Raw genomic sequence first — 71,167 nt, 5'->3', positions numbered from 1 at the left:
AGTCATAACAATAACCTAGCAGCTGATTTTTCTCTGCGCCGTACTGATCGCTTCGAACGGTAATCATAAATTAACAATTGGTTTCACATCGTCTGGTAAACCATCCAGCTTACTGGGCCGTTCGGTAGCTTGCCCAGCTGGCTGAGTGTAGGTTGGAAGCATTTAACGCACGCACCCAATAGCTGGAATGTTGTTGGAAGCATTATTTCGTGATGGCCTACTGACAGACTATCGGGGCACTTTGACTGGAACTAGCCAGCCGAGGTAATGAGTTAACCTCTTCAAAATGCGCGCTGAAATCCTTGGTTCGCTGGTATATCTCGAAGGGGCTATTGTAATGATAATTATTAGTATAAAAGTGTTGCAATAAGTTTAACGGAGGTATAGTTCTAAAGTGCATCTGCAACAGAGAAGCATCAGTGCAATATTTGGTGGGTAACGAGTTCGTCGCTGACTAGACTAAGCATTTAGGTCTTTTGATGGTAGCAAAACAAATGGAACATAATCGAACTGATTTTTTTTTTATTTCGGTTAGAACTCAATCCCAGAATGAAGTTCATAATCGTGGCTGCATTCACGCTGTTTGCCTTGGTTTCGGCTCAGGAGGAACAGTACACTACCAAATACGACAACATCGATGTGGATGAAATTCTGAAATCGGACCGCCTGTTCAACAACTACTTCAAGTGTCTGATGGACGAGGGTCCGTGCACTCCGGATGGTAACGAGCTGAAGCGTATTCTGCCGGAAGCTCTGAAAACCAACTGTGCCAAGTGCACCGAAAGCCAACGTGCCGGCGCCATCAAGGTCATCAACCACGTGATCGAAAACCGTGCGGAACAGTGGAAGGCTCTGCAGGCCAAGTACGATCCGGAGGGTATCTACATCGATCAGTACCGTGCCGAAGCGGAGAAGAGCGGGATTTCCCTGTAAACATGTACACATATCGCATTACCCAAAACCCCGAAAATATTGTGATGTATGTATTTGTCATCAAGAACGTAGAGTGATAAAATAAACAATCTTATTTTCGGTCGTGAAATGACGTCGTTTTCCGTTCGTTTGCTTAATATTGACTCAAAGTTTGTTGCATTCGTTTCCATCGTTCTAGACAATATCTGTCGATCTTCACGTCAAAAAATAAATAATAAAAGAGATGCTAATGTAGCCATTAGCGAATGACGCCAGTCAGTGAATTCTCGCTCCAGAATTGCTCTTGAAATGTGTTATTTAAAAAATTTCAAGCTCAATGGCAAACTGACCTACCGACCAAGCTAAAGTCAATGGGGCGGAACCGTCGGGCAGACGAGATATGTTTCTTTGAACAATCAGTGCAGCGCACAGTGGCGAGTTCTGAAGCAAAAGCCTGAGGAAAACCTAAAGTGTTCAAATGTGCAATTAGTGAACTCGTCGTAGGATTATGGGATGGACAGCTAGACGCAAAGTAAACAGCACTAATTCACACTGGTTCTAATCAGTTTTTCGTTGAAATAAATCGGGACACGGGGCTAAAACTAACGAAAGCAACGTCTATTTGCTAGAACTCCACTATAGCAGAACGTTTCTTCTGATTTGGTAAGGATAAGTTTGGTAAAAGAGTGTCTATATGACGAAAATGGCTGCCTTAACCTTACAGTTTGGTTTTGATTGATTATGCATCCTTTTATACATGATTTATCGATGCACTATTGTAATGGATATATTTCACTCCATTTGATTTTGTGTAAGGGCTCATGCTATATTATGTTACAGGAAAAAGTGTAAATCAAGTTATTTTCTGAGTAATTTTACTGTTTACGACTCAAAGTCGATAAAAATTTGGTATTACCAATCCGGAGCAAGTGGGAGTGGTTTGCATCATCCTAGTAAATTATCAGTTTCAGATTCGTTGTGATCTTGCAGACCCTTAGGTTACAAATAAAAATATGGAGTGTAATGCCAAACAAAATACGAATTGTCATGAAATTGCTAATTGAATTTTTATTCTTAACTTGAAATTACAAACATGCCTGCGAAAAAGTTGCGATACAGCCATCAGCAGCCATTCTACCTGCTTGCAATAGTAAGGACCGTCAGTTTAAATTTTTATCTCTCTAAGCCATAAATTTAACACACTGTGTTGTGCGGTGACACAGCACATGTGTCACGGTCAGTGTTTTTTTTTTTTTTTTTTTTACAAGGGAGAATGCATTTACACACTAACCCAGTACACGTGCATTGTAGTTGCCAAACTACCACACGGAAGTGTACTGGAGTGTCGGACTCGACCATACCGGTAATACCGACTAAACTCCCTTGGGCTCCACCATCGTTTCCCCCAGGAACTACCTCGCAGTACTACTTCTGGGGGGACGGCAGTACTAAGCGTACTCACTCATTATCGCTCACACAGGCACTCGTCCCACGCGAGACTGACTTGGGTGCTCGCACCCCATTCACTCCATTTGAGTCTTACTTGGATGCTCTCCCGGGCGCTCCGCTGCCATGCCTCGAGGTGTCAATAGCGGTAACTGCCTGGGCCTACAGATATTACGCTACGACACTCCTGCCTCAGCACGAGCAGATCAATCACACCACTGCCGAAGCAGACCACACGCTACCCTGCCGAAGCAGGGACACTCCCCATGCACCACATGTGCACAACTGTAGGTGTGTGGGTACAACCCACTGCTACCCTGCCGCCGAAGCAGCTTCTCCAAAGACCATTCGCTCCATGTGACCCTTTTTCGGGTGCTCACTCTAACACTCCGCTGCCATGCCTCGAGGTGTCGATAGGTCCCTCGACTCCTGCCTCAGCATGTGCAGTCCATACTCAGACTTCTGCTGCGCTTCGAGGTGACAATAGCGGCGGAGACACGCTATGACACTCCTGCCTCAGCACAACCAGATCACTCACTCCCTGCCGAAGCAGCTCACGCGCTACCCTACCGAAGTAGGGACACTCCACATGCCAGTTGGCACTCCCTCCCTGGGCTTGTGCTTTGAAGCGGCACACAGTCGCTTTGATAGAGTCCGCTTACGGGCACTTGTGGTTTTTTGGGAGGGATTTTAGCAGAGCCCACTGCTAAATCCCACCACGCCCTAGGCAGTTCTCCCTGACTCGCAGACAGCTGGGGAGGGGTCGTCAAGCCCTTGGACATGGTCCCTGCTGCCCCCTCACGGTCAGTGTTGTAAAATGTCATTTGCATTTGTTTTTGTTTTTGCATTTGTTTGTATAATTTCCCTAGAATTTTTTCCAGACAGTAGCTATCAATTCATGATGTATGACGAACTTATAGCGCTTAAATGTGTCTACAACTTTGCCTTACAAGGCATTGCTCTAAATATGTAATCTGGGGCGTGGGAGGCAAAATGTCATTCAAATGACATTATGTCAAATGACACGTGACATTTTGGAGAGTTTTCACTCTCCAGCCTCAGATGTTATATTTAGAGCAATGTACCCTTGGACAAAAATGTAGCCCTACTCAAGAGTTATGAGTACATCTAAAATTATAGAATAAATTTGGCTTCTAAAGAAAGTTATGAACAAATTAGTCAAATGACATTCAGATGACATTTTACAAGCCTGGTCACGGTCCAGTTTGTTTCTCACAGACTGTGGGATCGTATTCGTATAGATACTCATTTAGGGTTACCGTTTTTGGGTATCCATTTCAATTCCACCATTAAAACGCAATATGTACCTACTATTTCCTATTTTTGTGAGCACGCCTGACAACAAATTGAAACGTTTGTTTATAACATTGCGTTGTTCGATGAAACAGATACCCTATCACTGTAAAGACACCTCTTGCTGCAAAAACTGAGAAATTACAAGCTTCATTGTTGAATTCGAACCGCCAATCGAAGACGGTAGTGATTAACCTGTGCTAGAACTTTTCCGCTATACACACGCTCTTTAGTGTCTGGGGTGACGACGATAAGCATCATCGCGATTGAATTGATTAGTGTCGCCCTTTTTCTTAGCCTTCTTTAACGATGAATGGAAGGTTTGCTTGCGAGGAAAAGGTGAACGTTGAAGGGTTTATATCGTAAGACGTAATAATTAATGATACGAAGCGGAAACGTTCCACTGTAAACCGTAATGTTATATGGATCTATCTCTATGTGTAGACGGTCTATAATTGGAATTGTTTATTAACAAAATAACGAGCTTGGTGATATATTAATCACAGCTTCAGCAAGATATGTAGTCGCGTATCTTATCATTTACCAAAGTAATGCTATTTATTGAGATTCATTCTTCATTTCAATTATGGAACGCAATAGCTTTTGAAAGTCCTTTAATTTGAAAGTAGTTTTTCTTTAATCGTGTAACTGTTCTTTTTATGAACCTTTCAGTTATTTGGTGGTTACCAGGCCGGCACCATAAGAAATACTTAACAATACTGCTATATGAAAATAAAATTGTCCTTGTCAAATATTTGTGATTTGACGAATAGATGTATTCTATACAAAAAAAACCTGTACCCAATGATTGTATAACATTTCGCCGAAAACTATTTCGCGGAATTCACTTTCCTAACGCTCTAGAGGAGAGAGGGGGTCAGGCCGAGCGTTACAAAAAAAATTAACTTTCCATAAAAAAAATCTTATGAGGGGAGGGTGGGGGTCCAAAATTATCAAATTTAACGTTACGTAATCTCTGAAATAACCCTTAGGAAACCCGAGCAAAGTTTGAGAGCAAATCGATAACTTGTTTTGATGTTGGGAAATCGCCGATTATGATGACTTATTTGATCTTTTAGGTCGTTTTAACGGTTAAAATAACAAAATGTATAGACTTTGCTCGGGAAGCCTCCTAAAATATATAGAAATAGTTTTCGAAATTTCAATTGCCCCTTACAATCCCTTTATTATGTCTGACAGACGGGCCAAATAAAATGAAGGGATTATCTCCTCTCTTCATTTTGTTACGGATAGACGTTTTTATGAATAATCCTTTATTTTTTTCTTTCGTCTTATACCGAGCAAACGTCTTCATTTGAATATGATTTTATATCCTCCCTTCGCTTTGTACCGGACAGACGCATCCTTTTATAGAAGCATTACCTTTTCCTTCGCCTTATACCTGGCAGTTGCGTTATTTTAAAGAAGGTTTTATCAACTCCTTTTGTCTTATACCGGGCAGACACATCCATTTAAAGGAGGCATTAGGGAGCGTCCATTAATTACGTCACGCAAAAAAACGGCATTTTTTGAAGGCCCGGAGACCCATAGTGTTATATACCGATCGACTCAGCTCGACGAATTGAGGTGATGTCTGTGTGTGTATGTTTGTGTGTATGTCTGTGTACAAATAAATCTCACTCATTTTTAAGGTACTTATCCTTAACCGGTTTGCTCGCAACAAGTTGCATTCGACGCAGAATCCTGTCCCATTGTTTCCTATTGAATATTGGGCGGACTATGGGCTCAATTTTTTTTTCTCATACAAAAAGTCACTCGAAAAAAACGAGAAAGGCACCATCACCGCTAGGTGGATTAATCTATGTTTTTTTAAATAAAATCAGATCACAAATTGCATAATTACCTGTCGGAACATTTCACGATCTGAAGAAGGTATTGACTGGTTCTGACGTGAGCTGCAAATCAGCTTTGATACTCGTGAAATAAGTCTGGATCAGCCTCCAACAAATCAGGCTCAACATACTCAGCCACCGTTGGATAGCCATCGATCGTCAATTCATTCCACGTATCTGCGAGCAACTCACCTGCGAATTTGAAATTTCGCTTCTCCAAATCAGAATCGGTGGTTCTTAATTGGCTATCCAAATGTGATCCGAAATGGTCGTGTGGAATCACCAAACCAGCGAGCTCCTTACTCAACGGTGCCATGCGTCGTTCAACTCTGTTGAACGCGCTGCGGCCTGGCGCATTCGTCGCAATGAATAGCGCATCGAGATTATGTTCCTTGAAGTAATGATTGGCAACCTGGATCACTTTCCGATACCGATGGGTTTTCATCGGGACCGCCATCTACGATGAAAATCAAGACTGGCTTGATCAACCCATCGAACTCCATTAAATTTTCAAATGGTTCGAGGCAGAGCAGGCGCCCAAAATCCAAAGCATGAGAGTAAGCCGTTGAAGATGGGTGCTTACCGGATCGTATGGCAATATACGTCGGGCCAGAGTAGCCTACAACCTCAGGCCGCCCAAGCCCGTTCGGCTTAATTTCGATGGAATGGAGTTTATGCTTATTCGCAACCACCCAGTAGTCGTGGTCGGGCAGCGTGACCTTATACTCCACGGGCATAAGAATGGGGGCCTGCTTATTGGCAGCTGCCAAAACAATAGCAACCCTCGCTTTGTCATCCTGGCTTCGTTAGGACTTTGACTCCAGCTTCGTTAGGACCGAGAAGCGACGCCAGTTCTTCGAGTGATCGAATCGAAGCTTTACAGAATCGGCCATCGAGATGATCCTGATGTTTTGTATTGCTCGCACGAAGCACCGGTACCGTGGAAATGTGGCGTTTTCCTTCGCTGCTGTCAGCTCGCCTCGGGATCAAAGCTTTTTTGTGACTTTATTTTATTATTCGAGGGAGAATTCAAAATTTGATTGGAAAGTAAATAAAATATTGAGCTTTTCCAGAAGTTCATTGCATGCTGTTTGTGGCACCGCGGCGCTACTGAGTTGTCTCTTTAAATCGGCCAGAGTGAGCTATATTGGTTATGAGTATATTTGGATTATCTGCTACTTACGAAAAAGTGTTTTTTACTGCCAGGCTGTTATGTCACAGTTGACAGAACCCCCTCTCCTCCCTCTGGCACGTTTAGTCACGATTTTTTAGACCCCCTCCCCCCCAAAAAGCGTGACGTAATTTGTGGACGTTCCCTTACCCCTCCATTCGCCTTATACAAAAAAGACGCGTTATTTCAAAGAAGGCATTATCAACTCCTTTCACCTTATACTGGGCAGACACATTTATTTAAAGAAGGCTTTATTTTTTCCTCTTGCTTTATACAGGGAAGATGCGTTCTTTTAAAGAAGGCATGATCAACTCCTTTCGCCTTATATCGGGCAAAGTAGGCATTATTTTTTTCCCTTGCCTTATACCGGGCAGATGCGTTAATTCATAGAAGAAACTACCTCCTTTCTTTTCTTTATACCGAGCAAAAGGGACCGTATGCGGTCATTCAAAGAAAACATTACCATCTTTCATTGCTTTAAATCACAATCCAAAAGAACTTAGACCGGATTGCATGTGCAGAAATCGGTAAATATTTCAGTGATAATTGTTTTAATTGAATTCCGTCAAATGCCATTCCTTGGATTTATTTTCGGTGAAAAGTTAGGTACATTCCTCGAAACGTTTTTCGGAATAAAGGTGCATTCTGTGAAATGTGTTTCGGAGAGTTGATACATTTCGTGGAATGTTGTACAGCGAAAAAAAAAATCCGCGGAATGTTTTTCGGCGAGTATACAACCGTACCCAATTGTTATGAGAGCGATTTATTGTACCGTCAACTGGGGGGAAGATGATCATTTTTAAGACAAAACATTCAATAACAATGTGTGTTTACATTTTAAATCGGAACAAATATTTTCAAAACATGTACTGCTATACGTTGCAATAATCAACAACTTTAGTTTTCTGAAATGCATTCGCATTTATTAAAATAAATTAAATTATCACACATTTTTTGAGTAATCTGGATTGGGGTGAAGTTGATCAAGACAGCTCTAATAAAACCATTATGACCTAGTAGTCAAAATACACTAGGTTATTTGTATGAATATTGAATTTACTACGTAAAGAAGTCTACGAAGTCAATATTTGAAACGAAAATAGCGTCATTTATGACTATCTCTCTCTTTCTTCCACAAATTACATTTTCATGATTATAATCGAAAAACTCGGATTTCTATCTAGCGGTAACATTACGGGACGGAGAATATTGTTGACTACCGTTTCATAAAAAAATGGCACTTATGACTGACACATCAAATGATCATCTTCACCTCAATGATCATCTTCCCCCCAGTTGACGGTATGTGTCATAAATAGCATGTACAATGCATGATACTTGAAGGCCTTACCACAGGGATTTCCAAGATCCTTTGCCGAAAACACGTTCTAGAATATGTATCACAAAGGGAATGTACCATATTAAAACAAATCCGATTTATCTTTTTTTAGGCGTGTAGACCTATGGGTTTTATTTCAGTGTTTTCTTGGATGCCCAAAACCATAGGCTGTGGACACATTTTATTCTTTGTGATTGAAACATTCCGATTGATCGTTTGATACGCGTGTAGACTTTAATACCTTACTACAATGGTTGTAGGACAAAAGGTCGAAGGTCAAAAGGTCGAAGGACAAAAAGTCGAAAGTCAAAAGGTCGAAGGGACAAAAGGTCGAAACAAAAAAAAAACTGTGTCAAAAGGTCGAAATGACGAAAAGTCTTTCTTTTTTCTTCTTTCTTATTTTTTCTTCCTTTTTCCTTCTTCCTTTTTCCTTCTTACTTCATATGTTTCCTTCCTTCAATTCTTTTTCCTCCTTTCTTCTTTCTTACTTCTTTCTTCCTTCTTCCTTCCATATTTCATCTTCTTTATTTCTAACTTCTTTCTTTTTTCTGCCTTCTTTCCTTCATCTTTCTTCCTTCTTTCCACCTTTTTTCTTCCTAATTTCTGCCTTCTTTTTCCTTCTTTCTTCCTACTTGCTTTCTTCTTTTTCCTCCTTCCTTCCTTCTTTCTTCTTTCTCTATCCCTCTTTTTTTCTTCCCTTTCGTTTCCTGTTTTTCTTCCTTCTTTCTTTTTACTTTCTTCGTTTTTTCCTGTTTTACTCTTTTATTTTGATTCACTCTTCCTTTTTGCCTTTCTCGTATACAAAGTATACGTAAAGGCTATAGGATCACTCCAAAACCGAACTTTTGATAGAAGGCTCGGAGACCCATAGTGTTATATACCAATCGACTCAGTTCGACGAATTGAGGTGATGTCTGTATGTGTGTATGTATGTGTGTGTGTGTGTGTGTGTGTGTACAAAAATGTGAGACACACTTTTTGGTACTTAGCATTATTCGATTTGCTCGCAACAAGTTGCAGTCGACGCGGATTGCGGTCTAGTTGTTTCCTATTGAAAATTGGCCCAATCGGTCATTGCGTTCCAAAGTTATTGAAAAAATATTGTTTTTATGCCGAGGGCCCCCCCTTGGGAATTTTCTTTTCAAAAACGAAAATTTTTTTTTTTTTCAAATTTTGCAGCAATGCATTCAAATGACCGCAAATGCATATGAATTGATGGAAAAAGTAAAATCTATCCCCCTAAAGTGCTATTTTGACCTCTATATGTGTTTTTCTTATTATTGTAATGCGCGAGAAAGGCACCACCAACGCTAGGTGGATTGATCTGGGTTTTTTCTTTTTTCCTTCTCTCATCCTTCTTTATTCCTTTCTTCCGTTTTCCTTCTCCCTTTTGCTACTTTCTTTTTTCCTTCTTTCTTTTTTCTTCCTTCCTTTCTTCGTTCTTCCTTTCCTTTTTTCTTTCTTCCTTCTTTTTTCATTATTTTTTCTACTTTCTTTCTTCTTTTTCCTCCTTTCTTACTTCTTTCTTCTCTCTTCTCATCCTTCTTTCTCCTTTCTTTCTTTCTTCTTCCTTCTTGTTTCCAGTTCTTCTTCCTACTTTCTTTTTTTCTTTCTTCCTTCTTTCATCCTTCTTTCTTCCCTCTTCCTTTCTTATTTCTCTCTTCTTTGTTCCTTATTTCTTTTTTCTCTTTCTTTCTTCCTTATTTCTCTCTTCTTTGTTCATTATTTCTTCTATCTTTCTTCTCTTTTCCTGTAACTTGCTTCCTTCATCTTTCCTTTTTTCTCCCTACTTCCTTCTTTTTTCCTTCTTCCATCTTTCTTTGTTTTTTCTCTCTTCTGTTCTTTTTCTTTCTTTCTTTATCTTTCTTACTATATATGTTTCCTCCTTTCTTCTTTCTTCCTTTTCACTTACTTCCTTCCTTACCTCTTACATCTTCTTTCTAACTTTCTAACTTCTAACTTTTTCGTTCTTCACTTCTCACATCACATTTCTCACTTGTCACTTTTTACTTCTTATTTATTTCTTTCCACTTCTCACTTCTCACTTCTCATTTATCTATGCTCACTACTTCCATCTTGCATCTCACTTGACACTACTCACAACTCCCATCTAATTTCATCTCATTTCATGTCTTTTTGTTCTTTCGACCATTTGTCCTTCGACCCTTTGACCTTCGACGGTATGACACATATTCGACCTTTTGACCCTTCGACCTTTTCTCCATTCGACCTTTTGTCCTTTCGAATTTTTGACTCTTCGACCTTTTGTCCTTTCGACCTTTTGACCTTCGACCTTTTGTCACAGATTCACTACAATGATATCTTGCATATCGAAAAACTAATACTGCGAACACATTCTATTATATGTGTTTTAAAGGGCATGTACCAAATTTGAAATAGCCCGATTGATATTTGGTTACGTGTGTAGATGTAGACCCTAGGCCTTAATTTCTCGGATGACCAAGAGCCTTTGAAGACAACACATTATATTCAATGGATGACAAAGTGCCTGTACCGAATCAAATGCTTTAATTTGATTGATTGATTTATCATCCACACACATAGACCTTATTGCCCTACATTAGAAAATTTCACCTTCATTGTGCTCCTGTCGGGACATGCCCTGATTCGATGATTCTGATCCTAGAATTTCGATAGATGGGTATCAAAATTCTTTAAATTGCTTCAGCAGACGATTTCGAATGTTTTAGGGCTACCAGACGTGTTTAGTTCAGATTATATATTCCTCGTCTTGAGTCACTTTTCAATAGAATAGAAGGATATCACAATCTTCATGAAATAATCTCAGAGGCTTGTTTTTTATTTTATTTATTACCATCTTACCACTCATTTTTCGCTGAAGAATATTAGTGTTTCTCCGGAAGCTCCGCAACATCCGAGTGACTGTCCAATTCTTGTAATTTTCCTTCGTGAGTTGTTCACGCTTAATCGTGTTTTATATTGAACGCAGAACAATCGCGCGATCGAAACCGAGGCCTCATTGCACATCTCCTCTCAGCGGCTCTTTCGTATAACAGTTTGCATGGTTTGCTCGTTTCTTGGAACTCGTCGTAGGAAGCTCCGACTTTTCATAAATCGATTGGCGTAGTTATTTGGAAGCAAAATAAATACAGCGACCACGACCAGCGAAGTTCAACATCCGTAGAAATAAACAATTGTAATATTTTATCTTGAAAAGCTGCGACTCTTTATAAATTCATTGTTTATTGTCATCTTCCTTCATTCCTCTTCATTCATGCTTTTCCATTCTTTTTTCTTCATTATTCCATATTTTTCCTTTCTTATTCCTTCTTTCTTCTTTTTTCTAACTTTTTCCTTCTTTTTTTTTTCTTCCTTGTTTTGCTTCCTTTCCTTCTTCTTTCCAGCTTATTCTTCTTCCCTCTTTATTCTTTCTTTTATTCCTCATGAGGTTTTTAGCCCTGGGCTGATTCACACCAAAAGCTCTTTCTTCTTTCTTGTTTCTTATTCCTTCTACTTTCTCCTTTTTTTCTTTCTTCCTTCTTCCTTTTTCTTTCTTAGTTTCTCTTAGTAGTCCTTTCTCAATCCTTGCTTCTTTGTTTCTTCTATTTTTTCTACCTTCTTTCTTCCTCTTTCCTCCTTCTTCATTCTCGCTTTGTCTATCTCATTTTTCAATTTCTCCTCATTTTCCCCTTTTCTCACTTTTCCCTTCTCACTTCTCTCTTCTAACTTCTCACCCAAGTAATATTTTAAGTTTTATAATTTACTACAAGAGTAATTGAATCCTACAAACAATAAATCCTTAGTCAAGGAATTTGCTTCTTCATCTTTACGCCAAAACCTCTTGCAGAATAGTATCTGCCTAGTTGGCCCACTCTTGCAATAGTTATAGAGGGTAAATGTAAGACGGACTTCAAGATCAAAATATTACAGAATATAAACACGAGCTCGGCACCAAAACCATTCGAAATCCATTTGCATACTACTATTAAAGAGAGTTGGCATCATTTAAAATCATTACTAAGCCAATTAATCTCGATGCCTGCGGAATTCGCTAGATCTGGTTTTTATTTAAGCAACCATGTGAATAATAATACGTTCAGTTGCAACAAAATAAATTAAAGTTTATTGTATATGAAACCATAGTTACGTATTCTACTCTAGCAGCATAGTAGATAATCCGTTTATCTGTTTCACTTGCATGTAAAACCACTGAAGGTATGCAATCTCTGTACAAATTAAGTACTGTTTCTGATTGAGTTGAATGCAAGTTTTTACTGTTCTTACAATCGAAGTCACTACATAGAAAAGCTTTACATTCTCTTTAAACATGTATACCAAAGATCCAAACTCAACTAAGCAAGGTAATGTTCTTATAAGCTAATGTGGAAATTTGATCACTTAAAATGATAACAAGTCTGGAAAATAAGATGATACTTTTTAATTCAAATCCGCCACTTCAGATGTGTTTTTTCTAGACGATTCCCTTTAATGTTCCAACACATGCATCAAGTATGAGGAAGAAATTTTATTTGGACGCAATATTTTTTTTTCATGATTATTATTCTTAAGACTTCTATCTCTATTCTTCCTAAATCACAAAAACAAGGTTAAGATGCGATTACATGTATTTTTATTGAAATTGCAACTGGTTTTTTGTACTGCTATTACATCGCTAAACTTTATTTTTACTTTATTATTACTTCCCTCAACTGGAAATTATCGCTTCACTGCTTAGGCCGTTTTTACTGGTCGTTATTTATTCCAAATTTTGACAGTAGATCAATAATTTTGGGCCTATCTACTGTCAAAATAGGGAATATACGACGACCAGTGAAAGCGGTCTAAGGATTTGCATTTGCACAGTTTTATTAATTAATTCAGTGTTATGCCATGTCAACGGATAATATCGTGAGTATACAGACTAGGCGAGTTGAGGTTTTAGAAGATCTTTTATAATAGTGGAGAAATTTCAATAAATCCGTTTTTAGTTTTGATCTTATCATCTTTTGTCCGTTTGTATTCACAATCAGATTTTTTTTTACAAATTTCCGTTTATTTTTATGCACATCAGAACGTCGGCACTTTGGGGCAGATTTCATGAAAAAAATTTCTAAATAAATGTAAATGTACATGACATTTGTGATCTCATCAAATGTGGACTATTTATATATTATTTAATATTTCGCATGTCATTTAATTTTAATTACTTTTTTCCTGTGTAGAGCAGTGAAATTTAATAACGATAAAAACTATCATCTCGGACATTTGAAATCTTTTCTGTAAATCGATTATGAAAAAGATATTTTATTAATATTTACAAATTACAAATGCGAACAAGTTATCATTGCTGCAAAGGTGAATTAGTTTTGTGCGTTTCTTCTATGTCGGTTTCTTATCCAGTTGTAAATCATTTCTCAGTGTCCGATTTGTGTACTGACGAGTGGAACAAAGTCATGCTTCAGTACTTCTGGTGAATGATTGATTATAAAATAATTTTTGCTCCCATTATTATTTTTAATGTTTTTATTACGGATTTTGGTTGGGATGTACTGAATAAATCACAGATCGTATATTATTATTTGTGTGTTTGTGTTTAAGACCGAAGAACACATATGTGGATTGAAATAGATGGTTAACTAATCAGTTCTTCAGAATTTGATTCCGTTCTGCTCGGCTTCGGCACGGTACTGCTCGATGTATTTACCCTCGGGATCGTACCGATCCCGCAGGGTCTTCCATTCGGTTGGGCGGTTTTCGCTCAGATAACCGAAAGCCCTGATGGCTCCATCTCGTTGCTTTTCGCTGCACTTGGCGCAGTTCGTCTCGAGAGCTTCCGGCAAGATTTTCTTCAGTTCGTTTCCTTCCGGTGTGCAGCGGCCCTCATCCATCAGGCACTGGTAGTAGTTCTTGAATAGCCGGTCCGATTTGAGGATTTCGTCCACATCGATGTTGTCGAACTTGCTGGTATACAGCTCCTGGGCGGCCACTACGGCGATCAAGGCGAATACGGCAACGAAGAATTTCATTTTGATAGCTGCAAGAATAGTTCGAAATACTGTTTTACACGATCTGAATTATTGAATTCGTACTAATTCTTAGAGATACTTACTGATGTGATTTGCTTGAGAAGATGTTGTGAAATATGCCTAATCTGGAATCAGCAATTGGTTTATATACTTGAAAACACTCAAATGGAAATTCAGCGTGAATCGCCCAAAATTGCCTATGACCCATCTACTGACGTCGGTTCGATCAAGGATTTTCTTCGCCCCATCTCTAGGAGGTGGAGGAGGTTGACTGCACGTGTAACCACTTAGATTTTCTTTCAATGGATTGGTGCTCTTAGCTACTGGCACTTAGGTTGCCGAGTCACGAGACGTCTCGAAATTTCGTTTCCCCATTCGCAAGCAGAAAAATATAATTGGTTCATTGGATTCTCTAATTTGAATGTATGATTCTATGAGCATAAAACCAAGTGGCGGCTGCATCGGTCATGGCGAAAAAAATGCGCCAAAAGAAACCGGCAAGGGAAAGGAAAAGAAAAAATCAAGCTGGGTTGGGGCTCCGCGAGCCAATGCGATCAGCTGCTACCAAAGTATATATCAACGTTGGTGTTGTTAGGTAATTAGAAATTGAGGGGCATGCATGCATTTTGTGCATAAAATTATATGATTAAATAGATATTTATAAGATAACGATAAGTATTTTCCGTTATTTATTTCCACATAAAGCTTGTTTAGTGGAATGTCCTTACAAGTTTGAATAACCTTCCAAGGCGATAGATTTCAATACAAGTCTGCTTATACAGGAAATACACAAGACGTGACTTTTGCTGACGTTGCTTTTTATTGATTACTAGTCGACCCGGCAGACGTTGTCCAGAATAGTAGGCGAAAATGCGCGTTGTGGACTTCCCATGCGAAATTTCCATATGGTTCTTAGTTTTAGTTTTTATTGATTTACTCAATCTTATTCGTGATTTTCGCATAAGGAAACGATTACAAACATATTTGCTCAAGGAACGAAGAAAATCCATCCAGCCGTTTTCGAGTTATGCGGATACGAACACAGACCATTTCATTTTTATTATATAGATTTTGTGGAATATTTTTGATTCTTCATTGAAAAAAATATTTGTTGTGTGGAAATGTTTGTAAATGTCCATTGCTAATGATTGAATTATTTATGGAAAATTTGTTTTTTTCCGTGGAACACTTTTATTTCTTTATGGAAAATTCCTTTTTTACATTTGCAATTTTTGCTTTTAAAATTGCTGAATTATTTTTGTTTTGAGGAAAATACTCAATTGTTTATGGATATTTTGCAATATTTGTGGAAATTTTATTATTTATTTATTGCTCATACCCAGATTTCTTTACAGGCAATTTCATATTTCTTATGGAAAATTTCTAATTCTTGGTTTGGATTTTGATTGTATTTGAATTTTTTTTTTGAACTTAATAAAGTGTTTTAATATTTGGATTTGGATCGAATTTGAATTGGTTTTGGATTGAATTTGGATCGGATTTGTATTGGATTTGGATTGCATTTGGATTGGATTTAGATTTGAATTGGTTTTGGATTGGACTTGGATTGGATTTGGATCAGATTTGTATTGGATTTGGATTGGATTTGGTTTGGATTTGGATTTTATTTGGATTGGATTTGGATTGGATTTGGATTGGATTTGGATTGGATTTGGATTGGATTTGGATTGGATTTGGATTGGATTTGGATTGGATTTGGATTGGATTTGGATTGGATTTGGATTGGATTTGGTTTGATTGGATTTGAATTGGTTTGGATTGGTTTGGATTGGTTTAGAATGGATTTGGATTAAATTTGGATTGGTTGGATTAAATTTGGATTGGATTTGATTGGTTTGGATTGGTTTGAATTGGTTTGTGTTGGTTTGGATTGGTTTGGATTGGTTTGGATTGGTTTGGATTGGTTTGAATTGGTTTGGATTGGTTTGGTTTGGATTGGTTTGGTTTGATTGGTTTGAATTGGTTTGGATTGGTTTGGATTGGTTTGGATTGGTTTAGATTGGTTTGGATTAAATTTGGATTAGATTTGGATTGGTTTGGATTGGTTTGGATTGGTTTGAATTGGTTGTATTGGTTTGGATTGGTTTGGTTTGGATTTGATTGATTTGGATTGGTTTGGATTGGTTTGGATTGGTTTGGATTGGTTTGGATTGGTTTGGATTGGTTTGTATTGGTTTGGATTGGTTTTTGATTGGTTTGGATTGGTTGGTTTGGATTGGTTTGGATTGGTTTGGATTGGTTTGGTTGGTTTGGATTGGTTTGATTGGTTTGGTTTGGTTTGGTTGGTTTGGATTGGTTTGGATTGGTTTGGATTGGTTTGGTTGGTTTGGATTGGTTTGTATTGGTTTGGATTGGTTTGGATTGGTTTGGATTGGTTTGGTTTGATTTGGATTGGTTTGGATTGGTTTGGATTGGATTGGTTTGGATTGGTTTGGATTGGTTTGGTTTGGTTTGGTTTTGTTTGGATTGGTTTGGATTGAATTGGTTGAATTGGATTGGTTGGATTGGTTGGATTGCGTTTGGATTGGTTTGGATTGGTTTGGTTTGGTTTGGATTGGTTTGGATTTGGATTGGTTTGAATTGGTTTGGATTGGTTTGGATTGGTTTGGATTGGTTTGGATTGATTTGGATTGGTTTGGATTGGTTTGAATTGGTTTGTATTGGTTTGGATTGATTTGGTTTGGATTGATTTGGATCGGTTTGGATTGGTTTGATTTGGATTGGTTTGGATTGGTTGGATTGGATTGGTTTGGATTGGTTTGGGTTGGTTTGGTTTGGTTTGATTTTGTTTGGATTGGTTTGGATTGAATTGGATTGGAATTGGATTGGAATTGGATTGGAATTGGATTGGAATTGGATTGCATTTGGATTGGATTTGGATTGGATTTGGATTGGATTTGGATTTGGATTGGATTTGGATTTGGATTGGATTTGAATTGGATTTGGATTGGATTTGGATTGGATTTGGATTGGATTTAGATTGGATTTGGATTAAATTTGGATTAGATTTGGATTGGATTTGGATTGGATTTGGATTGGATTTGAATTGGATTTGTATTGGATTTGGATTGGATTTGGATTTGGATTGGATTTGGATTGGATTTAGAATGGTTTTGGATTGGATTTGGATTTAATTGTATTGGATTGGATTTGGATTGGATTTGGATGTGATGTAGATTGGATTTGGATTGGATTGAGAGTGGATTTGAATTGGATTTCGATTTGGATTGGATTTGAATTGGATTTGGATTGGATTTGGATTGGATTTGGATTGGATTTGGATTTGAATTGGATTTGGATTGGATTTGGATTGGATTTGGATTGGATTTGGATTGGATTTGGATTGGATTTGGATTGGATTTGGATTGGATTTGGATTGGATTTGGATTGGATTGGATTGGATTGGATTGGTTTGGATTGGTTTGGATTGGTTTGGATTGTGTTTGGATTGGTTTGGATTGGTTGGGATTGGTTCGGATTGGTTTGAATTGGTTTGGATTGGTTTGGATTGGTTTGGATTGGTTTGGATTGGTTTGGATTGGTTTGGATTGGTTGGACTATGTTTGGATTTGATTTGGATTGGTTTGGATTGGTTTGGATTGGTTTGGATTGGTTTGGATTATGTTTGGATTGGATTTGGATTGGTTTGGATTGGTTTGATTGGTTTGGTTGATTTGGATTGGTTTGGATTGATTGGGATTGGTTGGATTGGTTTGGATTGGATTGGTTTGGATTGGATTGGATTGGTTTGGATTGGGTTGGTTTGGATTGGTTTGGTTTGGATTGGTTTGGATTGGATATGTATTGGATATGGATAGGATTTGGATTGGTTTGGATTGGTTTGGATTGGTTTGCATTGGTTTGGATTAGATTTGGATTGGTTTGGATTGGTTTAGATTGGTTTGGATTGGTTTGGATTGGTTTGATTGGTTTGATTGGTTTGGATTGGTTTGGATTGGTTTGGATTGGTTTGGATTGGTTTGGATTGGTTTGGATTGGTTTGGATTGGTTTGGATTGGTTTGGATTGGTTTGGATTGGTTTTGATTGGTTTGGATTGGTTTGGATTGGTTTGGATTGGTTTGGATTGGTTTGGACTGGTTTGGATTGGTTTTGGTTGGTTTGGATTGGTTTGGATTGGTTTGGATTGGTTTGGATTGGTTTGGATTGGTTTGGATTGGATTTGGATTGGATTTGGATTGGATTTGGATTGGATTTGGATTGGATTTGGATTGGATTTGGATTGGATTTGGATTGGATTTGGATTGGATTTGGATTGGATTTGGATTGATTTTGGATTAGATTTGGATTGGATTTGGATTGGATTTGGATTGGATTTGAATTGGATTTGGATTGGATTTGAATTTGATTTGGATTGGATTTGGATTGAATTTGGATTAGATTTGGATTGGATTTGGATTGATTTAGGATTGGATTTGGATTGGATTTGGATTGGATTTGGATTGGATTGAGAGTGGATTTGAATTGGATTTCGATTTGGATTGGATTTGAATTGGATTTGGATAGGATTTGGATTGGTTTTGGATTGTATTGAATTTGGGTTAGGTTTTGATTGGATTTGGATTTGGGTTTCATTTGAAATGGATTCGGATTTGAATATTGATTTGGGTTGGATTTGGGTTGGATTTGGATTGGATTTTGATTGGATTTTGATTGGATTTAGATTGGATTGAAATTGGAATTGGATTGGAATTGAAATTGGAATTAGAATTGGAATTGGATTGGATTTAATTGGATTTGGATTTTATTTTGGATTGAATTTGGATTTGATTTGATTTGGATGGGATTTGGATTGGATTTGGATTGGATTTGGATTTTATTTGGATTGGATTTAATTGGATTTAAATTTTATTTTGGATTGAATTTGGATTTGATTTGGATTGGATTTGGATTGGATTTAGATCGGTTTTGGATTGTATTTGGATGGGATTTGGATTGGATTTGGATTTGATTTGGATTGGATTTAATTGGATTTGGATTTTATTTTGGATTGAATTTGGATTTGATTTGGATTGGATTTGGATTGGATTTGGATTGGATTGAATATGAATTAAGTTTTGAATGGATTTAGATTTGGGTTTCATTTGAAATTGATTAGGATTTGAATTTGGATTTGGGTTGGACTGTATTTAGATTGGATGTGGATTTTTATTTTGATTAGCTTTGGATTGTGTTTAGATTGGCTTTCGATTGGATTTGTATTGTATTTAAATCCAGTATCGAAAGCACGAGACAGCTACTAAAATACAGTATGCGGCAGAATAAGAAGACAGGTTGTAAAACATTGTCAGATTTGTGGCGAGCCTTTCTGGTTTGTCTGGTGCAGTAATTAATTGGACCGGATAAAATGTAAATGACTCGCATAGACTGGACCAACATCATCGGTTATTTTCTAACACACATAATTTCACCCCCATTGACACTTATTGCTACCATCATGCTTCGGCAACAGCAGTATTCGTGGGATGAAGCTTGAACCTATTGATGCCTCTGAGATAGTGCAATTGGTACTCAGACGGTTCATTGAAACGAAAAAGAAATATTCAATGTAGACATGTGCATACAATGATCGTGGTGAAGAGATTTTGCACCTTAGTGCAATTTATCGCGATTTTGGACAGTTAGTGGTGGTGATGTACCGACTGACACGGTAATCGATGCCATTACAGTCAGAGGACTATTACCCTGAGGGCTCGAACCATTCACTACCATCGTAGCAAATAGAAAACCAAGAAGTATGTCTCCCCAAAGCATAGTTTGAAGTGTCTCATGAAAAAAAGCTCATGTCGTGTGTTTTTGCGGGTTTTCACTGATATGAGTTCTTGTTTTGAGAAGTTTATGAAAATTTTAAAATTTAATAATTGTTTATTCCACTTTTTATGCATTTCGCATTTACCACACATTACATTTTTTCCCACTTGAAGGTTTCTGTTTCGTTGAATTTGGGTTCGAGTTCATAATTACTACGAAGTGAGCAAAACAACATGATCGTCATTTTTGTGGAAGTTGCGCATCTGAAATCGAATAGTGTGAAGATCAATGGTAGCTGTTTTACGGACTCATTCATATATTATAGAAGTTGCAAGTTGTGCATCTATGAGGTAAATGCAACTAACAATTAAAGAGAGGTGACTGAACCCATTTTTTCGTGAATTGCATCGCATATATTATTCAGTTCTATTGCAAACTGCGACGAATCATGTTTGGTCTTATAACGCATAGACTACTTGCAAGGTATAAATATGAACTGATTGACTGCAGTTCATCACATATCAGATTTACGTTCGGAGTCAAACAAAACTAATCCATAATGAAGTTCTTCATCTTGTGCGCCATCGTTGCTGCATCTATCGCCCAAGAAACCACCTACAACAGCCGATATGATAACATTGACGTCGAGGAAATCCTCGGCTCGGACCGTCTCTTCAAAAACTACTTCAACTGCCTGATGGATGCCGGACCGTGTACTCCGGAAGGAACGGACCTCAAGAAGTATTTGCCGGATGCGCTGGAAACTGGATGTGCCAAGTGTACCGAGACGCAACGTGAGACCGGGAACAAAGTCATCGTTTGGTTGATTGAGAACCGCCCGACGGAGTGGACCATGCTGAAAAGCAAGTACGATCCGGAGAACAAACTGACCGAGCGGTACCGGGAGACTGCTGCTAAGGCTGGAATAACACTGTAAAAGGTTTGAACGTTTTGATAGTCATGATTGATCGTGAAAAAATATATTATTTCGAACGTCATTGAAACTAGTTGTTTCTTATTTACAATTTCAAAATCGGTTGGATTTCTGTCTATCATCGGGCGATAACGGTCGCAATTGAGGATAGCACTTGGCAGGGATTAATCTAGAAAATGATGCAAATTTGCTGTAAGTTTCCAGCAAACAAATAGATGAATCATTTCTTGACTTTACTTCAAAAGCGGTTTCTCCATGGTCTATAATTGGGTGTGATTCAGCGATACGCTCTTATATCACATATAGCGCAAATCCTTCACGGGTCAAAGATTTCAAGGATTCAGTTATGTATAAATAAGAAAACTGAGTTACTTGCATTTATTTATTTTCCATATGCTCGCGATGTTTTGTTGGTGCGGAAGCAATTATCGGCATTCTGGTAGAGCATCTCAGACCGGCTATGGGTAATGGATATGATGAAAGGCGCCGTCGGCATTAGAGCAGTAATAATTTAAAAGTGGATCGTTTAGTGCTGTGCGCTTTGGTTAGGTGGTTGATATGCAGTTTTGACATAAACAGAAGATATGTAGAGTGTGTGTGTGTGTGTCTCCATTCTAACCCCCACTGGCTGGCAGTGATGTTATGGAGAAAAGCTGACTGTTTTACAGTCAGATTTTTTCCGGGAGTTAGAAGGTGCTAGCTCTACTGTAGCTCGAGTGACCCATTTCAGACTGCCTGGTATTTCATGACCAGTCCGAGGTCACTTTTGCTTACAATAAGCCCCGCCTGTTTATGCTACCATTATCAAATGGATAATGGATCCATAAACAAACTTCCGGATTTGAAATCCAGCGCGTATATAGTTTTTTTTTAATGATTGTAATCTCAGTAAAATTATATCGGAACATTCTCACCAAATAAATCCATGATTATGTAATGTCGGGCCTTTCTAGGACCGGCTTTTCGAGGAGCGTTCTTGGATGAACACTTTTTAACTTTTTTCACGTTATTATGAAATACGCTACCTAATTTTGATACTAAATAACCTCACCGTACACTGTAGCAGTCTCTGTGTAAATACAGAAAGCAGCTCAAAATATTCATTAAAATACCGCACATTGCTCGAAAGCTTTTCCGATACCCATTACCACTGTGATTATAACCGCACTGATTTATTTAATTGGAATTCGTCAACAGGACTGACACAGAAGCTTCAGCATATCCACTTTTTTTTCTCACCGTCCGAATGCAAACGCGGAATCAACAAAACGCGCAACAACAAATTTTTTAAGCTGCCATCCTTGGGCACGGACTACTTCGTTTTCACAGAAGATATGTAGAGTGTGCAGACAAAAATTGTATCTAAGGTTTTTTGGGTTTGAGCATTGTTCGCAAAATGCAAATTTTCTACAGGGTGTCTTGAAATTATCTGCACAGATTTTGTCAGTTTGCTTCTACAGAGCAAAAACAGGCAACAACAGTTTCCTGAATCAGTGGTAGCGATACTGGGCATAACAGCTCTGCAGATTATAAACAGATGTATTTTCTGGGAATACTACGAATCATCTAAAAATACTCTTTGTAAATGCTTTTTTCCGGCTTCTTTGAACAAAATGACATTCCATTTTACCGGTTTTGAATTGAATTTATTACTCGGGATAAAAACAACAGCAAGAAAAACACGGAATATATCACTGACATATTTGAAATCACATGGGGTTTTGCACTCCAACTTCAATGTGCACAGTCCGAGAGCTCTAGTAATTTGGAAAGACGTCCTCACGATCATCGGGGATGGGAAGGAATTGATGATGCAGTCACTCGCCCACTACAAGCCGAGAACACCTCTGCACTCGCGAGTTCCTGCGGAATTTTATTGGAATCTGGGGGTTAGGTTTTATGGCAGAGGTTTGTCTTGGTTAACGGGTTGCCAATGTAATAGTAATGAAAGGGTGGTGTAGTATTCTAATTGGATGCCGAAACGAACGTTTTCCCTCATTTCGAATTCTAACAGTTACCTGCTAGAACTAATCAAGTTATAGTTATAGGGATAGAAGATAGAAATGGTATGAAAACCCATTTTCAGTTCTAGCGATTGATAGAACATGGGAAATATATGAAAAGAAACAAAGTAAGAGAATGGAATGGGCCTGGGATTGAACCCACGACCTCCTGCGTATGAGGCAGAAGCGGTAGCCATATGACACACGCACATACACCCACACACGCGAAGAAATAAATAAGAATAAGAAGGAAGGTAGTAATAAGAAGGTAGATCCTATTATTTCTATCAATTCTCATTTATCTTAATTTTTAACATGGAATATAAAAATAGGAAGATAGATCCCACTATTTCTATACATTCACATGTATCTGCATTTCTTAACATTATTCGTGTAAATTTTGAAATGATTGCAAATTTTTTACTGTTCGTACAATTCGCCGGTGCTATGGGAGCACTTGGTGAGGGAAGGTGGCTGAAGCATCGAGCAATAGTTAGAGTTAAACACATTGAAAACGTTAAAAGTTAGTTAACATTATAAGTTGGACAAATATACAGGGACGAAAGCCATCAATATCAGTAGGAGTATTTGTCTTCCACGGTGCCAGAAAAGGGATCCAAGCTTAACACACACGGCATTTTTTACATGGAGAAATACAAAAACATATTTAAAACACTACAATCTTCCCAAAATGTTGACATAATATTCTTTATCTGTATCACTACGAGGAAAAGTAGAAAAAACTACTAAAAAGTAGAAAAAAGTAAAAAAGTAGAAAAAACTAGACCATGCAGTTTCAACATAACCAATTTTCATTCTTTTCTATTGGAGATAGTAGACAAACAGACATAACACTCGTCAATTTTCCATCGTTCACTGATTTACTGGTCAAGTAAAATAATCATTAGTTGGCCAATCGATCACTCGTGGCGCGCGCTTTGGATTTGCTCTAGTTTGACGTTTGCTCACTACCGCCATCTGGTTCGTGATTTGCCCAACTTACTGAAATCAACAGATGTCGTTAGTGTTTGAACGACGTTGAATTTGATTAATGTTCAATGTGTTATGTCTGTTTGTCTGTGGTAGGAGGGTTGCATTCATGACGGGATGGGCAGTAGAAGCATAAGTACTAGAACGCTAGTGGCGCTGTAGTCAATTAAATGATTTTACCAAATTATGCTTCAACAAGCATTCAATTGGACATTATTCATGCATAATGTTGAAGTGCATGTTTGGTTTCATCACCAACATCGGTTTGACACTTGCCAGGTTGAAGTAACCTACATGAACAGTAACGACATTAGCCCTCTTATACTTTTGAATCAACTGGATGAGCGGACATTTATTAAATTTATTTTCAGAAGTTTGGACCTTTTTATAAATTTATGTTTTCCGAATGTATTTACGGACCATGTTGAATTATGGAAAAGAATATTAATTAATATATTATTATTATTATTATTATTATATTATTATTATATCTATGATATTACTTTTAACTGCTAGGGTGACGTTTTGAAACGTTGTTTCAACTTGCCCCGCATCACGCATGTCTTTTTGCCCCAATGGATCGAATCCATCGAATTTTCAGAAGGATTGGAGATCGAAGTATGCCGCGCTCGTAAGTGAAAGTGGAAAAAAGTGCTCCGTTTCAGCTTTCGTCAAAATTTAGTTTTTGTGTGCGAAACTGTAGCTTGAAAAAAAAAATGAAACGACACTGCACTGAAGTCTTTCAATCTTTTATTCTGGCTAATCTCTTTTAGCCAGAAGTCAGAAGTTTGTGGTTTCTGTGGAAAGATCATTTATGTTACGAGTTTCTCGTGTTTTACAGACGATGCAGACAATGGATTCTCCGGTGAGCATTTTCCGATCTACACTAGTTATGTAACTTATGGATGGGAGATGGTTTTCCCATTTTCCTCCGTTCCTTACAGAACAAAAATGATTTTTGTGATGAAAGTCTTTCTATGGGGCTTGAAAAACACTCATATTTCTATCATTCTGAAAAACACTCAATTTTCTATCATTATTCTGATCATTCCTATGAAGATCCATAGAAATAGGTTCTGAAAAGTTTTTTTCATCATAGCCACTTTGTTATTTCCTAATTCCGTTAGAACAAAAAAACTACTTATTCTTACCCCATTACACAGTTAAGTTTCTGTTTGCTGAAAAGAAGAATTTTAACAGCAAACTGAAATCACACTTTAACGGAGTTTCTTGGGTTAAAGCGTTTGGATCTGTAACTACGTCTGGATTTGTAACTACTATTTAAGGATTTTTCCACATTAGTGAATTTTACAACTTCAATGTCATTTGCATTGAATTACCAACTTATAACTGGCTTTCTAAATGTTCTTAGACAAGAAAACAAGCCACATCTAAAATCGTGCGTATAATGTTTATTAGTTACCTAACAAACCTAAAAGTGGAAGCAGAAATGACATCCAAATTTGTAACTTCTTTCCAATTTTTGTTTTGTAACACTCTAACCATTCGATTTCAAAATTCAACAAATTACTATTTTTTTTTTATCTAAATTAAATCTAGTTTGATGTTGTTTATTGTGTAACTGCTTCCTTTATCTCTCACGAGTATCATAACTTCAATAAAATGGCACGGGCACAATAATCGGTGATTTTTTCTCAAGACCTCTCCAATATAAATTTAAAACGATATGAACGATTATGTGTTCAACTTTCAAATGCTATTAGTTTCCAAATTACATTCACTACAATACCATCATAAATACCATCTTCTTTTTTGTCAATATATAGTTATAAATCGCGGCTCTAAGCTTATAATGATGCAATAACAATGGCATTGACGTTTTAGTCCAAATGAACAATTGCTCATTTTGAGCAATTTTCTGATTGATTGTTTATCTTCACGATGGATGAACAATTCAACACGTATTTCAAAAGATTTTATTAGAAAATGCTAATGCTGCTATATATAGAAATATCTGTACTAACTGATAAAATAGAAGTTGCATAGATCACATCGCTTTCCATGGTGAATCCCGATCTATGTTTCTGATTACCCCTCCCAACTAACAAAAATTCCTTCCCGTGATAATTGTGGAGATGCAGAGGTACTCTCGGTCTCTAGTAGCAACAATAACCACACACTAACTTTCCCTTCCTTTCCCAATTGACTGTAAGGACAAAATTCGAGAGCTGCTGGAACGTGCACTTCGAGAATAGATGATAAATCCGAACCACTATTCACTTGGATCGAAGTGCAATTCGCACCAGCTCTGATCCATCACGGAGTAGCAACCATTGATATCAGTCAGTCTAAGCTAAGCTAAGCTAAGCAATGGATCGAATCCATCGAATTTTCATAACTATTATGCTTATCCAACATTGAATACCTACCGTGAAAATTTGATGAAAAAACTCTTCCAAACATCAATTTGAGACCTGTTTCTTAGGTCAAAAATCTGCTTTGGATTTTGCAAAGGGCGACAAATAATCAATGGCAATGGATTGCTTTTAGTAGCTGCTATCTTCCGGAAATGGCACTTCGGAGGTGCGTTTAGAGGAGTAGTTTGTTAAAAAAAATCATTCATTCGGTCATTTCCTATCTAACTTACAGCCTCCGTTTCAAATTAACCCGCATTTCAACTTGACCGGGTGTACCTTACCAAAAACAAAACTCGGGTTCCACACAGTTTTTACGCGTGTAATGAATAATTGATTTGAGATTTTGAAGCACCGCCTTTTGAAGCACCATAAGCCTCAATTGCGGGGGGCACCGGTTCTGATGATGCATTTCAACTTGTTTTACACAGCTGTGCGGATAAAAATTTGGTCCCCAACATGAAATGAGCGAGAACAAAGCGTTTTATCAAACCCCATCGGTGGGGGCCGCCCAGCGGCACGGAAAGTGACCGCTGCAAAAATTATTTTACAGCGGTTTGTCTACCTAGGCGCCCACTTGCTGTGGTATAAATTTCACGAAGTTTCGTGCAGCGTGTCAAAAATTGTTCCAGATGGAAGCCGAAAGGAGAGAAAAAAGTCTACACACCCACGTTGATAATCCTGCTCATCGACGATGGAACCTACGTCAAAATGGATTTTGGACAGCTTCCTAGCCAAAAATTCTACGTGGTGACGGCACGAGGAGTAGTTCCTGCTAGTAGTTCAAACTTGTTCTAGTAGTTCAAACTTGCAAAAAAAAACGGATTATTTTGGCAAGGGATATGCAACTGTGGAGCAAAGACCTAAGTGTTTGTGACGAATAAGACGATGGACTCGAAGCTGTATAAGGAGGAATGTCTCAAAAACAGCGGTCGACCTTCCATAAAGCCCATAAAGGTCCAGTGAAGTTTTGGCCAGATTTGGCGAGTTGCCACTACAGCCGGGAAGTCATCCAGTGGTACCGCGATAATAACGAAGATTTCATCGATAAAAACATAAATCCACGCAACTGCCCACAGCTCCGGCCCATCCAGACCATTTTGGGTAGTAATGAAGCGGAAGCTTAAGAAAAGTGGAAAAACAGCTCGGGTCGCGACTCAGATGACCAAAATGTGGAACAAATGTGCCAAGGAAGTTGACTTCGGAGGTGTGCAACTTAGTGTTGTGCTGAATCATTATCAGACGATAATGATTGCAATTTTCATGTGAAAACTTTTCGCCGGCGACAACTTTTCAAATTTTGTACTCAAACGATAATTAACACAGAATTTTCATTCAATCATTATTCTTTACTAATATCAACTAACTGTCAACAATCACGTTATATCTTCTATTTGGCGTTATGGTTTCATGGTAGTATGAAAAAAGGGTTCAAAATGTAACGGTAAATGCTTCAAATCAAGATACGATTTTCAAACGATTCTTAATCGCTGGCGAGTTTTGATCACTTGATAATTTAAAAGTAAGATCGCGAGTGAGTTTGATCTTTCCCGATTTTTTGAAAATTTCTCGGGTACTTATTCAAAAGGACGTATGTGATTTCGTGAACAAAGATTCAAACGTCGATTTGTCCAATCTGATAGCACTCCCACGCAAACAATCACCACAGATAGATAGGGAAAGCCTTCGGCTACCTGTTGATGGTGTTGGTTTGCGTGGGAGTGCCATCAGATTCGACAAATCGACGTTTGAATCTTTGTTTACAAAATCACATACGTCCTTTTGAATAAGTACCCGAGATTTGATTTTTCCCATCCCTGGCTGCAACTTTTGATGAGAGGAATAAAGAAGAAGGTTGCGAATTTTCACTAGAAACAAGAAGAAATTATTTGCATCAATAATTTTTCTTTAAAGTACAGTGAATTACCCTTGTTTTGATTTATTAACCTTTTTTGTACGTCAATCCGTTACCGAGATACAGGTGATTTTATTATTCCGGATTCTAAATGGACATAGCTTTACCAGACTACATGGATAGGTAACGGGCTTGGCAGTCATATGGCTACTGCTTCTGCCTCATAAGCAGGAGGTCGTGGGTTCAATCCCAGGTCCGTTCCATTCTCCTACTTTGTATCTTTCTCTATATTTCTCATGTTCTAGCAATCGCTAGAACTTCCATACCGTTTTCATTTCTATGCTATGCCTTCAACATGACTATTCTAGTAGAAACTGCTAGAATTGGAAATGATCGAAAAAGCTCGTTTTCCACATCCAATTTCATGTTCTATTCTATCAATTGCTTTCTCCTATCTGTCACATTAGCAGCTCGTTAACCAAGACGAACTCTCTGTCCCTCGAACCTAATCCAACAAACTCCACATAACCAGTACTTGTACATTGAAGATGAGTGCTAGTCCCAAGATGTTATTGGTTCTCTGTGCAAGAACAGCTGATCTGGTCATAATGGAGTAGCAACTATAACTGAAACCTATTTAAAACCTGAACTCATCATCAAAAGAGATACACATTATTTCATTTACAGAAATAATCATCTTGACAGCACCTGTGGTGGGGTCGTCATTGTCATTAATTATCCGTCCTAAAATGTGAGGCGAAGGCCCAAAGAACTCGCGATTCCACGTTGAAAGTTATTTGGCGAGATTTGCAATATGAAATTAAAAAACGTTTCGCTATTCTGAGAAATACCAACTTTGAGAATAATGTCTCGAAGTTGGATCCCAGTTCGAAACCCTTTTGGAAATTAACGAAAATTCTTAAAAAACCTCAAAAGCCAATTCCAGCGCTTAAAGAGGGAAATAAAATTTTATTAACAAATGTTTTCAATTGGCATACTTTCCAGATAAATGGAAAAACGCAAAAGTTGTTCCAATTTTGAAGCCGGATAAAAATCCAGCTGAGGCTTCTAGTTATCGCCGAATCAGATTGCTTTATTCAATAAGCAAACTATATGAAAAGATTATTTCAAATGGAATGATGGTTCATATTAATGACAATTCTATTTTTGCTGATGAGCAATTTGGTTTTCGCCATGAGCATTCATCCACTCATTAGTTATTAAGAGTTACGAATTTAATTCGGCTCAACAAATCTGAAGGATATTCGACTAAAGTTGCTCTTCTTGATATAGAGAAAGCATTTGACAGTGTTTGGTTTGTGTTTGGTTTGGTTTGATTGTAAAGTTGATGAATTTTAATTTTCTTCTTTACATTATTAAACTGATCCAAAATTATTTATCAGATAGCTCACTGCAGGTAAACTTTTAGGAATCGAAATCTGATAGCTGATCTGTAAGAGCTGGTGTTCCCCAAGGCAGCATACTGGGGCCCATATTGTATAACATTTCTGACTCACCTGATTTACTACCAGGATGTCAAAAATCTTTGTTTGCAGATGACACTGGCCTTTCCGCCAAAGGGCGAAGCCTTCGTGTCATTTGTAGTAGATTCAAAAAAGTTTGGATATTTTCTCCACTTATTTGCAAAAATGAAAAATTTCCCCAAATGCTTCCAAAACTTAGCTTCTTAGCCCAAATGCTTCCAAAAGCCGAGAGCTTCTTTTTTGAAACCTTCTAGCACTATGAATGGGGTTCCAATTAATTGGTCCAGCAAAGCTAAATATTTAACACTTCTGCTAGATCAGAAATTAACTTTTAAAAATCTCATTGAAGGCATTCAAGCCAAATGTAACAAATATATTAAGTGTCAATATCCACTTATGAACAGAAAATCAAAACTTTGTCCTAAGAACAAATTTTTGATTTACAAACAAATTTTCAGACCAGCTTGTATGCTGTGCCAATATGGACTAGTTGCTGCAATACCAGAAAAAGGCATTTCAGAGGATTAAAATTTTTTTTTTTAAATGATTCTGAAGTTGCCTCCATGGTAAAGTACCAATGAGCTTCATAGGATTTCAAATATTGAGACATTGCAACAAATGTCCAACAAAATAGTTTCCAATTTTAGACAAAAATCGTTGCAATCTTCTATTGCAACGATTTGCTCCTTGTAACCTTAGTATAAATTAGGTTACGTTTTGTACCTCCTCAGCTCCGGTTGTGAGCGTTCACATCTCCCAAGAGAAAAATGGGAATAGGGGTCTCGTTGATGATGTCACTCACCTTTTGTTTGATGTATAGGGAAGCATTGCACAAGGGAGGTAGACATTCACAGCTGATTCATCTCTGAAGCGCCTTGCAGCCATCTGTGATATTTTTTTTCTATAAAATGCTAACAGCGCAGCGTCCAATGGAATCGAGCCCAGCTCCGCTGGGTTGAGTGACAGGCACGCTTACCACTCAACTACCGGCGTCGTTTTTTTGCAGCTATCATGGGAGATAAATATGAAAATGTGAAAAAATCTCATTCGATTGTTCTGATCGATCGATTCTTTTCTTGATCAACAGTTGTATCCGAGATATTTCCAGTCAGATATCAACTCTGTTTGATTTGATGCGAATTTTGAGTTTAGATCCTTTTAGCGATTAAAATAAAGTAATGCCGAGTAACCTCTATTATAATTTCCATGGAAGCGCAGAGATGAACAAATTCCTGGAACGTATTATAATGATTTTTTTTTTCATTTAATTGAAGGACTATAAGTCTGATAACAACTAATCAAAACTTGGGGATTCGCACCATTGCAGCGCATTGTTAAGGCTAGATGTCGTGCATGACCCACCTTGCGAGTCTCGGATCGACGCATAACTAAGTCGACTTTTGGTGGGAGCGCTATTTTTGATCACTGAAATGTTTGAACCACTGACTGACTGACTAATTATAATTGCATTGTGATAATAATAACAGCTATCCATATTTTCGTTCCAACAGTTTTATTGTTACGAAGTTCACTCGGCACAGCGGAATTCACTGAACTACCACTGAGACGTTGGCGGTGGCATAATAGTTAGAAAGTTATCCAAAAGAAATTTCACTAAAATCATGGCACTAGGTCAAAATTCCATTTTTCAGCTGGTCAAGAATGAAATGGTCCACAATTTACAGCTTGATACCATCCTTGTCGGCATCAGCGGCGTACTTCTCGACGTATTTGTGGTTCGGGTCGTACTTGGCCTTCAGAGCCTTCCATTCCTCCGGCTTGTTCTCGGTCAGGTACTTGATGGTTTTGGTGCTGTCGGCTTGCTGCTTCTCGCTACACTTGGCGCAGTCGTTCTCCAGAGCTTCAGGCAGGACGCGCTTCAGTTCGTTGACATCGGGGGTACAGGCGCCGGTATCCATCAAGCAGGCGTAGTAGTTCTTGAACAGACGATCCGACCGTAGGATCTCATCGATATCTACGCTGTCGTACTTGCTGGTGTACTTCTCTTCCTGGGGCTTGGCAGCAGCCAGAGCGATCAGGGCTAGGGCAACGATGAAGAATTTCATGCTGAAGATTTTTCTGTAAGAACAAATTATATTCGAATGGAATATTTTATTTTATTGAATTGAAATTACTGAATTAATAAAATAGAAATAACAAACTTTCCAACTCGGAGAGCAGCTCACCTGGGTTCTTACTGCCGTACAGATTTGAACTATACTTATTCCGGCACCTCAGTCCAGCTATATATAGTGAAAAAATTTCTTCTTGACTATCCCGCGGGATCTTCTTTCCCAAACTTGAAACTCTCCAACGTCAACCAGTCAAATTGTCTTTTTGTTTTTTTTTTGAAAATCAACTTTTGCGGCAATGCAATCTTACCGAGAGGAGAGACAGGCCCTCGAAAGCTCAAGTGTGCGGACCATCAGCAAATTTCGGACCATCCATCATCGCTGATTCCAGTTGCGTTTGCGGACGAGGGTAAGCCGTAACAAAAGTCGTGCAACCCGCACTGCCGCTCACCATCGCATCGTCAATCGCATGAGAGCAACATTTCAAATCATGATTTTTAATTTGACAGTCATCCGACAAGCTTGTGCGAAACCTGAGCTGGTGGGCATTGGGGAGGAACGGGGGAGCTCGAATTTCGGTGGGTGTGTTGTACTGCCAGCCAAAATCAAACTGCTTTGCGAAATAGAACTTAGTTCTTCTTCTTGTCTATCAGTCAGTGGCACAGTGCTTCCTGAAACCCAAATGTGTGATCGTAAATGTTTAATATTTGTTTACGGTTCAAACAAAACTATTGAAATGGAATCTTCGAAAAAAAGTTTCAAATATGAATTCATACACTTGATGAATTTATCTTCAATTTCAAATTATAGTTATTAGAAAATAATGCAAGATTCAACTTCAACAACAAGGAATAGAGATTGTTCAAGGCAACGATATGACTCAACTGCAACAAGTTCATTGTCGATCATTGCTTTGAATTCAGTAAGTGATGAACTCTACATTATTATACTGAAAAATAACTTTTATAAGGAATAAGCAAAAAAAATCAGCTTCTAGAGTTCATAATCGGAGAATAAATAGTAAAATTAAAATGAAGCGTTGTGAAACTTCATTTGATAGGTTGTAAAAGCACAATCTTTAAAAAGTAACACATTTTGGTTCGCAATATCGGTCTCATAAAACACTGTGTGACGATCGGTACACGCATGTACGTCAAGATCAAGGAAGATTGCCGGATTTTGAAAAGCTGCCCGACTTCTTTCTCCACAGCAGGATTACCATTATGGGGAGAAGTCGAACTAACGAACGCAACCAGTTGTACTCGAAGCGTGTGTTTGACCCCACCGATGATCATTTTATTTGCAAATGGTTTTGGTGAACCTGCTTCCAATGGAGATTTCTAATGCACACATATTTGTAGCAGCGGTTATGTTTTTCCTTTTCTTCGCTAGAACAACGTCTCAAGTTACGTACAAGAAGCTTTTATTACTGAATATTCGAATGTGAAGGGCAGAAGCGTATTCAAAGAATAATTACACTCGGTGACGTCAAATCAGTATTACGTGGTTGTTTAACAGTTCCGGGGAATTCGGCAACAGGGGATGATAATAATCGTATATAGTTGAAAATTGTCTTCTTGAATGGTTTTCTGGACAAAGTAAAAATATTACTTGTAGGAGGATAGGAGGAAACATTTCATTTCAATTACTGCAGTCGTAGAACACAATAATTATTATTACTATATTGTTTTGACACTTGCTAGGCATCCGATGTCAATTTAATCTATAATGACGTTTGCATCGGATGTATTAAACGTGGTGGTTCAAGAAACTTCTTTCGATGCGGCAAGTTCCATGATTCTTCACCGTTGGATGTTATATTGGTTGTGAGATACTTACAGTTCCCCTGAGGATCTCAGAAAAACATTTGAGACGATTTCGGTTGCTCAGATTACTACCAGAAATTCTCCATCATGTCGTTATATTGTTGAAAAATATTGTTTGGGCATTATGGTGTACCCCCCGACATAGATGAATGATTAAACATGCGTTTCCAAATTTCTCTGTAGACATTATCCGTTGTAGTACTCAGTGAGCCCAAGGAGTGAAGAATTGTATTTGAATTTCACATGAATGAGGATGAAAAACTAGCGAACCCGAAAAAATACAAATCAACTGTATTCCAGTTAATACATTTTCCAGAAAAACTGAATTTTTAATACTACGACGACTTGCATGAAATTGTTAACTCTGCTAGAATCACTATTGAAATAATTAGCCTAAAATTTATTTTTATTAAAAATAAGTTTCTAAAATAATTTACGGTTGCAGTTAATTATCAGATGGCTAGAGATTTGTTTGATGAATGTCTTCATATTCTAATCTCTAGTTCATGTCTTCTCTTTTCCACCAACAAGCACCAATGATATACAGCAGAGCGAAAAAGTGGCTTTCGAAATAAATGATTAATACGAATAGGTGAAAACGCACGCGAAAAAAAGAACCCGCGGGATGAAAGCAAATAGAAATTTGGTCCCTATATATAGCCGGCTTGGGACTCCAAACAATCATAGTTCAAATTTGCATCGCATCCAGAACGAAGGTGAGTCCGACGTCGAGTTTTGATTCCGAAAAAGTTTCATCCTGTTAGGAAAATAAAACTAATTGTGTTACACCTCCTTATAGCTCCAAATCGTCAAAATGAAATTTTTCATTGTTGCCCTGGCCCTACTTGCCGTCGTTGCTGCCGATGAAGACAAGTACACCAGCAAGTATGACAGCGTCGATATCGATGAGATCCTGCGTTCGGAACGTCTGTTCAAGAACTACTTCGCCTGCTTGATGGACACCGGTGCCTGTACCCCCGATGTCAACGAACTGAAGCGTGTCCTGCCGGAAGCTCTGGAGAACGACTGCGCCAAGTGTAGCGAGAAGCAGCAAGCCGACAGCACCAAAACCATCAAGTACCTGACCGAGAACAAGCCGGAGGAATGGAAGGCTCTGAAGGCCAAGTACGACCCGAACCACAAATACGTCGAGAAGTACGCCGCTGATGCCGATAAGGATGGTATCAAGCTGTAAGCTGTAATAGACCCTGCGGATTGGACTTACATAGTATTTGGTGAATGGACAACGTGCTTTGACAATGGCTATGATGATGTTTTTTGAGTGGATTACCGTGCCTATGAACAGATACATTTTCGTTCAGTTCTAGTTCAAATGAGTTCAAAGTAGTGACAATAAAAGGATTTCAGTAACTCAATCATACGTTGTTTTTATCATATGTAATATCACATAGTAAACGATATGATTATGATCTCGTCTACTGAGCCACAGACGTATGCATACATAATTTTAATTCCAGTTGTGTTTTATTTGGTTCCTATTCGTTTGGGTTTAGTTTCGTGTTCGAACTATGGTTGATTAATTATGGTAAACGTAAATAAAAATTATGGTGCCCAGATGAAACCTTATCTCTGGCTGTTTCAAGCCATAACGGAAGCGTTAATTATTCAAATACACATCATGACAACAGCTGGTTTTGGTTTTACTTAAATCATTGTTTGGTATTAGGCCATGATGATTTTTTTTTATATATTTGATATATTTTATTTTTGATATATTTGGACATTTGAAGAGAATGATGTTCAAATTTACGAAAAGTACGTAAAACTGTGATTGAAAAATTTAAGAACAATTTTAAAATACATTAGAATAGCCAAAACTGAAGATTAGATGCCTTTCGCCATACTAATTTCAAAAAGTTAACTCATAGTGTGCCGCTGTAAGCACGCTCAAAGCAGATAATTCATAGCCAAAGCTTATTTGCTTACGGCAAGATACATTCAGCGGTGTACATTGTTCTACTGGTGTCCGGTCTTTTGGCCGAATTCCCTTTGACCGAACGGGTCGTTTGGCAGAATGGCGTTTGGTCGATTTGCTAAAAAATTTGACCTCAGATTACGAGTACTGAAGAGTGAGAAATGAGAAGCTGAGAAGTGAATGGTGAAGAGTGGGAGGTGAGAAGCGAAAAGTGAGAAGTAGAAAGTAGATGTGAAAATGGAAAGTGAAATGTGAACTGAGAACTGAAAACTTCCTTCTTTTATCTTTGTTCTTCTTTCTTTCTTTTTTCTTTGTCATTCTTCCTTTCTCCTTCTTTCTTCTTCTTTCTTCATTCTTTCTTTTTTCCTTCTTCCTTCTTCCTTCATCCTTTTTTCCTTCTTCCTTTTTCTTTCTTCCTTCAACCTTCTTTCTTCCATCTCCCTTTTTCCTTCTTTGTTTTCCGTTCTTCCTTCTTCTTCTATCCTTCCTTTTTTTCTCCTTCCTTCTTATTTCTTCCTTTTTTCTTCTTACTCTGTCATTTTTTTTCTTCCTTTTTCCTGATTCCTTCTTTCTTCGTCCTTCTTCCTTTTCCTCCTTTCTTCTTTTCTTTTTTTCTTATTTCTTCTTCCTTCTTCCTTTTCCATTTTTTCTTCGTCCTTCTTTCCTTTTTCGTTTTCCTTTCTTCTTTCTCCTTCTTTCTTCCATCTACCTTCTTTCATATTCCATCTTTCTTCTTTTCTCTTACTTCTTCCTTTTTTTATTCCTTACTTAATTTTAATAATATTTAAATAAAGAAGAATATTTTTTTATTTATTTAAATAAAGAAGAATATTTAAATTTTTCTTCTTTCTTTTATTCATCTTCTTTCTTTTTTCTTTATTCTATCTTTTCCGTCTTTCTTCGCCGTTTTTACTTCTACCTTTTTCATCTTCCTTCTTTTTCTTTCATTTTCCTTGCTTCTTATTCATTATTTCTTCTCACTCTCCTTCTTTCTCTTAAACAATGAATCTACATCAACATTTGAAAAGGGCGTAACAGCCAAAATTTATTCCTTCTGATTCTTCGTCTACATATGTATGTAGCAAATGTTGGTCTTGTATTCTTCATTCTCATCTCTTGTTTCGTATTTCTTGCTATTCGCTGTCTCACTTTGTACATCACACACTTAATACGGAAAATATTCGCCTTAATGGCGTTAGGCCAAATGACTCTTTTGGCCAAATGATCCTGAACGGTTTTAGTGTTTCTCTTGTGAAAGTTATGGCCAAAATATTTTTTTTATATGCACGAAAAAGACACCTACACCGCAAGGCGGATAAATCCAACTTGGAAATGTGCAAATGTGCAAGTACTGATGGTACTCTAAAAAGTGGTATATGTAAAGTAGTGGCGATATGCGGCGACGAAAGACTTTTTTCATTGTGAAATACGTTGAATTTCGGAACATTTTTTTGTTGTAATGGTTACCTTGGGATGGTATGAGTGTTCATGTAATTAATAACATAGAACATTATGGTGTAGATATGTGTTTTTAACAGGCATTGTAATATCATCTGAGCACAGGATATTATCTTTGCTTCTGCAAAGATATTATCCCTAATCAAAGAGCACTCTGGAAAGATATTATCATTTGAGCATTTGAGGATGATCCTGATAGCCAGCGCTGTTCGGGGTTAGTTCACGTTGCGAGGGCGTTGCTACAAAAGCAGTGAAAAAATGTTTCTCCATGGCGAACATTGCACTTTGTTTACTGAGCAGATAGATAACTAAGATCGATATCCCTTCATATCATCAGTATCTTTGATCAGAAGATCGAATGATGGGATCCCTAGTAACATTTTGGTTTTATACTGGTTTTATTACACTCTTATAGAGTAAATTATGGTCTTCAAGAGCGTTATAAAACTCAAAATGTTACTTGGGATTAATTGCAATGCCTGGTTTCTAACGCATTTTGGGAATATAACTTTTTTCATATTTTCCACGAGGTCCATGACGCCTCTAACAATAATGAAAAACATTTTCAAATTAGCTTTGAATCATTATGGTTGAATTTTTTTATTAACTTTCCTAACTTTTGACAGAAAACAGAAATGGTCATTTTGACATTTGCGATACGTGTGCTATGTAAGCACGATCTTGTTGTGTCCATTTCCGAAGCATATAGAAGTCTTTGTTTCGTTTTACAGAGAAAACACTTTTCTGTCAAGTGAAAAGCCACTCCAAAGTTTTTTTTGGTTATTTGCTTAGTGCTGTAAACCGAAGTACATACAACGATCGAAATGGTGAGCCCATTACGTATTTACAAAGCAAATTTACTCTATTCTGTGATTCATAATTGAATGCCTCCGTAGCGGTCGCAATTTAACTATTATTTTCACTTTTCGAAAGGGTCAAAAGGCACCCGGTGATTATCAAGGGAAATCATCAGCTTATTGCCTAATTTCAGCCTCTTAGCCAAGTTGTTTTCAAAACTAACAATTTTTGAAATCTTGATAAAATGTGTATAATGTACTCAAATGTAAACAATTTCATTGCTATTGACACAATAAATCTTGATCTTTCCAGCCATAACGCTCCCACTTCATAGTTTTTCATTTTGAGTGTTTTTTAGGGTGCCGACAACCGACAACCTTTTTCGAAATGGCATAAAATCAACGCTTAACAAAATTCTTTATAAAAATTTTCCAATAGATGAAATAAAAAAATGTCTCCATCAGTTATTATCTTATGCCTATTGGCTTCCATTAGTATGCAAATATCATCACATTGTGCAATTGAACGAAAGTTATGGACCAAAAAAAAGGTGCCGACAACCGCACTGTGGTCGGATATCATGAAATCATGGCATTAATAAGGCTCCTTATCCTTAAGGCTCAAATTACCGTCATCCAGTCATTGACGAAAAAGACAGCCCCGTGTTCGTACCACCCCCCAGTAATAAAACCATCGCCGAGGATGGGAGAAGTATTTTTGTTTCAAAACTACATCATCCAATAGCGAAGACATAATTATATCCGGTGGATGCTTCGTTTGCTTGTATTTCGCATTTTTTCCCAAGAGGGGAAATCAACGATTTACTCTCACGCTATCTTATATATACGAGATGCTTCATGAGTGCCCATTTTAAACGAAAATAGAATATCACCAAAAATTTTAAATACTTAGAGTTTGTTGAGAATATGGATAAAATAAAACCTTATTATTCCGAGATCCGTACAGAGTGTACGAACTTCAACTTCAAGGGAACAAAATCTTCATTTAGTGATTTCTCAACTAAATTCCAGACCAATATATTATAAATAATACTGCAAAATAGCTAAACCGAAGCTTAAACGCGGCCCAGAAAGTGTATGTACTCATTATGATTTGTTTAATGAATTTTATGGCCTACTTTGATTGAACCTGTCACTTATACAGGTTTCCGTCAAACACATGCGGAACTCAATAAATGTTAAGGCACTGTGGAGGATTTACGGCAAGTTTCTGCAACCGAATTCACGTCCGTTACATTATTTATAATCCAAAGATTCTATCCGAGATAAAATCTAAGTGGGAAGTGGAGGGAGTAGGAAAATAAATCGATTATTCCTTATATTTTTTAGTATTTTACAATAATTAAGGCGTTTTACGAGTTATTTCTTAGTTAAATCAGCTCAGACACTACTATGTATTGCGCTCCGAGTTACAGAAACATTATGCGGGAATAAATATTGCACATAGATTCAAAATTAGGTTTGAAATAATCAAATTTTGTATATAAAATCACAATTTTACATAAAAAGCATTGTATCTCAAAATCAAAAACGTTTTCAAAGATGGTTACTTCACAAGAGTTGCTCATAATACTGAATTCTTAAACTTTGCCGAAGACACCATCATCCTATCACGCTCATATAAAAAGTTAGCTGAAGCGCCGCCCTAGCGAGAGAGTTCCGAAATATTTTTTTTATCACCATATGAAGGTCTACATATCATCATGCCACAACTTTGTGGAAGACACCAAACTTCTATATGAGGCAACCCTAAGAAGTTATTTATTAATGCCATGATTTCATGATACCCGACCACAGTAAACCGACCACCCCTATACACTGAGCGAAGTAAAAATAGCACCACCATGTTTTTACTTATATTTTCTTAAATTATGAACAGATGATCGTTATTTCAGTTCGAATGTAAGTAAATTTTGATTCGCAACTTCTCAGTACATTACATTTATATTAAGAAAAACATCTTAATAAAGATAAAAAAATTATATCAAGGCGGACCATTTACATTTAAGCTGAAAAATTCATGAAAAAAGTGTGAAATAAAAATAGCGCCACTTAAATTTTTCATCAATATTTGGTAAAATCTTAGCAAAAACTATCTTAAAATTCATGACAAAGTACTTTGTGATGACAGTAGGAGCTATTCTCTAGAATTACTTCAAAAATTTGTTGTTGAATGGACAGAAGTATTTTACCAAGAGCGTTCGGCTCGAAATGCACCCAGAATTCACGAAAACGATTTTCATATTTATGTTAACGAATCGATTATCTTTTGTATAAAAGTAACGAGCAATTACAACACAAAGTTTTCTAAGGAATTAGGGCCTGGAGAACAAGCTAGTCGCTCAAAACTCTCTTTATTTTTCCCTAAAAATCTTATTATGATCAACTCAGAGTTGCGAGTCGCTGCAATATGTATTAAGCTGGAAAGTTAGTTATGGGCCCATGAATTACTCGCCGTACTTGATTACGCTTATCTCTTGCATTTCATAGTGATTCTCCGACTTAATGCTCGTCGATACTCATAGCGATAAAATATTTATTAGAAATAAAAAAAAAACCATAATCATCATTACTTCATCACCAAGGTAATTTTGACAACTAATTCTATGTAGGTGCAAATCGCACAACCATCAAGATTGAACTATTCGACCGAAGGAACTACTCATTCATCCACTTACTTGTGCAGGTAATGTACATCTCATCAAAATTGAAACTATTATGCATTTGTCACCTTATAAAATAAAGCTTGCCGGGCTTTCTGCGCCACTTCAAGTTTTCGTTTGTGATATTATATATTTGATATATTTTATTCAATAACACACGAAAGTTCTATGAGAAGTTAAACCGTTCACGTAAGGGCCACGTGCCACAGCCTGATATGTGTAAGGACATAAACGGGAACCTTCTTACGAACGAGCGTGAGGTGATCTAAAGGTGGCGGCAGCACTACGAAGAGCACCTGAATGGCGATGTGGCAGACGAAGATGGCGGTATGGTGATGGACCTGGGAGAACGCGCGCAGGACATAATTCTACCGGCTCCGGATCTCCAGGAAATCCAGGAGGAGATTGGCCGGCTGAAGAACAACAAAGCCCCTGGGGTTGACCAACTACCAGGAGAGCTATTTAAACACGGTGGTGAGGCACTGGCTAGAGCGCTGCACTGGGTCATTACCAAGATTTGGGAGGAGGAAGTTTTGCCGCAGGAGTGGATGGAAGGTGTCGTGTGTCCCATCTACAAAAAGGGCGATAAGCTGGATTGTAGCAACTACTGCGCAATCACATTGCTGAACGCCGCCTACAAGGTACTCTCCCAAATTTTATGCTGTCGACTAGCACCAACTGCAAGGGAGTTCGTGGGGCAGTACCAGGCGGGTTTTATGGGCGAACGCTCCACCACGGACCAGGTGTTCGCCATTCGCCAAGTACTGCAGAAATGCCGCGAATACAACGTGCCCACACATCATCTATTCATCGACTTCAAAGCCGCATATGATACAATCGATCGGGACCAGCTATGGCAGCTAATGCACGAACACGGTTTTCCGGATAAACTGACACTGATGACTGATTGATCAAAGCGACGATGGATCGGGTGATGTGCGTAGTTCGAGTTTCAGGGGCATTCTCGAGTCCCTTCGAAACCCGCAGAGAGTTACGGTAAGGTGATGGTCTTTCGTGTTTGCTATTCAACGTCGCTTTGGAAGGGGTAATACGAAGAGCAGGGATTAACACGAGCGGTACAATTTTCAATAAGTCCGTCCAGCTATTTGGTTTCGCCGACGACATAGATATTATGGCACGTAACCTTGAGAAGATGGAGGAAGCCTACATCAGACTGAAGAGGGAAGCTAAGCGGATCGGACTAGTCATCAACACGTCGAAGACGAAGTACATGATAGGCAGAGGTTCAAGAGAAGACAATGTGAGCCACCCACCGCGAGTTTGCATCGGTGGTGACGAAATCGAGGTGGTAGAAGAATTTGTGTACTTGGGCTCACTGGTGACTGCCGAAAATGACACCAGCAGAGAAATTCGGAGACGCATAGTGGCTGGAAATCGTACGTACTTTGGACTCCGCAAGACGCTCCGATCGAATAGAGTTCGCCGCCGTACCAAACTGACAATCTACAAAACGCTAATTAGACCGGTAGTCCTCTACGGACACGAGACCTGGACGATGCTCGTGGAGGACCAACGGGCACTTGGAGTTTTCGAAAGGAAAGTGCTGCGTACCATCTATGGTGGGGTGCAGATGGCGGACGGTATGTGGAGGAGGCGAATGAACCACGAATTGCATCAGCTGTTGGGAGAACCATCCATCGTTCACACCGCGAAAATCGGACGACTGTGATGGGCCGGGCACGTAGCCAGAATGTCGGACAGTAACCCGGTGAAAATGGTTCTCGACAACGATCCGACGGGCACAAAAAGGCGAGGTGCGCAGCGGGCAAGGTGGATCGATCAGGTGGAAGATGACTTGCGGACCCTCCGTAGACTGCGTGGTTGGCGACGTGTAGCCATGGACCGAGCCGAATGGAGAAGACTCTTATATACCGCACAGGCCACTTCGGCCTTAGTCTGAATAAATAATAATAATAATATTTTATTCAAAGTGGTGCTATTTTTATTTCACTTCACCATTTTTGCCTTTCTCGTATACAAAGTATACGTAAAGGCTATATGTTCGCTCCAAAAACGAACTTTTTATAAGAGTCCCGGAGACCCATAATGATATATGCCGATCGGCTCAGCTCGACGAATTGAGGTGATGTCGGTGTGTGTGTATGTGTGTGCGCAAAATAATCTCACTCATTTTTCAGGCCTTTATCCTTAACCGATTTGCTCGCAACAAGTTGCATTCGATTCGATTTTATCGTGAAAATGAACATCTAAGTTTGGAAGATGATAGTAGCATTTCCATATCCCTTGTTATATCCTTTGTTCATGTGAGATTTTGCATTCCTGGCCGCAAACAACGGAGATGTTAGTAAAATCAACCAATGTACATTTATAAGGAGGAATGATAATTGTGGGTAGATGAAGACCTGTCTACCGACCGGGTGGAAGGTCCCATATGTCCGATCTGTAAGAAAGGGCTCAGATTGGAGTGTGACAAATACAAAGGGATCACCCTTCTGAACTCAGCATACAAAATTCTGTCGCGTATTCTGTTTATCATACTGAGACCGCTCGAGAAGTCCTTCATCGGCGAATACCAGGCAGATTTTCATGAGGGCTGATCAATAACATATCAGCTGCGCGTCGTCGATAAATTCGGGGAGTAGAACTTGTAGATTCACCATGTGTTCAATGATTCCAAAGCAATGAGGTAAAGGCTATAATATAGCCGTATAGATCATATTATGATCTCTTCAAAACCAATCTTTTGATAGAGGCTCGGAGACCCATAGTGTTATATACCAATTGACTCAGCTCGTGTGTATGTATGTGTGTATGAGTACAAAATTTTGTAGACACACCTTTTGGAACCTAGCATTGGCGGAATTATTCGCACAGGTTCCATTCGACGGGAAATCCTGTCCCATTGTTTGTTACTGGAAATTGGCCTGATTGGAGTATGGTATTAGAAGTTATGGTTAAAATACTATTTTATAAAATATATTTTATGCGCTTAATACGCATTCATATTTTTTCTAGTAGACCTTTTTTTGGTAGTTCATTTGTCATTTTTTGTCTATGACCCAAGTTGACTAAGTTGTAGACAAACTCAGTCGGAGAAAGTGATAATGCCAAGGAAAGTTATTCAATATTTTATGAAATTTACAACAGTTTATTTTCGCAGTATTCAGACTTCGACGATGATTCGTATGAGTAGAAGATGCATTTTTAACTTTACAGCCTTATTTCTTGTCAAATCCATTATTCCAGTTTAAAGCGTGATTCCATCCTTGCCGGCGTACTTCTGCACATACTTGTTATCTGGATCGTACTTGGCCTTCAGAGCCTTCCACTCCTCCGGCTTGTTCTCGGTCAGGTACTTGATGACCTTTGTGCTGGTCGTCTGCTGCTTCTCGCTACACTTGGCACAGTTGTTCTCCAAGGCTTCGGGCAGGACTCGCTTTAGTTCATTACCTTCGGCGGTGCAGGGCCCGTTATCCAGCAGGCAGTTGTAGTAATTTTTGAACAAACGATCCGACTGCAGGATCTCATCGGTGTCGATGCTGTCGTATTTGGTGGTGTACTTGTCGTCCTGAGGCCTGGCAGCGGCCATGGCGAACAATGCCAAAATGACGATGAAGGATTTCATTTTCGCGTTTCAAACTGCAACGATAAGAAGCGATTAGCGGATAGTTCGATGATTTTCCAAGGAAACCAGTCAATCAATTTAAATGCGTGCTCTAACGTCAAGTCACCTTGGTTCTAGAAGCGGAGCTGATTTCAACTGTACTCCGTTCAACCCAACGTCAACTATATATAGTGTTAGACTTCTGTTCTTCAAACCTGGGGGATTTTTTTATTATCACGAAGTGTTACTTTTCGTCTGTCTAATCAAACCATCGAAAATGATGTTCGGCACGGTTCAGTCTGCTGGAGTAATAAAAAAATAGTAGTGTCGTGTACGAGTAATGTGGATGCAAGCAATAATGATGATTCATTGATCTTCTAAAGAAAAAATAGTCGCGACAAGAGATTTTTTGTGCAAACGTCATTCACCACGAATCCTTTTCATCTTTTTCTCCATCAAAAATATACCCCCAAGTAGAAGCCTTTGCTGTCCTACAGATTTCCTTTAATTCCGATCCAAAATAAACTTAATAATTTCCACATTTGTATGTCAGGTGGCATGTACACCCGATTTTGTTTTCACAGATTTTTTTTACACGGCCGTGTAAAAAAAGCCCATGCAAATTTTTTGCAAAGTTGCGCCATTTTGCATGATTGAACTGTTTTTACACGGATTTTCAAATTTTGAACTGAAAACTTTTTTTACACGGAACGCATCCCCCGTGTAAAAAAAGAATCTGGTGTACAATGGTTTGTATGACCAAATAATTTGTGAAAGTTTTGTAGTCTGAACCGGGGAATCGAACCCACCCGTTATCATCACCGTCACGATTTGTAGCTGCCCGCTTCACCGATGAGTAAAGTAAGGCCACCGAAAGCACTGTTGGAATTACATACCAACAGAAAGTAGAAGTTTGTATTATGAATGTTGTATACAAAACAAATAAACATTTATTACGTAATCGTCTTGGACTGGGTTTTACACATTGGATCTATTTTGGAGCACACACCTCACTTAGAGTCGGGCTTCCTGTTCGTGGGTTATGTTCCGCATCCATGAAATTATCCATCCATCTTTCAATTACTTGTAGAGTGAGATGGGGCACAGGTGGAACATGATCCTATCTTAAAAAGTTAATAAGCGAGAAGCAGATGTTTTATCATAGAGGGAGCAGCTGATATTTAGTTTTGTTTCAATTGATTTTCTTGTATTTTGCAATAAAATATCTTCTTTTGTAATTACTTTCCAAGGCTCTCATAGATACATGCACAATGGGCAAAATTTATTCTTAATTCAAACAGCATGTGCTGTCAAAGCATTCATCGCCTCACTATTAAGTGGTGGTATATTGATCAAAACTTGTCGATTCAAAGTTGTTTTTTTAGATTTGTTTTTCTTAGACAACAATCCACAGTTTTTGAAACCCAAAACAATTTCAAAAATCTAAATAAAATGAGAACAATTCTGCAGTGCAAACCGGCCTGAAAAAAAATGCTTAAATGCTTGCCCAAATTTAAATTGCAGCACGTTTCAAATCTTTTGTTCCAAATTTTGAAAATAGTTCGAGGGTTTGAAATAAGTGATTAAAGCACTTTTTTGCAATTCCTGATCATAATACCTGGTTTACAGTTGTCATTTGAGTGATAAAACGGCCTACTTTTCCATACCAACAGAATGGGTGCTTTAATGACCATTATGCAACTCAAATGGGTTGCATAATATTCATTATAGCACTCATTTGGGTGCTATAATGAAAAAACCTACATTGAGACAGTAGTTACTTGACTACATTTAGCTGAATTAGTTTGGGTGAGTGTTTAAATAGTGTAAGCGTCTCGTAATAAATGAAATGGTTTGTTGGACATAACATCACAATTTTCCAAAGGCAATTGCATCCATCGCTTCATAGCTTTTCAAGCTATGGAATTTGGCATGATAAGATGGAATCTTATTGTTCTCTGCCGCAACATAATTTATTGTCATGAATGATCATGTGGAGTAAACTCGATTGTACAATTTTGGTATAGATTTATCATATTAAAGCCCATTTTTCGTCATTGCAAAAAATAGCGTGTGCAACTCGTTGCAAAACTCGATTTTTTCAGCACTCGTAGTATTTATCCAACTCGGCAAGCCTCGTTGGATAACCGTACAACTCGTGCTGAAAAAATCATCTTTTTGCAACTAGTTGCACAAACTACTATTTCAGTTTTTGTTTTTGATTTTTTTTAAATAGTTAGAGGCCTCAAAAATATGCGTCCTTTGGGAAAGTTGACCTTAAATGAGTCGAAGAATTGACTGAGACTATAAAACGACATACATTTTTTTACGGGAAAGGTCAATTGACACTTAAACAGATCCACTAGCTTCAGACAGCCTAATGTATTTTAAGGGATAATAGACAGATAGATAGTTTTTTTTTGCATAAAGGCTCAGGCATGATGAAAAACAAGTTCTGAACAAAACAAGAAGAATTGGTCAATGGTCATATTGATGCATACTGGAATTTACGTCTAGTGTGACTTAGAGATTAAATAATTAAAAAATACTGAATAATAGTTAAGGCCATGGCTAAGACGCTCTGAAGGGTAGTAAATTTTGTTGCTATAAAATGTTGGAACCTTCTAGGTTTGATTTGATTTATGGTGCTGATTCTCACTTAGACTAATGAAAAAATTGTTTTAATTTGTTAAAAATATTTAATCATTCTAATACAAGCCTTCAGCCCGTTTTGAATTTTACCCCAAACTACTCTACGCATTCGGTGCGGTGCGATTTCGCTGATTTTTGAGTTGCCTTTATCTGCTTATTCTCCGGTGGGCATGGGTGTAAATATTGTTTCGTATCGAATGAAACAAACTTTTCAAGGTCAACTATATCGTCATAAGTATTTTATTGGAACTGCAGTTACGCTCAAAATTGAGCGTACACTATCGATAAGGCGAGAACAACTCATATGTATTAGCAAAATAATGATCACATAGTTTCGCTTAACCATTTTATATTGAGATTAATAATGTTTCTCTACATACTTTATATGAACTTAAAATTGATCTTTCTTAAACGTCTAAAATTGTATCAATGTAAATGTTAAAGATTTTATTTCAATTTTCATACAAAACTGAAAATTAAAAAAAAAATCTTTTACTGGAATCACTTTAACGAAACTATTTAATTAGGTACTATAATTAGGTACACATACGGAAGCAAATGGTTACCTTTTTTTGTTGGATTAAAAAGCTTCAAAATCTTCACAATTTGGTATGAAAGAATGGCCACCCAACCAGCGGGTGGTAGATTTTAATATTCTGCATAGTGTACCGACAAATTAAACAACTGAACAAACAAAACGGCAATTTGACATTGGTGGTAGCAACTATTTGACTGATATTATTTATGAAAAATGTTCTAACCTTTTTTTCACTTTAATATAGTAATCAAATTGATGAGTTTTTCATCTTCGATGTTTTTTACAGTGAAACGAATTGCAGTAGCTTGCCGTGGATTTAATGGTTTGGTGTGATAAAGGATGATTGTACCACAGCCAACACTTGGGGTTGTAACTTTTATTCGATAACTCACAACGAAAAATAAAATCAACGCCTTTATGATATACAGTGCGAGTATTGATTATTTCGATTCCCTTCAATTTTCGGAGCCAACTTCATCATCGATAGTGTTCCTGCAATTGTGGGAGTAACTGTAGACGATATGCACTGAACAGGAACGCTTCCAAAGGCAAGCCATTGCTTCGATGATTGACGGAAAACTGGATTTTTAGGAAGAAAGTGCTTTAATTCCAATGGTGGATGCGAATAGCATCTGACTCATGCAGAATAATTTAGTTTTTAAAAGTCATTCTATTTGATACAGACATTAACAGACAGTCAATATCCTTCCTCATTTGTGGCAATCATGCTTTAGGTAGTGGAATATTTCAGTCCATTTTGTATTGAATATTGAGAACTTAGAACTATCGGAAGCATACATAGTAGTGCAATACTGGTTCTGTGCCTAAACGCTTGTACCCATTAATCAAACTCAATAACAATGAAAACCTGATTATGCTACCTAGCGGTAATGGTGCCTTTCTTGTACATTATTGGAAATAATATTATGCCCATAACTTTTGAGCCCATAGTCCGATCTGGCAAATTTTCAATCGGAAACAATCGATTCTCCGTCGAGTGGATGAGGAGAGTAGGCATCCTAGCAGGATTTTTTCGCCGCTGAATTTTTTTCTCTTCAATTTCAAAATAATTTTATTATGAATATTTTGAGTCTGCCTCAGGAGCAAGGATGTTATCGATCATTTAGTAATCTGCCTTCGATCATTTAGTAGTTTGTCAATTACTCATTCCAGAGGCTAAATTTCAAAATGTGTTGTATGGTGGACTTTTAGTGCGAAGGTTTTTCTACAACTCTCCTGACCAGGTCGATGTTCGATTTCCACAGTTAAAGGAGTTACGGTGCTAGTTGCTATACTTATACTAAATGATAACAAAATATTTAATTATTTAGTCTACGTTACTGCTACTAGCGCTATAGCTCCGTTATTAGTGAAATTCAAACAACGAACTGTCAGGCAGAGTTGTAGATAAACCTTTGCATTAGAAGTCCACCATACAACACATTTTAAAATTTAGCCGCTGGAATGAGTTTTTGAAATACTACTAAATGATCGAAGGCAGATTACTAAATGATCGATAACATCCTTGCTCAGGAGTGTAATGCTTAAAATTATCTAGGTGGGATGGGAAATAAAGTGGTCATCAAATTGGGAAGGACAAGCCATGAAGATCCTGCTTCAAGAGTTCACGGTTCACTCAAATGCTGCTAATTAGTAATACCGTTGATATCTCCCGGTGCCTTATCAAAAGCTGAAGTTTTTTCTGTAGCCTTTTCGATGTCAAATTCGTCGTCGTCTGACTTCGCGAATGTTCCCAAAGGTGGATTCCTTTTTACATTCTTCACGTATTGTAATTCTGTTCTACTTACCACAACCACTTCCACACCATCTCTAGCAACAACTTTGAAGCGGTCCGGCAGAAAAGTCGAATCCATTTTGGAACGTTCCTAGCGAGCTAGCCAAACCACTTAGTCAACTCCTTTGCACCCTGCACTATATCTGCATACAGCTAACTGGAATGTTTTGGAATGTTTAGAACCAACGTCCCTGTCCCGTAGTTCTTCGAGATCAAGCTTTTCATTCGTCGCTGCGCACCACAGACACGGGAACGTACCAAAGTGCTTCCAACCCACCTTCACGGACACAAAACTATTCGCATTGAATCGAAAATATCGCTTGTTTGTGGACGATACATAGCCGAATCGTTTATGTTCCCGATGTATAAGGTAGGTTGCTGCCATTTCTGACTCGCTAGTCCTTACTAACCTTCTCAATAATTCTGGTTCCAGTTGCCGAATGATGTACGATGAAAATCTATCATTGCATGGGTGACTGTGAAAATGTCTTACTTTGCTCTGGCCAGAACTAGCATGAAGGTAGATCATATAAGTACGTTATTTATTCTCATGATTCAACTAATATAATTTTGTTTCAGATTCTCTGGATCGCGGATATTTGACGTAAACTACGTCTAAGGGGAAGACTCGGATATAGGGTGTAAAATGAAAATTTCAAAATTGAGGACCGTCACGAAATCATGTAAGATTTTGAATGTTACTTGCGCATTTATCTTTCGATGGATTTTTTAGATTAATATATCAATCGACTCGGAAACTCTCCACCAATTTGCCAGTTGTATTGGATCTTCTGATTATCAACGTTAAACTAGAGTATTTCTTTTATGTACATTTCTTTCGTGTAAATTTCAACAACTTTTTCTATCTGTGTAGTTGGAACGCTTTCGATTAATAAACGTTGCGGTAAAGAAAATGTAGGCAATTAACCTTTGGATGCATTAACCACACTAAGTCGAATCCAACAGTCGGAAACGCGAAAAGCATCATTTTCACATGAGTTTTTAAAGTGAAAGTTTTAAGTTATCGTACCGTCGTCGGGGGAGACAATGGGTCAATTGGGGGGGTGTCAGGCCGTTAGGCCGAAGGCCATTTGTCCGAAGGTCATTAGGCCGAATGGTCATTAGGCCGAACGGTCATTAGGCCGAATGGCCATTAGGCCGAATTAGTAAAAAGAAGCAAGAAGTGATAAATGAGAACTGTTTTCTTCACCTTACCCCTTCTTCCTTCTCCCTTCTTGTATCTTCCTTCTTCTTTCTTCTTTATTCCTTCTTCCTTCTTCTTTCTACCTTTTTCCTTCTTCCTTTTCTTCCTTCCTTTTCTCCTTTTCCTTCTTCCTTCTCCCCTCTTCCTTCTACCTTCTCTCTTCTTCCTTCTTCTTTATTCTTTCTTCTTTCTCCCGTTTCTTCCTTCTTCATTCTTCCTTCTGCATTCTTTCTTCTTCCTTCTTTCTTCTTCCTTTTTTATTCTTTCTTCTTCCTCCTTCCCTCTTCCTTCTTCTTTCTTCTTCTTTCCTGCTTCCCTTTTTCTTCTTCCTTCTTCTTTCTTCCGTCTTCCTTCTTTCTTCTTCCTTTTTTCTTCTCCCTTCTTCCTTTTCCATTTTTTTCTTCTTCTTTCTTCTTTCTCCTTCTTTCTTCTTTCTTCCTTATTCCTTCTTCCTACTTCCTTCTTCTTTCTTCCTTCTTAATTCTTCCTTCTTAATTCTTCCTTCTTCCTTCTTCCTTCTTCCTTCTTCCTTCTTCCTTCTTCCTTCTTCCTTCTTCTTCTTCCTTCTTCCTTCTTCCTTCTTCTTTCTTCCTTCTTCCTTCTTCGTTCTTCCTTATTGCTTCTTCCTTCTTCCTTCTTCTTTCTTCCTTCTTCATTCTTCCTTCTTCCTCCTTCCTTATTCCTTCTTCTTTCTTCTTTCTTCCTTGTTCCTTCTTCCTTCTTTTTTTTTCCTTCATCCTTCTTCCTTCTTTCTTCTTCCTTCTTGCTTCTTGCTTCTTGCTTCTTCCTTCTTGCTTCGCTTCTTACTTCTTCCTTCTTCCTTCTTCTTTCTTCCTTCTTCCTTCTGCCTTTTTCCTTTTTCCTTTTTCATTCTTCCTTCTTCCTTCTCCTTTCTTCCTTCTTGCTTCTTGCTTCTTCCTTCTTCCTCCTTCCTTATTCCTTCTTCCTTCTTCTTTCTTCCTAGTTCCTTCTTCCTTGTTCCTTCTTTTTTTCCTTCGTCCTTCTTTCTTCTTCCTTTTTCCTTCGTTCTTCTTCCTTCTTGCTTCTTTCTTCTTCCGTCTTCCTTCTTCCTTCTTTTTTATTCCTTCTTCCTTCTTCCTTTTTCCTTTTTCCTTCTTACTTTTTCCTTTTTCCTTCTTCCTTCTTGCTGCTCCTTTCTTCCTTATTACTTCTTCCCCCTTCTTCCTTTATACTTCTTCCTCATTGCGAACTACTCACTTCCCACTCCCCAGTGCTCATTCGGCCTAATGGCCATTCGGCCTAATCACCGTTCGGCCTAATGACCATTCGGCCTAATGGCCTTCGGCCTAATGACCTTCGGCCTAATGACCCAGAATTGGGGGTGAGAAAGGGGGCATTGTTTCAACTACATAGAATGCTTTTAGAATAGATTTATTGTATATGAGGACCAGAAAACTTAATTATAAGAGACCTTTTTGAACGATTTTGTTATCCGATCTCCAGACTGTCGGTGAGGGTGCTGACCCATTGTCACCCCCGACGACGGTATTCAACAGTTTTCATATTTTAAGTTACGTAAATTTAGTTCTAAACCAGTGTAATAAGTAATCGAATGAATTATCTTAAAATATCACTGCATTCCTCAATGCACAAAACTGTTTTACGTAGTTTTCGTCGAGCGGACGTGTCTTGTACACAACTCCTGAATTTTTTTTCAATTCTTCAATTTAGTGATTATTCATAGGTAATTTGAAGTTTATCACTTGATAATCGTGATAATTTCTGCAAATGGAGCTGAAAATGCACGAAAAAAAAAATTTCCATAAAAACATTGTCTTATTATTCAATTTGGATCGTCGTCAAAATCCAATTGTACTGCGAAAATTCAATAAAGATTATTATTAAAATAATAATGGTTATTTATTTGTTTCAAAAATAATGATGTTGAAATCTTAAAAACATCTCTGTTAACAACAATATTATTATTACTTCAAGAACGGTATAGAAGCTTTTTGATATTTGGAAGCTTTTAAAGCTTCTAAAAGAACAACAATACCGGATTGTTGAAACATTAATTTTTTTTACCGCCAAAACAATGTGAAATTCGTGTTAAATTTACATCAAATATCATTGGATTTACAAGAGTTTTTTTCTGCGTGTTTAATTCGAAGGGTGTTACACCAGTGACGGGAACGGTTGACACTTCTTTTTATCATTCATTCTGCCGTGCAGTCAAAGAAAAAACAAAACCACGGCAGCCGCAGCAGCAGCCACGACCAAGCAGACAACAGTCAGCACATGATTTTATTATTTTCTCTTCTTACAATTAATGTTTCTGTACGCTCATTTCACGACGTATGACTCTTTTTAATGGTAAATGATTATTTTATTACTCTTTGCTCATTTAAGTGGCTAGAACTGATGAATTAGTACCAACGGCTAGCATTCTTTCTAGGCTTTGCGCTACAGGCAATTAAACTCGATTCTGTTCTGTTTGCGCTGGGCACGAACCAAAACAAGAAATCTCATGCAAATGCTGACCGTACCGACGGCTCGACTCTCACGCAGCAGCAGGCAGCAGCAAACAAATAGTTTGCCTCATCAGCAAAAAAAATGTCACAATGAGGCGTACATTTTTTTTTAAAACTGTTTCGGTTTGTGCGGTGCGTGAAATTTGACCGGATAAAATGTAAACATTCGCATAATCACAATGTTTTACTGTACATTTCCCAACACTGGTTACAGCAAGGCGTGAGTGGAGAGCGAGTGTGTTGTGGCGATGTAATATTGCTGAAGAACATGAATCCATTTTCTCCTGTCCGTCCTGGAGGCTGACAGTCCCTTCATGCTCCCCTGGTTCGATTGCCCCATTTGTTTGAGGGCGTAGAGGTATGTCCTATTATAGAGGTATGCGTTATCTCAATACTTTTATCTTCTTAAAACTTGGTAAAATCAGCGCACTAGAATAAAGGTCCATTGTCGCTCTGGACTAAACATGTAATGAGTAGACATCAGGCTCCAATTCCAAGAATTTGTTCAAGGAGATTCGGAAGGGAATTCGTAAGAAGTTACGGAAGGGATTTGTTTGAGAAAATCCAGAAATAATTTCTGATGCAATTCCTTAAAAAAATAATGTAAGTATGTAAGTATGTATGCTATCATGCATGAGAAAATTATTGGAGAAAACGAAGAAAATGCATTGCTATCAAATACTCAGTTTGGATTTCGAAAAGGGAAAGGAACAAACGATATACAACTGGCCCTTGTGCACAAGCAGCTATTGGCTTCAGTATTCTTGGATATTAAGGGGGGTTTCGATTCAGTTTCCATAGAAGTACTATCAGACAAATTGCACAGCAGTGGATTACCCGTTATTTTGAATAATTTCTTGTTGTTGTTGTTGTTGTCACACTCAGCACTCTGACAATTTCCAGAATTAGTTACATGAGCCTTCCCCAAGGTTCATGTTTAAGTCCCTTGCTTCATAATTTCTATGTTGAAAATATTGACAATTGTTTGGAAGGACAATGCACGCTCAGACAACTTGCAGATGATGCCGTGGTCTCTCTAAGAGGTCCATGGGCAAATGTCTTGCAAGAACCATTGCAAAGTACACTAAATAATCGGACTGTTTGGGCCAGACATTTTGGGATCGAGTTTTTACAGCCAAAAAACTCAGTTGGTTTACTAGGAAGCGGTACCCTGCTCAACTGAAACTAAAGCTGTTGAATGATGACATCAACCAACCTTTATCTTCTAAATACCTTGGGGCCGTGTTTGATTCTAAATGTACCTGGAAACTACATTTTGAATATTTGATAGGGAAATGCCGGAAAAGGATTCATTTTCTACGTTCTATCTCCGGAACATGGTGGGGTGCTCACCCGGAAGACCTCATCAAACTCTATAGAACAACTATTCTCTCTGTTTTAGAGTCTGGCTCCTTCTGCTTCCTCTCAGCAGCTGATTGCCACCTGATCAAAGAACGAATTCAGTATCGTTGTTTGCGTATTGCCATTGGCTGCATGCATTCAACGCATAACATGAGCCTGGAGGTGCTTGCTGGAGTCACTCCTTTAAAGCACCGTTACTGGGAGCTCTCACTTAGAATACTCATCAAATGTGGAACAAGTAACATACTTGTCTTAGATAACTTCGATAAAAAGCTTGAACTATCTTGTCGTTCAAGATTTCCTTAGAGATTCATTAGAGTTCTACTACATATCAACAGATCTTTGTCTTCCGTGTTATAATCCACCTCGATTTCACTTCACCAACGATACAGTTCCTCCATTGAATACGATCCTTCCATGAAACATGCTATTCAAGGAATACCAGATCATCCCATAATCCCATTCCATTCCATAATTCCCAAAGTTACGCTGGCTCCCAACCCTCTCTTACTAACCGAACAAAAAATACATTGATTGTATATATCACAAAGTATCATGGCTTCGTAAAGTGTTATACACGCCTGAGCCTACCAATCAATCAATCCTGAAAGAATTTCCGATATTTTTAAATTTTCGCAAGTACGAGCAGGAACAGTGGCAGCTCAGAGTGATCTCTTTCCGCCAGTATTTAAGTCTTCACAAACACCTACAGAACTTGTTTTAGGAATACATTTGGAAATTCCTTTACGATGAATCCTTTCTTTAGGAATACTTTTGGAAGTTCCTTTATTAAGTATTTTTGAGGTTTTGGCTTTTCAGTCAGTGCATTCAGAAAATAATTTAGGATTTTCTTTGGAATATATTTCAGGAATCTTGCCAGTACCCTTTGGAGACTCTAGGAAGAAATTCTTGGAATTGAAATCCTTTGAGCATTCTTCCGGGAATCTCTTCAGAAAATCCTTGAGAAGTTTTTTAGGACCCTTTCGGAAATTTCATTTGGATTTTTTTTTTGGGAATTTCTTCGAGAATTACTTACGAGATTCCTTCAGGAAATCTTTTTGAATTTCCGTTAGAAAATCCTCCGAAAACTCTTTAAGGATTTCTTATTTTATTTCTAAATAATTTTCCCGAAGAATTCTTTCAACAAAATTTCCGGAATATGAATAAGAACTTTTGGAGAAATTTACAAAGGTTTTTCGGAAGGTTTTACGAAATAATTTCTGGCAGGGTTTGAATCCAAAAGTGAATTACAAAGTCTCTCACTTATCGTCTCTGTAAACATATACGATATGAAGCATATCGCGAGAGACTTTTTTCGCAAGCTACCATGATAAAGAACTGATTCGGAAGGCTATACCTCATGAAAAAATTCATTTAAAAAGCTCCAAACGCGGGGAGCACTAGTTCTGATGATGCATTTCAACTTGTTGTACACAGCTGTGCGGTCCGCAACACAAAATGGGCGAAAACAATGCGAAAATTAACACTTCTGTGTGGGGACTATTTACCTATCCGATTTTGTTTTCTCGCACTTGTATACAAGTTTGCTAAATTTCTTATCAAGGCTTGTTATGATTCGGAACAGTTTTTGCCTTTTTTATCGTTGTTCGTTATCTATTGAGAGCGTTTTCTGCAAACCCTAATCTCTGGAGGAATATTTAAATGAACTACTGCGAGAATCGTAAAAATTATTGCTGAATAGATTTTCGGAAAGAAAATTTTTGAAGAAATTTGCTAAAAAATTATTAAATGAGTTCTCGAAAGAATTTTCAATGTAGTTTCCAACCTAATGGAATTTTCATTTAAATTTCTGAAATTCTACAGGAATTCGTTTGGAACTTACTTCAGGAATTGCTGCAAGAATTCTAACATATGAAGGCATACCTTCAAGAATTCTTTCAGAAATTTCTGTGAAAATCCGGACAATAGTACAACAAAACCCTGATTTGAATCTGGAATTAAGACTTCATGCCAAAAAGTAAAAACCCAATAATATCGGGATTGCAGTCTATCCATCATCATAGTTCTTCGAATATTCTCAAGAATTCCTTGTAAATTTACTTCAGGAGTTGCTTCGAAATTTTTTCCAGTATCCATAAAGGTGATATTACACGAATTTATCCAAAAGCTCGTTCGGAAACAGGATTTTTTTCATGTAAAACACGCGCATGAATTGATTTGGTTAGTCATCCAGAAGTTCTTTTAGGAAGACCTTCAAAAAATATTTCCAAGAATTCCATCGTATGTAATCCTTCGGAAACTTCTTCTTCTTCATTACAAAATTCCTTCAGAAATCCTTCACAAATAAATCCAGAAATACCTTCAAAAATTCCTTGAGGATTTAATTAGAAAATTTCTTCAAAATTTGTCTAACAATTCTTCCAGAAACTGCTCCGAAATTTCCTTCAGAAATTCCTTTAGCAATACTTTCAGAAATTCGTCCAGGTATTCCATTCCCTCGGCAACCGTAATTTTTTAATGTATGTGTACATGCATCCAAGAGTTCCTTCGGAATTTCCTCAAGGGATTATTCCAAAATTTCCACTAGGAAATCCTCAAAAATTCAAATATATAAACATTTAAAAAATCCTCAAAGAATACTGCGTTTTGAGAATTTCTTAGGAAATTCCTTCCGAAATTCCTTCGAAATTTCCACAACGAATATTCGGATTTTTTTTAGAAATTCATCGGAAATTCCTTTGGAAATTTGGTCGGAATTCTTACAAAAAGTTTTTTGGAAATACCTACGGGAAACCTTTCAAAACTCCCTTAAGAGCATTTCTTCTGAAATTTTCTTTGTTTTTTTATGGAAAACTGTTTTAAGAATTCCTTCGAACTTTTTAAAGAAATCGCTTCAACAATTCTTTCAGAAATTTCTTAAGGAAGTTCCTCCAGTAATTCTTCAAGAAAAAAAATCTAAGAAGAAATTCTGGAATTCTGTATTCGTATCCGCATAACTCGAAAATGGCTTCATGGATTTTCTTCATTCCTTCAGCAAAAACGTTCGTTATAGTTTGCCACGTATTTATATGGTATTTCCTCATGTGAAAATCACGAGAAAGTTTTATAAATCATGAAGAATTAAAATTAAGATTCGTATGGATATTTTGCATGATATTATGCCGGACAACGTCTGCGGGGTTAACTGGTAGATGGTAACATGCAATACATACAAATTTCTGCCTGACATTAAAAAAAAAGATTTATCGCTTGAATGATTAACGCCTCCAATAATAGTTCTTACTACTGACGCCAAATTATAAATGAACCAATTACGCCAAAATGCTAGTGCTCCACCATTACCAGAACTCTGTTGCCGACAGTGCTTGAGCCTCGTTTTCTGATTCAGAAAACTGGCCAAAAATTGAGTTGAGTCAGATGAACGTGCAAATTTAAGTGAGATTCTCGAGTGACAATTATCAAAAAAAAAACAGAAAATGGCACCAATAATTTGACTTCAATGTCTGGTAGCCAATGAATGTGTTTTCATTCCGATCAAAAGAAATTGCTATGCTAGTACAAGAAATATAACATGTTACTTTTAAATTGAAATTACAAAGTTTGTAATAATAGCTCTTACATTTAGGGAGCACCAATCATAGGTAGGAAGTACCTACACATATTTACCTTTTAAACTTCATCCGTGCTTTGGAGTAAATATTCATTATTCAGTCTTTCAATTTGGTGATCATCTTATATTGCTAAGAATTGATGTTTTCCCTTATAAAAAAAAATAATGGAGAAATAAATAAATAAATAGATAAACATAAATAGATAAAAGTGCATATACTAATACAATCAGTATGGTGAATTGAGAAGGTAATTCGTTTCCTACATGTTCATAAGAGCTAGGTAACTCAAGTTTTGTATGTCCCGGGATTGTTTGTTACAAACCTTCCCGGGATGAGCTCTTTAACTGAGATGTTCCTTAGTCAAGTTAAAATGATGAACAAAGCCACTGACACTTCCCACCCGAAAATTCTGAATAGAACCGGTATCTTAAGTATGTTTCACTGTTCCGTTTCAGAGAACTATAATTTTAGCAATATTCAAAAGCAAGCATTATTTTGATTGCGTCAGTTTGAGGTAAACATTTACTTTCGATAGTCATCATTGTTTTTAAAATATTGTTTTCATTGTTCCACGAAAAGCAAATATTTGGTCATAGAGATCGAATCTGTTTTTAAAAAATAAAATCCAATATGCATTGAAAACAATTTGTTTCGAATAGTTGTATATTATCATAAAAAGTGATTTTACACTGAAATATATTGGTATCGCATCATATATGACGGCCCTCCCGTTTGTCCTGCCTAAATAAACAGGCTTTTACGCCCAATAATGGGTTAAACCATAAGCGCATCAATTGTTTCGACCTTGTGCCACTCAGAAGCTACTGAGCAGATCATTCACATCGTTTGCCATTATCATTGAGAAATTGCAGAGCAATTAATTCGGCGCGCTTTTTTTCCCCCAATAATGATTAATTCTTCGCCTCCTCCACAATGCTTCTGACATTGATGACGTCTTCAACGTTTGTCTTCCTCTTTCAGCCGTTTGCAACGAAGAATATACGACGTGTGTTAGAAAAAAACATCCTTTGGGATAAAGCTACTATATATAGCTGCTGTTCGGTTTGATATGAGAATAGTTTCGAATCATCACTTCTTCAAGCATCAAGGTGGGTATTCGCTCAAGGATTGTGTTACAAATTAGACTCTTCCGTTGGAACCTGATCCAAACTAACCGATTCATATTGTTGCAGCCTAAAACAAAAATGAAATTCTTCATCGTTGCTCTGGCCTTGTTTGCCGTGGCTGTTGCCAAGCCACAGGACGACAAATACACCACCAAGTACGACAGCATCGATACCGATGAGATCCTGCAGTCGGAACGTTTGTTCAAGAACTATTTTAACTGCTTGTTGGATAATGGACCGTGCACTGCGGAAGGTAACGAATTGAAGCGAGTCCTGCCCGAAGCTCTGGAGAACGACTGCGCCAAGTGTAGCGAGAAGCAGCAGACGACAAGCACCAAAGTCATCAAGTACCTGACCGAGAACAAGCCAGAGGAATGGAAGGCTCTGAAGGCCAAGTACGATCCAGACAACAAGTACGTCCAGAAGTACGCCGATAAAGATGGAATCAAGCTGTAAATCGAAAGTGAAACTGTTATAAGGAACAAACTGGCATAGATTGGAAATTCTGCACACCGTTTTCATTTAAAATGTTTTTGTTTTTCGCCATGATTGAAATTCTGATGAAACCTCAACCAGCTGTGACAATAAATATATTTGAGAATTAAACGTACCTGATCAAGTGGTTTTTCAAAAAATATCACAACTATATTATCATAATTTTGAATCGGAATCACTTCCAGCTTACATGATAATATTAAGGACAATCACGACAGAATTCAAAAATGACTTTCACAATCACCGCATATTAGGCCTTTTAAATCGCGTTATCAAAGGCACAAATATCAATTAATTGCTGTTTATCACATGCTCCATGATTGTGCAAGACATATTTGAAAAGCACGTGGTGGTCACTTTCGCTGATTCCTAGAGGGCAGATGGATTCTATAGATTACGAAACGACGCATTACGCATCAATTCGAACATTTGTTTCTTCAAATGTAGACATTGTCGCGAAGGGTTACCCTGCGATTTTTTTTTCAAAAATTGATCAAGACTATCGTTTGAAATTTTTATAAGGTTCCCCGGGGTAAGTGTTAGGTTCCAGTTATCGCGGGGCACCTTAAATGCTAGTTGAGGAAAAAAATTACAACATACCTAGAGATGTTGCAAATTAATCGATTACTTCGATTAATCGATTCATCGTTGTGATAATCGATTATTTTGAATCGATTATTACCGAAGGATTAATCGATTCAATAATCGAGAGGAATCGGGAGTAAGGGATCGTTCAAAAATTACGTCCATCGTTTTTCGGCATTTTCAACCCCCCTCCACCCCTGCTGTCTCAAACTGTCACAAATCATTGACTCCCCCTCCCCCTGTACGTACATGTGTCATTTTTATTTTAGCGATTATTTTGGTTTTTCTTTTCGTACACTATTTTTACAATAACATAATGATTTATGTTCCTTACTAACAGTTTGAATATGTTTTTAAAATGCAAGTTGTTCCCAAAACGCTTTCAGTATTTTTTCTTGTGGATGGACGTCACATAATACGAAACCCCCTCCCTCCCCCTGTCATATACTGTCACAAAACACTGACCCCCTCCCCCCTCAAACCTTGGACGTAATTTTTGAACGGTCCCTAAGGATGTCTTGAATAAATCTTCTTCTTCTTCTTCTTCTTATTAGCATTACATCCCCACACTGGGACAGAGCCGCCTCGCAGCTTAGTGTTCATTGAGCACTTCCACAGTTATTAACTGCGAGGTTTCTAAGCCAGGTTACCATTTTTGCATTCGTATATCATGAGGCTAACACGATGATACTTTTATGCCCAGGGAAGTTGAGACAATTTCCAATCCGAAAATTACCGGGAATCGAACCCAGCCACCCTCATCATGGTCTTGCTTTGTAGCCGCGCGTCTTACCGCACGGCTAAGGAGGGCCCCATGTCTTGAATAAATAATTACTTCAATTAATCGATTCATCGTTGAGATAATCGATTAATTTTGAATCGATTGCTATTCAACGATTAATCGATTCAATAATCGACAAGAATCGAGAGTAAGCGATTAGTTACTAATCGATTCATCGGGATTTTACGACATCTCTACACATACCATAGCATACAAATTATCTTAAAGCTTGTGCAACATACACATCTTTTTATGCCTTCATTGTTGAAGTATATACACATTGAAAGTTATTAATTAAATTTCAAACATAGGTAGTTAAAAGTAACAGAAAAAAATATTGCTATAGGACCAGCAATGACGAAAAAAAAAGTCAACTGATCATGTTGCTGCGGAGAACAATCAGATTGCATGTCTTTGTACCACAACCATGAAGCGTTAGATGAACCTGAAATCCCATTAAATGAGTGAGGCCCGGAAGCCTCCTTTCAAGAGGCCCGGAAGCCTCCTTTCAAGAGGCCCGGAAGCCTCCTTTCAAGAGGCCCGGAAGCCTCCTTTCAAGAGGCCCGGAAGCCTCCTTTCAAGAGGCCCGGAAGCCTCCTTTCAAGAGGCCCGGAAGCCTCCTTTCAAGCGGCCCGGAAGCCTCCTTTCAAGAGGCCCAGGCCTCCTTTCAAGAGGCCAGAAGCCTCCTTTCAAGAGGCCCGGAAGCCTCCTTTCAAGAGGCCCGGAAGCCTCCTTTCAAGAGGCCAGGCCTCCTTTCAAGAGGCCCAGGCCTCCTTTCAAGAGGCCCAGGAAGCCTCCTTTCAAGAGGCCAGGCCTCCTTTCAAGAGGCCCGGAAGCCTCCTTTCAAGAGGCCCAGAGCCTCCTTTCAAGAGGCCAGAAGCCTCCTTTCAAGAGGCCCGGAAGCCTCCTTTCAAGAGGCCAGAGCCTCCTTTCAAGAGGCCGGAAGCCTCCTTTCAAGAGGCCCGGAAGCCTCCTTTCAAGAGGCCCAGGCCTCCTTTCAAGAGGCCCGGAAGCCTCCTTTCAAGAGGCCAGGCCTCCTTTCAAGAGGCCCGGAAGCCTCCTTTCAAGAGGCCCGGAAGCCTCCTTTCAAGAGGCCAGAAGCCTCCTTTCAAGAGGCCCAGGAAGCCTCCTTTCAAGAGGCCCGGAAGCCTCCTTTCAAGAGGCTCAGGCCTCCTTTCAAGAGGCTCAGAAGCCTCCTTTCAAGAGGCTCAAGCCTCCTTTCAAGAGGCTCAGAAGCCTCCTTTCAAGAGGCTCAGAAGCCTCCTTTCAAGAGGCTCAGAAGCCTCCTTTCAAGAGGCTCAGAAGCCTCCTTTCAAGAGGCTCAGAGCCTCCTTTCAAGAGGCTCAGAGCCTCCTTTCAAGAGGCTCAGGCCTCCTTTCAAGAGGCTCAGGAAGCCTCCTTTCAAGAGGCTCAGAGCCTCCTTTCAAGAGGCTCAGGAAGCCTCCTTTCAAGAGGCTCAGAGCCTCCTTTCAAGAGGCTCAGGAAGCCTCCTTTCAAGAGGCTCAAGCCTCCTTTCAAGAGGCTCAGAAGCCTCCTTTCAAGAGGCTCAGGAAGCCTCCTTTCAAGAGCTCAGAAGCCTCCTTTCAAGAGGCTCAGGAAGCCTCCTTTCAAGAGCTCAGAAGCCTCCTTTCAAGAGGCTCAAGCCTCCCTTTCAAGAGGCTCAGGCCTCCTTTCAAGAGAGGCTCAGGCCTCCTTTCAAGAGGCTCAGAAGCCTCCTTTCAAGAGGCTCAGGCCTCCCTTTCAAGAGGCTCAGGAAGCCTCCTTTCAAGAGGCTCAGAGCCTCCTTTCAAGAGGCTCAGAGCCTCCTTTCAAGAGGCTCAGAGCCTCCTTTCAAGAGGCTCAGAAGCCTCCTTTCAAGAGGCTCAGAAGCCTCCTTTCAAGAGGCTCAAGCCTCCTTTCAAGAGGCTCAGGAAGCCTCCTTTCAAGAGGCTCAGAGCCTCCTTTCAAGAGGCTCAAGCCTCCTTTCAAGAGGCTCAGAAGCCTCCTTTCAAGAGGCTCAGGCCTCCTTTCAAGAGGCTCAGGCCTCCTTTCAAGAGCTCAAGCCTCCTTTCAAGAGGCTCAGGCCTCCTTTCAAGAGGCTCAGGCCTCCTTTCAAGAGGCTCAGAGCCTCCTTTCAAGAGGCTCAGGCCTCCTTTCAAGAGGCTCAGGCCTCCTTTCAAGAGGCTCAGAAGCCTCCTTTCAAGAGGCTCAAGCCTCCTTTCAAGAGGCCTCAGAGCCTCCTTTCAAGAGGCTCAAGCCTCCTTTCAAGAGGCTCAGAAGCCTCCTTTCAAGAGGCCCAGAAGCCTCCTTTCAAGAGGCCCGGAAGCCTCCTTTCAAGAGGCCCAGGCCTCCTTTCAAGAGGCCAGGCCTCCTTTCAAGAGGCCCGGAAGCCTCCTTTCAAGAGGCCCAGGCCTCCTTTCAAGAGGCCAGGCCTCCTTTCAAGAGGCCCGGAAGCCTCCTTTCAAGAGGCCCAGAAGCCTCCTTTCAAGAGGCCCAGGCCTCCTTTCAAGAGGCCAGGAAGCCTCCTTTCAAGAGGCCCGGAAGCCTCCTTTCAAGAGGCCCGGAAGCCTCCTTTCAAGAGGCTCGGAAGCCTCCTTTCAAGAGGCCCGGAAGCCTCCTTTCAAGAGGCCCAGGCCTCCTTTCAAGAGGCCAGAGCCTCCTTTCAAGAGGCCCGGAAGCCTCCTTTCAAGAGGCCAGGCCTCCTTTCAAGAGGCCAGAAGCCTCCTTTCAAGAGGCCCGGAAGCCTCCTTTCAAGAGGCCCAGAAGCCTCCTTTCAAGAGGCCCGGAAGCCTCCTTTCAAGAGGCCCGGAAGCCTCCTTTCAAGAGGCCCGGAAGCCTCCTTTCAAGAGGCTTGGAAGCCTCCTTTCAAGAGGCTTGGAAGCCTCCTTTCAAGAGGCTTGGAAGCCTCCTTTCAAGAGGCTCGGAAGCCTCCTTTCAAGAGGTTCGGAAGCCTCCTTTCAAGAGACTCGGAAGCCTCCTTTCAAGAGGCTCGGAAGCCTCCTATCAAGAGGCTCGAAAGCCTCCTTTCAAGAGGCTCGGAAGCCTCCTTTCAAGAGGCTCGGAAGCCTCCTATCAAGAGGCTCGGAAGCCTCCTTTCAAGAGGCTCGGAAGCCTCCTTTGAAGTCGATGAATGCATTATGCGTTGGCACGTTGTATTCGCGATATTTCTGCAATATTTGGCGAATGTCGAACACCTGGTCCTGGTGGTGGAGCGATCGTCAATGAAACCCGCCTCGAACTGCCCCACGAGAGCTCTTGCAATTGATGCTAGTCGACGGCATACAATTTAGAAGAGTACTTTGTAGCGCGGTAGTTGCTACAATCCAGCTTGTCGCTCTTTTTATAGATGGAACGCCTCACCACAATGTTTAAAACGTTATCCTAATAATGATATGGAAATGCTAATATCATCTTCCAAACTTGGACGTACATGTTCATGATAGAACTAGAGGCGAAAGTATAGAATTGATAGTTCCGTTAGGATACGGCAGGCATGAAGAATGTTTTTATAGAAGTCGATTTGAAAGCGAGCGGAGGGCAATATTTGTGATGGCACATATCACACGACCTTCCTTCTGCCAAGCTCCTGTATGAAGGGGGAGGGAAGAATATCAGTGTGGAAGCTGATATATCTTCACTGGCAAAAGGAAGGTGGTTTGACTTGCTCATATGCCATCGCGTGCGGAAGGATTTTCTCTATCGACGAGTACTGTCTCCGAATTTCTAATATGACATCAGCATTTAGTCGAATAGGATTTTTATTGCACAGTTCTGTTTTCTCATTGCGTCCATTATCTCATTATCCTAATAGTTGGTCAACCCGTGAGGCTTTGTTGTTTTTCAACATATCAATATCCTCCTTGATTTCTTGGAGATCCAGTGCTGCGAAACGTATGCCCTGCGTCCGTGCTCTCAGGTTTGTCACCATACCGCCATCGATGTCTCCAACATCGCCAATCAGATGCTCTTAACAGTGTAGCCGTCACCTTTGGATCACCTCACGCTCGAGTGTAAAAAGACTTCAGTAATATCCATACACATGTCAGACAGTGACACGTGGCCGTTACGTGGACAGTTCAACTTTTCATTAGGACGCTACACTTGTTCCGTCTCTGCACGGTCACGATCACGGTCTTCCTGCTGGTGCTTTTTCTTCCGGAAAATCGAGTTTTGTCTGTTTCGCGCACGTTTGTATTGTACCTTGTTCAGCTTCATACAGTGATGTGACAATTTCGCCCATGCTGCGTTCTTCACCTTCACAAGCTGCTTACATTCGCCGTCATACCAGTCGTTTCTCAGATCCAGGTTCATCTTGCCAAGTGCAGCCGTTGCGGGTCGAATATCTCTCCAGCCTTCTTCAAGAGGAGCTGCTGTTCCGTTGGGATTGTCACTTTCAACTGCTGCACGTAGTCTTGGGCTAGATGTTAGACGATCACCAGTTTGTACATTTCCTTTCTTCCTACCTGAACGTTAATGTCGCCGATGAAGGTTTTGACGTCCCGCAGTGGGCATCCATCGTTTGTCTGCTCCAGCTATTTAGACCCGAACTAACTTTTAGGTAGTTTATTTCTTTTGTAAATAGGGGAACTGTTCCGATCTTCATCTCACTGAACTCATCGCGAAACAAAGAAATACGGTACCAATTTCTTTCCTTCTTTTTGTAAACATGCGTGCTCACTGCTGAAAAAAAAATCACAAAAATAAGAAACAAATCAAATACCTTTCCATTGCTTTGTTTTTGGTGGGATGAATATCGGAGCCATGAGATGAAGTCCAGGAGCAGTTCCCCTATTACGTTCGTTGCTAGTTTTAGTCAAAGTTACATCAGATTACAATTTAATCAATGTGTCTCTCTTATACCCCGAGTACAGTCTTTAGTAGATTCAAATTGAGGGTTTCTCCATCTCCTGTTTTTTTTTTATAATACTCGAGAAAAAGATTTCAGAAGTGGAATCTACAAATTACACCTTAACAATGCTAACGCTAATACATAGCAATGCAAAATTAAAAACAATAATTATTTCTTCCTCAGCTGCAAATCGATCCAAGTAAGGTAATAAATGTGATTGATCAAATTGTTTGATTCAATAGGCTTGTTCCACGTTTTCCTCAAAACTTTAACTCATGATAAGGATGAATTGGGCAAGTGATTTGAATTGAATTGACTTGCCAAGGCTTGAACGTGATAAACATTTTTCATGCCAGTGAGACGTACTATTCGTTTTCGAGTCAAATAACTTGCTAATCACGATTGTAGAACTAAGTGGTCAAAGTCGGAGATCCTATAAAATTATGCTTATCCTATTAAGGTTTTAAATTAGACCACCTGTCAGTATGACATCACGAGATGCAAATTAATTCAAAATTTATTAATTCGACCTTTCTTCGCGCGGTTGACTTTCATCCGATCGTTCACATCGCTTGCATTATCATTGATTAAGGAACAATAATTTCGGCGTTTTTTTCTTCAAGTGATTGGTTCGCTGTAGATTACCTCCTCCACAACGCTGCAGACATCGATGACGTCTAAAGCACTTCTCTTCCGCTGTCAGCCGTAACGAAGAGTATACAAGGTGTGTTAGAAAAAAATATCCCATGGGATGGCGACTGAACGAATCGTGCTATTGCCACTATATATAGCTGCTGTTTGATTTGATATGAGAATAGTATCAAGTCAACACTCCTTCAAGCATCGAGGTGGGTAGTTGTTCAAGGATTATAATATTTTATTGGATCCTCTTCTTACGAACCAATTATTATCATTGCAGCTAAACAGAAAAAAAATGAAGTTCTTCATCGTTGCTCTGGCCTTGTTTGCCGTGGTTGCTGCCCGGCCTCAGGACGACAAGTACACCACCAAGTACGACAGCATCGATACCGATGAGATCCTACAATCGGAACGTTTGTTCAAGAACTATTTCAACTGCTTGTTGGATAACGGCCCCTGCACTGCGGAAGGTAATGAACTGAAGCGAGTCCTGCCCGAAGCTCTGGAAAACAACTGTGCCAAGTGTAGCGAGAAGCAGCAAACGACCAGCACAAAGGTCATCAAGTACCTGACCGAGAACAAGCCGGAGGAATGGACTGCTCTGAAGGCCAAGTACGATCCAGACAACAAATATGTCCAGAAGTACGCCGGAAAGGATGGAATCAATCTGTAAGCCGAAATTGGTTCTGTGATAGGGACTGGATTTGGATATTTTGACAATGGCATACGTTTAAAGTGTCTTATGTTTTGTGATCGGATAACAACGCCATAATTGTATAAATGTAGTTCTGTTGAATTCCCAGTGTAGATGAACTTGTTGTGACAATAAATGCATTCCAGTACTAAAAATGTCAGACATTTCAATTTTCAAAAATATCACAACTAAAAAAATCTAATCTAAAATCTAAAAAATCCAAACAGTTCAAGCCGAAATGAAAGAACGCTACTGTTGCGATGAGTGACCAACAGTTAGATTGTGATGGTTCCAGTTCCTGGGATGTAATCGAATCGAAATTGCCTCCTTGTTATCACGCTCGATAAACAATCAACATTACAATGTTCTGAAAACTCAGATGTGAATATGTACATTATGTGGAAGATTTTTATTTGAAAAATGTATTGGAGGTAACTACTTTCCTTTCGATGGGACTCGAACCCATCGCCCTCAGTACGCTAGACTCGTGCTTTTAACCTACTAAACTACGAAGGACCATCGTCAGCCTTCGCAACTTGGGCTGACGGTGGTCCTTCGTAGCTTAGTTGGTTAAAAACACCAGTCTAGCGTCCTGAGGGTCGTGGGTTCGAGTCCCATCGAAGAGAAAGTAGTTACCTCCAATACATTTTCAAATCAAAATCTTCCAAATAATGTACATATTCACATCTGAGTTTTCAGGACTTTGTAAATTAATGTCCAAATCGGGTGGTTTAATACCCGGAACATAGGCAATTAACTTTGATTGAACTGAACCAACATTAGCTTATCGAATTCATAAGCACTTTGCACCAATCTGGTTATATTTGATTTGCAGCCAATACTTTGCCCTGTTAAGTGAAATAAAAAACGATCCATAGCAAAATGAAAATCGATTGTTCCATAAAACTCTACCATTAATCCATAAATAGTTCAGGAGTACATATCCATAAAGAATAATTTAGCAATCAATAGGAAAATATGTTCCTTTAGACATGATCAAGAAAATGATGACCATTCCTACTATTTTCCCATGAACGAATGACAAATAAATCCTTGGAACGTGATGATGATCCATAATTACAGTAATATGATCCATGATTTTGATGATCCATAACGCTTGGAAAGAAGACCAATAAATCTATATAAATTAATCCACAAAATTTTTAAGCTCTATGGATCATATGGCCAAAATTATGGATTATTTCAACCGCTCCCGTATGAACGCAGATGCGGATCTATTATTGAAATTAAATTTCCCGATTCATCCTAATTAAAAACTAGAGTACAAAGTATTTATTCATTTTAATTTGCAATCATGCTTACTTGCAATTTCAGAAATAGGAAACAGTATAAATTTATGCTTTGTTTATTATTTGGAATAGCATAAGATCTTACAAGTTGGTCTATAGTCGGTAAAATCTCCATTATCGAGCAGGAGATGACGGGCCTCTAATAAAAGATCAAAAGTTCAACTATACTAATTGGGAAAGTTTTTTAACCGATGATGCAATTCGTTTGACGTTTGCACTATACCATTTCATACAACTGAATATTTAGCGACGAGCCACCATCGGGCAAGACTATATAGCAGAGAAAAAAGGCTATTTGCATTTTATCAGATACTCGCATTTACTCCTCTGTAGGGTTATTTCCAGTGTCTTTGTTTTGTCGCAGAAATAAATGATAGCAAAAATAGGTAAATTTTTTTTTGTGTCTTTATTAAAGAGACTTTCAGCCCGAGGCTGGCTCGTCTCCGCTAAATTAAATTATTAAGTGTAACTAATTACGTGTGGAATTTGTCATATATTTTTCCAACACGTTCTTCCACCTTTGTTTTTTTGTGAAGCGTAAGGAAAAGCATGTCCATCTCCCCCAAGATCTTACGTAGTAGGTGCATCGCACCTTACTGGTGCTAATATTTTAAGCAACTTTCAACACTTCAATTACAAGTGATATGTTTCATATGGCTTAAAATGTGTATAATAAAAAAGTACATAAAAAATATTTACATTGCTTTCTATTATTGCTTTAAACCACAATCCAAAAGAATTTAGACCGGATTACAAAACACTAGCACCATGTAGTTAAGTAGAATTCAATAAATATTTCAGCAATAATATTTATTTTGCCAAAAGGCATTCCGCGGAACAAAATTTCGGTAAAAAAGTACATTCCGCAAAATGCCTTACGGTGAAAAGGTGCCTTCCGCAAGATGTCTTTCGAAGAATTGGTATAATTCGTGGAATGTCGAAATGTTTTTTGGATTGTATAACATTTCGCCGAAAACCTTTTCCCGGATCTCATTTTCGGATCTCATTCAATAGCAAATTAAAACATTTTTTAGCTAATCAAATTGTTTCTAAAATGTAATAAGGTACTTTTTTTGGCGGACGTAACACAAGGTGGACCCCCCTTTCCCCTCCCCCTTCAAACCTTGGACGTAATTTTTGAACAACTCCTATTTGGCAGATTGGCATTTTTTTTGTTAAGAATATATAGACGGCTACTCAGTATTCATTTAGTAAAACAAGTATGTTATTTACCCAACGTTTCGATACCGGGATTGTGCCTTCCTCAGGGGGGAAATACTGTTGTTTTTTTTTTTACTAATTTTATTTGCTTATTATCTAATACATGCATTCATCTCTTAGACTAGGTGTTCCGTGTATTCTTAACACTATCATCCTTATTTGCTATGTTACGCTTTTAGTTATTATTAATACATTTCAATTGCCTCTAGCAGTTAGAATTTTTTCCTCTGGTTGAATTGAACCATGTAGGAATTACAATGTTTTCTACTTAAACTAAACTTAACCTATTTTATACTAAGGGTACAAGGAGTTAATCGTTGCAATAGAAGATTGCAACGATTTTTATCTAAAATTGGAAATTATTTTGTTGGACATTTGTTGCAATGTCTCAATATTAGAAATTCTATGAAGTTCATTGGTACTATACCACGGAGGCAACTTCAGAATCATTTTCAAAATTTTATTTTGAATCCTCTGGAGTGCCTTCTTTCTGGTATTGCAGCAACTAGTCCATATTGGCACAGCATACAACATGGCAGGTCTAAAAATTTGTTTGTAAATCAAAAGTTTGTTCTTAAGACAAAGTTTTGATTTTCTGTTTATAAGTGGATATAGGCACTTAATATATTTGTTACATTTGGCTTGAAGGCCTTCAATGTGATTTTTAAAAGTTAATTTTTGATCTAGCAGAAGTCCTAAATATTTAGCTTCATAGACCAATTAATTGGAACACCATTCATAGTGACAGTATGTCTGCTAGAAGGTTTCAAATAAGAAGCTCTCGGCTTATGTGGGAAAATTATAAGCTGAGTTTTGGAAGCATTCGGGAAATTTTCCATTTTTGCAAGTAAGTGGAGAAAATATCCAAACTTTTTGCAATCTACTACAAATGACACGAAGGCTTCGCCCTTTGGCTGAAAGGCCCGTGTCATCTGCAAACAAAGATTTTGACACCCTGGTGGTAAATCAGGTAAGTCAGAAGTAAAATGTTATACAATAGGGGCCCCAGTATGCTGACCTGGGGGACACCACCCCTTACAGGTAATCTATCAGACTTAGTATTCTGATAGTTTACCTGCAGTGAGCGATCTGATAAATAATTTTGGACCAGTTTAATGATGTACAGAGGAAAATTAAAATTCATCAATTTTACAATCAAACCTTCATGCAAAACACTGTCAAATGCTTTCTCTATATCAAGAAGAGCAACTCCAGTCGAATATCCTTCAGATTTGTTGAGCCGAATTAAGTTCGTAACTCTTAATAACTGATGAGTGGTTGAATGCCCATGGCGAAAACCAAATTGCTCATCAGCAAAAATAGAATTGTCATTAATATGAACCATCATTCTATTTCAAATAATCTTTCCAAACAGTTTGCTTATTGAAGAAAGCAAACTGATTGAGCGATAACTAGAAGCCTTAGCTGGATTGTCCGGCTTCAAAATTGGAACAACTTTGGCGTTTTTCCATTTATCTGGGAAGTATGCCAATTGAAAACATTTGTTAAATAAATTAACCAAAAATGATAAAGAGCTCTCAGGAAGTTTTTTGATAAGTATGTAGAAAATACCATCATCACCCGGGGCTTTCATATTTTTAAATTTTCTAGTAATAGATCTCACTTCATCCAAATTGGTTCCCAACGAAGGGTCAAAAACAATCTCTTGATTGAGAATGTCTTCGAAGCTCCGTGTAACCTGATCCTCAATTGGACTAGTGAGACCTAGACTAAAATTATGGGCACTCTCGAGCTGCTGAGCAAGTTTTTGAGCCTTTTCGCCATTTGTTAATAAAATTTTATTTCCCTCTTTAAGCGCTGGAATTGGCTTTTGAGGTTTTTTAAGAATTTTCGTTAATTTCCAAAAGGGTTTCGAACTGGGATCCAACTTCGAGACATTATTCTCAAAGTTGATATTTCTCAGAATAGCGAAACGTTTTTTAATTTCATTTTGTAAATCTCGCCAAATAACTTTCAACGCGGGATCGCGAGTTCTTTGGTATTGCCTTCTTCTCACATTTTTAAGACGGATCAGTAG

The 71,167-nt window shown here is 38.5% G+C and overlaps 8 protein-coding genes across 9 annotated transcripts; 5 read left to right on the top strand and 3 right to left on the bottom strand.

Moving 5' to 3' along the window:
* The first annotated feature begins 321 nt into the window (after positions 1-321).
* LOC134213443 (ejaculatory bulb-specific protein 3-like) lies at positions 322-1,042 on the top strand. Of its 2 annotated transcripts, none has more exons than XM_062692501.1 (2): positions 322-431; positions 536-1,042. In XM_062692501.1, exon 2 carries the CDS (start codon positions 550-552, stop codon positions 931-933), a length of 384 nt encoding a protein of 127 aa, XP_062548485.1. In that variant the 5' UTR covers positions 322-431; positions 536-549; the 3' UTR covers positions 934-1,042. The 2 variants fall into 2 exon arrangements, with proteins under 2 accessions (XP_062548485.1, XP_062548486.1); XM_062692502.1 differs by having other exon boundaries at positions 401-471.
* Positions 1,043-13,144: 12,102 nt separating this feature from the next.
* LOC134213441 (ejaculatory bulb-specific protein 3-like) lies at positions 13,145-14,212 on the bottom strand. Its single transcript, XM_062692499.1, has 2 exons — positions 14,127-14,212; positions 13,145-14,051 (listed from the first exon to the last, which is right to left on the bottom strand). The coding sequence occupies exon 2, from the start codon at positions 14,041-14,043 to the stop codon at positions 13,666-13,668; it is 378 nt and encodes a 125-aa protein (XP_062548483.1). The 5' UTR covers positions 14,044-14,051; positions 14,127-14,212; the 3' UTR covers positions 13,145-13,665.
* Positions 14,213-20,393: 6,181 nt separating this feature from the next.
* On the top strand, positions 20,394-20,799 carry LOC134213442 (ejaculatory bulb-specific protein 3-like). Its single transcript, XM_062692500.1, has one exon. The coding sequence runs from the start codon at positions 20,394-20,396 to the stop codon at positions 20,769-20,771; it is 378 nt and encodes a 125-aa protein (XP_062548484.1). The 3' UTR covers positions 20,772-20,799.
* A 10,207-nt stretch (positions 20,800-31,006) lies between these two features.
* LOC134217756 (ejaculatory bulb-specific protein 3-like) lies at positions 31,007-32,119 on the bottom strand. The gene is made up of 2 exons (XM_062696564.1): positions 31,662-32,119; positions 31,007-31,554 (listed from the first exon to the last, which is right to left on the bottom strand). The coding sequence occupies exon 2, from the start codon at positions 31,539-31,541 to the stop codon at positions 31,155-31,157; it is 387 nt and encodes a 128-aa protein (XP_062552548.1). The 5' UTR covers positions 31,542-31,554; positions 31,662-32,119; the 3' UTR covers positions 31,007-31,154.
* A 1,899-nt stretch (positions 32,120-34,018) lies between these two features.
* LOC134217755 (ejaculatory bulb-specific protein 3-like) lies at positions 34,019-34,735 on the top strand. The gene is made up of 2 exons (XM_062696562.1): positions 34,019-34,089; positions 34,173-34,735. Exon 2 carries the CDS (start codon positions 34,188-34,190, stop codon positions 34,566-34,568), a length of 381 nt encoding a protein of 126 aa, XP_062552546.1. The 5' UTR covers positions 34,019-34,089; positions 34,173-34,187; the 3' UTR covers positions 34,569-34,735.
* Positions 34,736-43,355: 8,620 nt separating this feature from the next.
* On the bottom strand, positions 43,356-44,099 carry LOC134217754 (ejaculatory bulb-specific protein 3-like). Its single transcript, XM_062696561.1, has 2 exons — positions 43,962-44,099; positions 43,356-43,869 (listed from the first exon to the last, which is right to left on the bottom strand). Exon 2 carries the CDS (start codon positions 43,853-43,855, stop codon positions 43,478-43,480), a length of 378 nt encoding a protein of 125 aa, XP_062552545.1. The 5' UTR covers positions 43,856-43,869; positions 43,962-44,099; the 3' UTR covers positions 43,356-43,477.
* Positions 44,100-58,430: 14,331 nt separating this feature from the next.
* On the top strand, positions 58,431-59,176 carry LOC134217753 (ejaculatory bulb-specific protein 3-like). The gene is made up of 2 exons (XM_062696560.1): positions 58,431-58,558; positions 58,643-59,176. The coding sequence occupies exon 2, from the start codon at positions 58,655-58,657 to the stop codon at positions 59,030-59,032; it is 378 nt and encodes a 125-aa protein (XP_062552544.1). The 5' UTR covers positions 58,431-58,558; positions 58,643-58,654; the 3' UTR covers positions 59,033-59,176.
* A 6,919-nt stretch (positions 59,177-66,095) lies between these two features.
* LOC134217751 (ejaculatory bulb-specific protein 3-like) lies at positions 66,096-66,738 on the top strand. The gene is made up of 2 exons (XM_062696559.1): positions 66,096-66,113; positions 66,185-66,738. Exon 2 carries the CDS (start codon positions 66,200-66,202, stop codon positions 66,575-66,577), a length of 378 nt encoding a protein of 125 aa, XP_062552543.1. The 5' UTR covers positions 66,096-66,113; positions 66,185-66,199; the 3' UTR covers positions 66,578-66,738.
* The last annotated feature ends 4,429 nt before the right edge of the window (positions 66,739-71,167 follow it).

The sequence above is a fragment of the Armigeres subalbatus genome, chromosome 2 (genome assembly GCF_024139115.2).
Source record: "Armigeres subalbatus isolate Guangzhou_Male chromosome 2, GZ_Asu_2, whole genome shotgun sequence".
NCBI classification, from domain to species: Eukaryota; Metazoa; Arthropoda; class Insecta; order Diptera; family Culicidae; genus Armigeres; species Armigeres subalbatus.
Note: the sequence above shows the minus strand (reverse complement) of the source record. Positions and strands in the feature narration are given on the sequence as shown.

Excerpts from the sequence above, each read along its gene's own strand:
- LOC134217755 (XM_062696562.1), top strand. The coding sequence starts at position 34,188 with ATGAAATTTTTCATTGTTGCCCTGGCCCTACTTGCCGTCGTTGCTGCC.
- LOC134217754 (XM_062696561.1), bottom strand. The coding sequence starts at position 43,855 with ATGAAATCCTTCATCGTCATTTTGGCATTGTTCGCCATGGCCGCTGCC.
- LOC134217753 (XM_062696560.1), top strand. The coding sequence starts at position 58,655 with ATGAAATTCTTCATCGTTGCTCTGGCCTTGTTTGCCGTGGCTGTTGCC.
- LOC134213442 (XM_062692500.1), top strand. The coding sequence starts at position 20,394 with ATGAAGTTCTTCATCTTGTGCGCCATCGTTGCTGCATCTATCGCCCAA.
- LOC134213441 (XM_062692499.1), bottom strand. The coding sequence starts at position 14,043 with ATGAAATTCTTCGTTGCCGTATTCGCCTTGATCGCCGTAGTGGCCGCC.
- LOC134213443 (XM_062692501.1), top strand. The coding sequence starts at position 550 with ATGAAGTTCATAATCGTGGCTGCATTCACGCTGTTTGCCTTGGTTTCG.
- LOC134217756 (XM_062696564.1), bottom strand. The coding sequence starts at position 31,541 with ATGAAATTCTTCATCGTTGCCCTAGCCCTGATCGCTCTGGCTGCTGCC.
- LOC134217751 (XM_062696559.1), top strand. The coding sequence starts at position 66,200 with ATGAAGTTCTTCATCGTTGCTCTGGCCTTGTTTGCCGTGGTTGCTGCC.